At 41.6% G+C, this 72089-nt stretch overlaps 3 protein-coding genes across 6 annotated transcripts; 1 reads left to right on the plus strand and 2 right to left on the minus strand.

Annotated features, from left to right (window-relative positions):
- Positions 1 to 560: 560 nt before the first annotated feature.
- On the minus strand, positions 561 to 42051 carry LOC124134382 (sodium- and chloride-dependent glycine transporter 2-like). 4 transcript variants are annotated; one of them, XM_046499159.2, is made up of 15 exons: positions 41802 to 42048; positions 16320 to 16437; positions 15642 to 15773; positions 15109 to 15330; positions 14342 to 14507; positions 13124 to 13262; positions 12649 to 12783; positions 11605 to 11708; positions 11134 to 11258; positions 5894 to 6006; positions 5089 to 5220; positions 4565 to 4664; positions 2270 to 2370; positions 1027 to 1182; positions 561 to 861 (listed from the first exon to the last, which is right to left on the minus strand). In XM_046499159.2, the coding sequence occupies exons 1-15, from the start codon at positions 41811 to 41813 to the stop codon at positions 670 to 672; spliced, it is 1947 nt and encodes a 648-aa protein (XP_046355115.2). In that variant the 5' UTR covers positions 41814 to 42048; the 3' UTR covers positions 561 to 669. The 4 variants fall into 4 exon arrangements, 2 of the variants coding, with proteins under 2 accessions (XP_046355115.2, XP_046355116.2); XR_006861086.2 differs by lacking the exon at positions 561 to 861 and having other exon boundaries at positions 4576 to 4664; positions 41802 to 42051; XR_006861087.2 differs by lacking the exon at positions 561 to 861 and having other exon boundaries at positions 2244 to 2370; positions 4576 to 4664; positions 41802 to 42051.
- Positions 42052 to 54178: 12127 nt separating this feature from the next.
- LOC124134471 lies at positions 54179 to 55345 on the plus strand. Its single transcript, XM_046499315.2, has one exon. It carries the CDS (start codon positions 54179 to 54181, stop codon positions 55343 to 55345), a length of 1167 nt encoding a protein of 388 aa, XP_046355271.2.
- Positions 55346 to 70801: 15456 nt separating this feature from the next.
- Positions 70802 to 72070, minus strand: LOC124134472 (zinc finger protein 530-like). Its single transcript, XM_048381029.1, has 5 exons — positions 71793 to 72070; positions 71410 to 71602; positions 71142 to 71208; positions 70934 to 70984; positions 70802 to 70809 (listed from the first exon to the last, which is right to left on the minus strand). Exons 1-5 carry the CDS (start codon positions 71912 to 71914, stop codon positions 70802 to 70804), a joined length of 441 nt encoding a protein of 146 aa, XP_048236986.1. The 5' UTR covers positions 71915 to 72070.
- Positions 72071 to 72089: the final 19 nt, after the last annotated feature.

Consider the following 72089-nt stretch of genomic DNA (forward strand, 5'->3'; position numbering starts at 1 on the left):
AACATCCATATGACATTGCTGAACACAACAGTCAAATCCAATTATTTCTCTGGACATCCAGGTCAACTGCATTTAAGGCTATTAGATGGACAGTATATTTTTTCTAATATCCTCACTTTCATACATGTGAAGTTTTATTATCTGGTCCAAACTGTTTGTCTTTTGTCTATTCAACATTTTTTCGTAAATGCTACCAAGTTAGTGGTTACTCGGGGTCAAATTCACCAACAGACAAAGCAAATTGGTTCATGAAAACCCTACCAACAAAACGGTTTCTATAATCATAGGAAATCTCTGCGAAAGATGGTCACCATTGTACAATATCATAAGCATCTATTATCATATTCACTTATCACCGACCCCGTGGTAGAATGTGCCCCCAGCACCCCATTGCTGGTCTTAAGAGGCGACCAAATTGGGCAACCCCTGAAGACACCAAGGTAGTTCAACTCTCTCTCCCCAATAGAAGCATTGCGTTGGGAGTCTCCGTTAAACTTTGATATAATAATGCATACGGTATACAATTACGTACTCCCTTCAGTAAGGACAGAAAGGACGTCTTGATTTAGAAGTTTTATTTTGCTTAAAACCTGAAGGAACATATGTATCTCTCATTTTTTCATTGGTAAGATGGAAATAGTTGCCTTGTGCCCGATTCAAGTGGCCAGTTTATAGTCTGTCACTGTAGTGTCCAGGATTGTCAAATCCACCGTTGACATTAACTGATGTGTTCCCCGTCTCGTTATCGGTGTTGATACCGTCTCCCATGTTACTATGAACCTTTCCATTGATGAAGTATCTTCCTGTCCGGTTTTCCTGGTTGGCAGGTCCCCAGCTGCTCCTTGGCGTGAAGGCTTTCCTCTGAAAATATAGTCATGAGTGTCAGGGCGTTAAGCGATTCATACATACAGGCAACAGAGAGCCTACACCTGTGATAGAATTTCATGATTTACACGTTCCACGTAATGGAATAAATCTACTATGGAAACTTCTGATTTGATTAGAACATTACAGTCTTTCACTTACAGGTCCGAGTCTGTAGACGTGGATTACCATAACGAGGAGTATAACAGCAAGAGGGGCGACAACCATGCACCAGCCAATGCCCTCAGCCCACGGGGGGTACCTGTAGTCTCCATAGTTGGCTGGGGTGTACTGAGTGGCAGACATGATCACGATGAACTGAAATGAATGCACACATCTAGAAATACGTCAGGCAACGCTTTCTATATATTTCCATGACATAGTCGTATCTTGCATTAACTGTCTGCCTAAAGGCATCTTTTTCTGTTTACAAAATGACACACTCATATTGAAATACAGACATCTACCATCTAATGAACTGTGTGTATCTGTTTCATGGCAATATGACCGCCTCCTTGGTCTAGTGGTGGAGCGTCCGCCCGGAGAGCGGAAGGTCCGCGGTTCGATCCCGGCCGCATCATACCAAAAGACGTTAAAAGATGGTCCTTGTTGTTACCCTGTCTGGCACTAACATAAAGGGGTTAAAACAAGGACCGGTCGGCTCGGAGTCAGTATACTGTTTCTAAGTGGGATATTCATGTTAAATTGCGGCATGGTATCTTAGTGAGCTAGCACTATAAATCGGCATCAGTCCGGACTAGTACAAGCAGTCACCCGTGAAGATTCCGGGGTAGAATAGGTCTTCAGCAACCCATACTTGCCGTAAAGGGCGACTTTGCTTGTCGTAAAAGGCGCTTAACGGGATCGGGTGGTCAGGCTCGCTGACTTGGTTGATACCTGTCATCGATCCCAATTGCGTTGATCGATGCTCATGATGTCAATCACTGGATTGTCTGGTCCAGACTCGATTATTTTACAGACCGCCGTCATATAGATGGAAAATTGCTGAGTGCAGCGTTAAACAACAAAAAATCAATCACTCAATCACCTCAAGTCAATAGTTGACTACTCATTCAATGACCTAGCTACAATCCGGGTCGGCCCTCATACTTTTCCCAAAGATACATTGTTCAGGATATCTGAAACTAATTATAATCAAAGCGACAAAACCCTTTCTAAAATCAAAAGAGTCGATTGTACTTCCGACTGAATCATCGTGTTTTTTACTTTCAGTGGGTGATGGTACTAGGTGTGAGGGGAAAAGATGAGGAGGTACTTAACGTTTGTCCAGGTGTATTCATATATGCATCTGTATTTCATTTGGACTGTGAATGACTAAATTTCCCTGCACTGATAAGACTGAGCCACAAATACATCACCCAAAGGTGGCGACGGAACCACCTACAAGTAGGCTGAGGGGAGTCAGGAACGCCCAAGTCACGACCCAGTAGGGGTTGGGTCGGTGGCCAAGCATCATCTTAATGTCCTCCATGAATTGCTTGACACCTGTACAACAATAAAATATCTTGCAGTAATATATAACGCGACCATTTCCATAATCATAAGCAATCCTTGTGCTAGCAGAGTCCATTGTCCGATTCCATCCATCAGAAGCAGGTGCTTGTGAATCACTATCAAATATCCGGCCCAGCGGTGGCACGCATCACATGCACATGCAAGGGCAAGGCAATTGTTCACCTGTACATATAATACAAGTTGAAATAACGAAATACATCGGACATTATTATCGTTACTGATGGAAATGTTTTCCACGTCTGCCACAAAACAGAAAGCCTCGACATAAAGGGAAAGTTGACTATTGTGAAGTTGAAATCATCCCTCTTGTCATACAGTCTTGAGAGATTTTGTCACTTTGAATCTTATGTACAGATCTTAATATGAAGCAGGTGAGGATTTCCGAGAGGCAGAATAAATCCCTTATACCCAGTTTCAAGGCAAAAAGCTGCACGCCTTTTCCGAGTCAATGAAAGTCCCGTGACATAGCACAAGCTTGCCTCCGCTCAATCGAACAGGTGTTTTCTATCAATTTTGAATGTCTTTTTATTCTTTTACAAAGTCATATTAAAACATGTTGGTAAGAGCACGATCGTTGTAGCATGATCACACGGGGTACATGGGATTTTATGCGTCCCCCGTTTGGTCTCATATCACTTTACTCCGGCCTCCAACGTCTCTGCTACAACTTATATAATTTTGATCCGAGCAGAAAATCCAATTCATATGCATACAAACAGACATCAACAAGAAAGAGAGCATACTTGGTGCTCGCGGTTGTGCCTACAGAATAATAAAGGATCCTGCCGATCAGGGGGAGAATAAACGTATTTTCTGAAGGGGGATTTACAGACGCTTCACAGTGAACAGTTCGTTCATATACAAAAACACTTTGATCAATGGGTTCCATCGACTTAGTTGGTTACCTGCAGATCTGCGTAACACGTTGGGAAGAAATGGAGTCGTGAAGTTGCATTATATCACTGCAATCGGTGTAACGCAAGCTCACCACGAAAATTTGTTACTTGGAATTAGGTTTTGTAAACCTTGGGCGTGTTGCAAGCCAAGAATTGCTTCGAGTAAGCAAATTAATCACTCACCAGGGGTCTGCAACATCACGACGTGCTAGCTCAGACTTCCAAAATGGCGGCGCGACAAGCGCTTGGTTGCCTTGCCCAAATGAAGTGAGTGAGTGAGTTGGTTTTACGCCGCTTTTAGCAATATTCAAGCAATATCACGGCGGGGGACACCGGAAAATGAGTTTCACACCTTGTCCAAAATGAAGAACGTAATAGAAGAAGATCGGTTACGAGCCGATGAGTTTATGACTATTGATGACTACTACATTGGGGATGCTGGTATGTTAGCTGCCTTTGCCCATTTCATAGTTGAGCCAGTCAAAAAGGTCTTGTTCTGCAGTCAAACTCCAATTTCAGTCACTATTTTGGATTGAGAACGATGCGACCTTGATGCAATTGCAAGCGGATGCAAGTTGTAAGGCGAATCGCTGTACATCGCTTGCATTTGATTGGCTGTTTGCAACGGACCAATTATTCCAAGTTGCTGTGAAACATTAATTGTTGTCGCGCAAGAAATATATTATAATCACAACTGCCGCCAGTTTATGTTGTGTAGTGTGATTGTTTCGTGACCTAGTTAAAACTAGTTCCACTATGGATTCCTTCCAAAACTGGTCATGATGACCTGGAGGATTGAGTCGAGTACCAGCGAGACAAGTCGAGTACCAACAAGGCGAGTCGAGTACCATCGAGACGAGTCGAGTACCACTAAGGTGAGGCGAGTACCACTAAGGTGAGGCGAGTACCACCGAGGCGAGTCCAGTACCACTAAGGTAAGTCCAGTACCACCAAGGCAAGGCGAGACAAGTTCCACCGAGGGGGAATACCAGTCGACTAAAAACAAGGTGAGTCGAGGACCAACAAATGGTCTGATCGAGGTAACGCCTATGGTGAATGTTCTGTTTCTCATAGATGAACAGTGCATTCCTTTATGTGCTTGAAGGTAAGGTGCCTACGATATATTTACAGCATCGATACATATTTCTATTATGTGTATTACATCATTATAATTATACATGTATACCGAAACACGCATATGTGATATACATCCAACTATCTATACATTCTGTCTATCGATTAGACATCTTATTTCAGAGAGTACATACCGTACACATACATGATACAGATGATCTCCGTCAGAGCCACCAGCATCAGGTTGTAGCTGGCGCAGTACCAGTCCATCAGTGTCAGCATATAAATACCACCCTGGGGAAAAAAACAATGAAAGCTACAGTAAACTACGGTTATAACGAACTCAAAGGGACCCCTTATTTTAGTTCGTTATAACAGTAGATCGTTATAAGCACATATACAACATAACTACATCAAATAGTCGGGACAAAAAAGTAAGTTCGCTATATCCGTCAGTTCGTTATAAGCGTGTTCGTTATAAACGTAGTTTACTATATAAATATGTTGATGAAAAAGCATTAACTGTACGTCTAATCTGTGCATGCATAGTCATCAGTTTTCAGTATCGAGTAATCAATCCTTGATCACTAAATAAAGAGATTCACTATTGTAAGTAATCAGACCATACTCTGGCTTTTACACATTTATATGTTGAGAGAAACAAAGATCAGTGGGAAAGTAGAAGGCGGTAATAGCGATCTATGCTCGTCTGACCAACCTTTGTAACTTGGGGCAACCCCAGTAGGAAGCCAATCAGACAGCAGGTGCCAGTGAAGGCCGTCTTGTGGGCTCTCAGGAAACGGGGGAAGATGTCAGTGATGCCACTTAACAGTGTTTGCATCATTACTAACTACACAAAAAAAGAAAGATATTTCTATGTCCACATTTAACATATATGGAATTATTTTATTTTGTCTGTGGTGTGGCAAGTAGCATGACATCTTTTTATTCTGGTTATGCTGATGTTTTTAATCACTTATTGATAGACAGTATGTCAGGCTAACATAAAGTGATTCACCCTATAATTTAGGCTGAAATGCGAACACTACTTCACAGTTTATGTCCAGTATGACAGCCTGTAATTGAATACAATTTAGAAATATTCAATATCAATGGGAATGCTGTCAAGGGAAAATGATATCAATTACACAGGATTCAACTTGTGCAGTGTTCCAACTCATAATGTATGACGGGGCACGAGCGGCCCAGTCGTCTGAGGCGCCGCGATTCGCTGTGCAGAGTTGCGACCCTTGGTTCGCCCCGATTATGTTTCTAGGTTTGTCAGCACCATATCCGTGCTGGTGGCTTTCACCGAAATGGTAAACGCTTGAGACCTGCATCACTTCGGGCTTTCCGCCCACATTAAGCTGACACGACGTGCAATAACTGGAATACTGTTAAAAAGGGCGTTAAACCCAACTCACTAATAATGTATGACCTGGAAACTATTAAGATACTATTAATTTAACTAATATCAGTGACTACTCTCTGTTTGACACTGGGTAATGTGATGTGTATCCCACCTGAGTGTCAAGGCCAAGGGTTAGCAGCATGAAGAAGAACAGTAAGGCCCACAGTGGTGACACCGGGAGCCTTGCGATGGCTTCTGGGTATGCTATGAAAGCTAGACCTGGACCTGAAACAAAATAAGAAAATACTTAACCATGTCGCATATTTTAATAAATACCCACTGTATCTGTAAAAGAACATATCCTTCATGGTTTGGAGATTATGACATCATGAAACGATTTCAAGGGTTGATGTCCTTAGAAAGTCGTAACCAAAACGCACCAAAGAACCATTCTCAAAATTATCACGTTATTTCTCATGCAAAGTACGAAAAATGCGAAGTGTATGGGTAAAAGGTGTAAGCATTCAAAAGCCAACCAAATAATCACTGTCTCTCCATAGCCCTGAGATTGACGCTTCAGCAACGGGAACGTCACATTGGCATGACTACGAGGACCATAGCAGCAAGGTTTGGATGTCACCAAAGTACGATTACCGCGATTTCAGCAGACGGGACCAGATGAACAGTCAGGGAAGACCGACACATTGCGAAGGCTCATCAGTGAGATCAAACACTTCCGGCTTCGAGAAGAGCATTTACCGTCTTGGCTCGACGAGGATTTATTAGCGCCGCTACTGTACGCTGCCAACTACTCACAAATTGATTACATGCCCGACGTTCTTATGTAGGCCTGGTTTGGTTTGACTACAGTTCCTGGTATCCATTCACCTTCCTTCGTCAGTGGTACTACATCACCTTGTTGAAGTGGTTTCAGCTCTTTACATTTCCTGTCATGATAATATTTCTGTTCATTCTTTCTGTTTGTGTTTCACGTGACTTCTGACATGCCTGTGATCGAATCCTGGTTTCAGGAGGCTTCGTTTAGTTGGAATAACTGTTTTTGTTCGACGACCCAACAATAGCTGTGTATGAGATCCAATGTCGGCTATGGGAGTATTTCGGAGATCCAATTCGCAACAATGCAAGATATGGATCCTGAACGTCGTCCTTTGCTGTCTTGAACAATCTTTTCACAGTTTTAGAGTTCCCTCTGCCAAGCCGCTGCTTTGAGGGGAGTGAGGAGACGATGTCTTGTGTTCAAATCCATATTCATTTGCAAAATCACGAAACTCATAATTTGCATACTGTGGTCCATTGTCTGTCATTACAGATTCTGGAATCCCATGCCTTGCTAAATGTTATTTCAGGATGTTGACTGTAGTAACAGCCTTCATGTCATGTAGTTTGAAGACCTTAAAATACGTTGAGTACTAATCAACCACAATGATGTAGTGTTCTCTTCCCAGTTCAAATACTAAATATATCTGATCCAACATCTTCCCCAGGTCTGTCAGGTATGTCATGCTGAATCAACAGCTCTCATTGTTGACGATTCCTGTAGCGACAACACACACCACAGCTTGATACTAAGTCTCTGATCTGTGCACTCATGCTTGCCCAATAGAGAACATCATGTGCACGCCGCAAACATTTTTCCACTCCCAAGTGACACTGATGAATGTTTCTCAACATTTTCTGTGCATTCTTGTAGGTACGATGATGCATTCACTTTTCAACAAGAGTCCATCTTGGAATGAAATCAATTCACGAGTATTCCAGTATGGCTTAATGTCTCAATCGACCTTGTTAGGAACATCAGGCCATCCATGAAGAACATACTCCTTTAGTTTTTGTAGAGAACTGTCATTTTCTGTTTCCAATCTCATTTCGGCCAGTTGATTTCTTGAAATTGATAAGTTCTCAACTGAATGTACCTCCAAATCCATTTTTTCAGTTTCCTCTAGGTGATCTCGGCTCAGGGTATCCGGGATGTACATACTGATCTAGGCCTGTATATGACTGTATAAGTCATACTTTTGTACTTTCAACATCAGGCGTTGAATCCGGGGTGGCGCTGCTGACAAGGGTTTCTTGAACAGGCATTCCAGGGGTCTGTGATCCGTTTCCACGACAACAGTTTTTCATATATGTACTGGTGGAATTGTGTTGCTCCGTAGACAATAGCTGCCATCTCCTTCTCAATTTGCACGTACTTCCGTTCCACAGGGTTGAGTGATCTGGAAGCATATGATACAGGCTGTTCATCTTGAGTGATACATGCTCCTACTCCATGTGATGAAGCATCCACTGAAAGCTTGATTGGAGAGCTGACATTGTAGTTTTTCAATACTGGTGAATTTGAGATCACTGTTTTCAGGTTGTCGTAACACTTCTGCTGTTTTTCGGTCCACTTTAAGGCAACATTCTTCTCCAAGAGATGTCTAAGAGGCCTGTTAATTGATAAGAGGTTTGGTATGAATTTTCCCAAATAATTGACCACTCCCATGAACCTTTGTAGATCTTGTTTATTCTCTTTGTTTAGCTTCAAGTTCATATCAGAACACTTTGTCAGCATTTTTTCCACTACTTTGTAATGTTCTTCCACTGTCTTTCCCCATATCAAAATGTCATGTCAATGTTCTATGAAAAATCTCTGGAGCACTGCTTATCCCAAGGGGTAATCTTTCAAATTTATACCTGCCGAAAGGTGTATCTAAGGTGCTGAGCCAGGTCTTTCTTCATCCAGTTCTATCTGGTAAAATCCAGATGCTGCGTCCAGCTTCGTGAATACCGTTGCTTCCTTCAGGTTAGCTGCAACTTCCTCTACAGCCTTCATAGGGAAATGTTCACGAAGCTTGATTCAAGCTGTGAAGATCAAGCCAGATCCTTACTTTCTTGTTTGTTTTTTCTAAAACAACAATTGGGCTGACCCACTTTGTTGGTTTTGTTACCCTTGTTATTATGTCGGCTTTCTCCATTCAGTTCAATTCATTCTTCACTTGATCCTGGAGGGCATATGGTATCTTCCGTGGTGGCTGAACTACTGGTGTTACAGACTCGTCCACGTTGATGTGATGTTTGATGCCCTTGATCTTCCCAAGACCTTTGAATGTAGACTCGAACTTGCTGAATATTTGTGATGCATCGGCTTTCTCTTCTTTTTCAACTGTGAACATCGGCTTAATCAAGTTCATTTCCATGCATGAAGAAAGTCCTAGTACTGGCTGTCCGTCTCTGTTGACGACGACAAACTCCACAGGAAACATCTTCTTCTTGTATTCGACAACAAGATGTGTTTTACCCATCGCGATCGGTTCCAGTTTTTGTCCAGAATATGACACAAGCTTTGCCTTTGATCTGGTAAGCATTCTTCCTCCAAGCGATTTGTAAAATTTCCACAAACTTCAACATCAATTTTCCAGTCTGTTTCTGTTTCTTTTCCATTTGTCAGTGCGTCTATGAAGAAAGTTCCTCTTTGCTTCCATCAGAATCTTCAGATTCATAGTCTGTTATGTCATTTTCCAGTATGTGAACTTTTCTCTTCCTTGTATCCTGTTGATTGAAACGACAAACACGTGCCAAGTGATTCGTCTTGCCGCAATTTCTACATGTTTCACCATATGCAGTACAATTTCCTTTTCTGTGTTTTCTTCCACAAAAATAACAGACCTTTACATTTCTGTTTCTTTCCCTCTTTTTATACCTGTCCTTGAATTTGTGTTTTCTTTCAGTTTATTTCTTTTTTGGTCATTTTGATGAGGATTTTGGTGCTTCTTTTTTCCTTGGATTCTCTTCGATTTTTCATGAATTTGTTTTTCTGTTCCTCCTGCTAACTCCTTCAACTGTGATGCACTTGCTTCTGCGGCCCTACAGATGTCTATCGCCTTGTCTAATGTTAAGTCCAAGTCACAAAACAATCTTGCCCTAACTTGATCACTGACAATTCCACAAACAATGCGATCTGTAATAAAAGAGTCAATCAAATTGCCATATTCACAAGTCTTTGCTTTATATCTGAGATCAGTAACATAATTGTCTGATTCATTGCGACCTTGATTTCTGGTGTTGAACAAATGTCTCTCATAGGCAACATTTCTTCTTTGGTTACAATAAGCTTCAAATTTCTCATATATTGGCTCTAATTTTGTTTCATCACCTGCATTTGTCCAACTGAAAGTGTTGTAAATCTCCAAAGCATCAGTTCCAAGCACATGAAGAAAAGTATTTGCCTGCACTGCTTCAGCCTTCTCAGCAGTACCACTTGCAACCAGGTAAATCCTAAATTTTTGCTAAAATCTTCTCCAGTTTTCTGCCAAATTGCCCTTCAAACATAGCCCAGGAGGTGGGCTAATTTTTTCCATTTCCAGTTTACTCCTGACACCATGTAAGACATCAATGACCAAGATGTAGGACATCAGTGACACTTTAATATGTCTGACTCAACAGTGCTTGAGTACAAGGGAGATAACTCCAGAGGATTTTAGATTCCAAATCAAGTTAACATGCACAACATGGACCCTAGTTAAGTCAACCTGCATAAGCATTCTATGACAGCCATTGCCAGATAGATGTCGCGTTTACAGACAGACATCAGACAGGCGTAGAAGCGGAGACCACAGGTGACCACGCCCATTGGAGACCACTACATTCATTTCCGTGTGTTGCTTGGACATCCCTAGTCATGTCAAGGGTCAAGGTCATCCTCGAGGTCATAGAATAGCATTATATATTACTTCATGTCTATGAACAGTCTATGGTTATTGTCACGGTAATTGCATCACTTATAAAAAACATCAGCAAACTAGTAAGGTGTTTTCATTACAGTTGGCTGATGAATAAAGTCCAGGAACACTGAAAGTTGGATGAGTCAAAGAAAAATCTGGCCATGATCATGTTCGGTAGTTCTCGATCAACCTGATAATAGTCATTTTAACTGCATATCCTCTCCTAAAATACTGCACAAATAGCTGGGGAAAAAACTGGTGTCGCTGAACCCGCACTTTCTGTCTCGTTTTATCGGTTTTATGGAACTAAAACATAATGCTTGGATGAATTGCACAACCCAGAACAACACAAGAAAGCCATGGGTCAGTTTAACAGTCACGATGAGGGTAAAGTCAGTCCATGTTGTCAGCAAAGCACTTTGTTTAGTGTCGACAAAATGGCTGACTAGTCCTCTAAGAGCACCAGAACGAGGCTACGAATTTGCAAATCACTATTGCGCGATGACGTCTTAGTCTTTAAAAAATATTTTAAAATATATTTACAAATTGTTTTGGCTGAATTAAGAGATTTTAATGGACGTTTATCCTTACCGAGAATAGTCGTTAAAGGCGTAGGATTTTCTGTTTTCAAATTGTTTTGCTACAAACATGTGTGTCCGAATTAAAACATTTGTCTAAATTTACACACCTTGGTCCACCACGTTCTGCACGTCCTGGTTGGTGGTGTGAGCCATGAAGCCCAGGATGGAGAAGATGGTGAAGCCTGCCAAAAGACTTCCCAAAAAGTTGACGAAAGAAACTATAATAGCATCACTGTAACAAGACATAACATTGATATCAAAAGCCGAAGAAACGAAACATGACTGACCGACGACCTGACGAAGAGACCACGAATAGTTCAAAAATATCTCCGCACATTTATAAGCTGTCCTTAACGGTCTGGCTGCACAAAGTGACCTGAGATGTCGATGTTATATATTCCTTACAAGAAGATTTTCTGGGAAAAGGCTAAGATATTTCAAGGAACAGCCCAACGAGAGAGTCGAACAAAGTGCCAGATAGCAAGGTTTGGCACCGTCACTGTAGTACTACTTTCAACGAGTGTACATCTATCCAGATATCGTCTAAACTTGACGGGAGGCGAGTTTCTCATACTTACTATTCACAGTTGTTCTTAAACTTGTTGAAACTGGACATGGTCAAAAGCCCACCGAATCCAGGACCCAGGGAGTAGAAAATCTGAGTAGCTGCATCTCCCCATACCTGCAAACCAAGATGAAAATAATGTGTATTAAAAAAAATCGCCACCTACACATCCTACCCTTTCCACATCCCACAAACATGTGTACCTTGTATACCTTACATCCAATCTGTGCAACTGCCCGTCTGGCCCCATGCATGCAATAGACCGTGACGTGTCTGGCCAAATGTAGACTTTAATGCACAGAAATGCCATCATCCATTATTATATTTTTTTTAAATGAGTAAACGATGATCTTCGCTGAACTATATCTACAAACAATATTGTAACCTACTTACAAGCATGGTTTGGGTTTTGTATTATTTACATACAGTGTACTGTTTTAATAGTTTCAAATCATGTTTGGTGCTTAGGTGAGAGTGAGTTGGAATTATGGCCGCTTTGAACAGTATTCCGGTTATATCACAGCGTGTCATCTTTATGTGGCAGTGAAGCCAGAAGCAGGTGACGTTTACCACTTGGAGGCAACAGCATCATGGTCAAGGGAGGTATCTGCCACGAGCATTGGTATGGTGCTGACAAACCTAGAAACATATTCGGGCGAAACGGAATTCGAAACACAATCAAAGGTTAATGTCGTGCCCAAAGGGACGCAACTCTGCACAGCGAATCGCAGCGTCTTAGAGGACTGGGCAAACCTTTCCCCCTATGACGTTTCTAATATGGTTTGGTGCATAAAAAGTTGTGTGGATAGATGGTTCTCCCCCAAGATGTCGTCGCTACACTAGGCGCATATATATAGGGGGCTGACAATAATTATGAGCATGGGTATATAAGATGAATTAGAACTTTTTTCTATTAAGAGAGTTAGAACAAATAAATTAAGTACATTATATTTGTGAGATTACACAATTCCTGTACTAAACTTCAACAACAAAATCAGCCAAAGAAAAGAAAAAGCGAAGTGACATTGATATAACAATCATTACATAAGGTGTTTACCTTGGCCTCTGTCAACTTAGGAAGCTGTGGTGTCATGTAAAATGAGATTCCCTTCTCGTGTCCTGGCAGCGTCACGCCCCGGATCAGCAGCACCAACATGATGACGTAGGGGAAGGTGGCGGTGAAATACACGACCTGGCAGGGAAGCATGAGTGAGTGAATGTTGTTTTATAGACACAAGTGGTAGAATAGACATTCCAGTTGGATGGCACGTTTAGATACGCATGTTCACATGTCGCTTTCCATCATGAATGGAAGTGTAATGACGTTTCGATCCGTGTTCCAGTAACATCCACATCAAATTTACAATTTTGATAAACCCATGTGCATGTGAATGGTGCTGAGATGTTATGGAAAGGCAAAATTACAAACTATTTATTCACAAACGCCAAGTAGAACTTTATGACAAGAAAGAAGCTTCTGAATGAATGTATCCCTCCAGGGATTGCGACTCAGATGCTTTGTGGTACAGTACCTTGCCGGATGATTTGATTCCTTTCTTCAGACAGACGAAGATGAGGAGCCAGGTCAGGAATAGGCACATGGTGTTCTTTAGACTGAACCCTCCCAAATCCTCAAACCCATCCGATTCGTGGAGACGAAGTACATAGCGCCAAAAATTCAATTTTATTAATAAATATTTTTTTCGTTTATGTTTCCATTAACCGGGAAAAAAATATGTTTCCCGTTTGGCTGATAATAGAATGGGCGGAGCTTGTCACTGATTTAGCACTGTTATCTGCAATTTTGTTTGTTAATCATTAAATAAGCCACCTGTTAAGTTATTATTGTTGATGTATATATTTATAAAAAGTAACTTCAATATGTATATGCGTTTATGGAGTTATAAACAGTTAAATACAGTTATGCACACTTTGCATTTGCGCGGGACCCGTGAAGGTCTGGGGTAGAATATCAAATGTTTTCACCTGGTTCAGTTTTTGTTTTCTCCTAAATAATGCTTACATGCCTTCATCTAAATAACAATGATCATAAGAAAGCTGTGCATTGTAAGATTCCGACCTGTACCATAAACATGTATTCATGAATCATTTGACCCGTGAAGATCCGGAGTCACCAACCCATGCTTGCCATAAAATGCGGCTATGGTTGTTGTAAGAGGCGACTAACGGGATAGGGTGGTCAGGCTCGCTGACTTGGTTTCTCCGTGTCATCGTATCCCAATTGAGTGGATCGATGCTCATGATGTCAATCACTGGAATGTCTGGTCCAGACTCAATTATTTACAGACCTTCGTCATATAGCTGGGATATTGCTGAGTGCGGCGTTAAACAACAAACAAACAAACCAAGGATATGCGCGGATTTACACAGTTTACATTTATACCTCCATAAACACAAAATATGTTGCAATTCAGTTATTAACATTATTATAATATTGTGATTATCTACTCACGAACTTTTGCATTAGAACACTTGAAGATGAAATTATTGTTTTTGCATATATGTGTCAGAGATAAAATGTATGTAGAATTCGGATGGACAGATAGGCCTGAACTTAATTTGTTCTCACGCCAAATACCCGGGTTCGATTCCCGACATGGGTACAATGTGTGAAGCCCATTTCATGTGTCCCCCGCCGTGATATTGCTGGAATATTGCTAAAAGCGGCGTAAAACCATACTCACTCACTCACTCAAATTTGTTCCGACAGTAACGTAATCTCTTCATACTCCCAGTACTCTTCACTGGCTGTTGTGTACTTGATGAGGCAGCTCTTGGTGATGTCGTCCTGGATCATGGTGGAGTTGAGGTCATCGGTGCTGTTGAAAGTGGAGTTGTAGACGTCGGAGATGTTGCTGAGGAGGCCGTCTACACATGGCTGATTGTACAACTCTCCTGCAGAAGTAGGAAGAATAATGATAACCTTTGAGGAGAGGGCAGTTCACCATTATTAGCCCTGGGCGACAAGGCAGTTGAAAATGGGAGTGCTTATTGAAACCATAAACAGCTAGTTACATTTGTTTCCAGAGATAGACTGGCAGTGATGAAAATGTTTTCTCTTTGATAATAGCTACTGGGCAATTATCTGCCTCTTCTACGGTTTTATTTTCTGAAAAACAATATGTAAAATAAACAAGAATAATCGATTCTATAGACAAAAGTACATTGTCCCCGAAAATGCTTCAAAGATTGCTACACATGCATTATACTGGACACCAATCCGCCAAGTTTGTTTGATGCAGCTAATAATGTATTTTATATCTACTATAGTAATTAAAGATTTGACAAGCTCTTGCACATCCTTACCAAAATGGCGGAAGGTGTCCGGTATACTGCCTTCTTACCCCAAAAATAAATTGTTAGCCAAAAACATACATTGTTGCAAGTTGTTTTTCGTAAAACGTATATAGGCTCATAGTTCCATTGCAGAAATATCTGGCTTTGCAGATGTAGCTGGAAAAAAGCTTGACTCCAAAACAAATCCCAGGCCCCTTACTAAACAATGTCATTGTTTTGTTATCCTCGGTCATGGATGACAAAGCTGGATAGGACTCAGTCCTGCAGGAGTTGGTGTTCCAGGAATTGCCACACGACCCCCAGGGAATTGAGTAATCTAGGTTGACGAAGCTGACAAACATGTAGTACACGGCGTACATGATGACGACGTTGAAGTAGATGGACACCATGAAGCTGGTGATCACCATGGCAAACCCAATACCTGAAACAGTTATTGTTATCAGAGGATAACTGACAACTATTATATATGGACGTGTTCCTAATTACTTCATCAGTAGAGGATTAATATCGACAATCAAATATATAAGGAAGACTTATCAGATTGACGAGGTAGACTTTCGATTCTGATTGGTCAGTTTCAATGCACAATAGCATGTCCTCCACAATACAGTACCAGTTTCATCCAAACAATTGTGTTTAGTCGTACACATTACCTTTAGAAGCGCATGCATATGGATATTTAGCATAGATGCTTTGTAAATGATAAATTTAAATGTACACTCCAGGTATTACCATGAAATGCTGGAGAGACTTTCCACACAGTGATCGATCCCTCAGAAGCGAACTGACCCAGGGCCAGCTCCATGAAGAACATCGGCAGTCCTACCACCACCAGCATTATAAGGTAGGGGATGACGAACGTGGCTGTCAACCAAATGGAGAAACAGTAACACACTCTTGTTGCTGTGAAACATCAGGCAACATTTATGCTGTAATACCTTCTTAGTTAAACGGGATCGTTTCACTTTTGTAGACTAGATTTGACACCTGAATTATGATTTCTATTGCCATGCCATTATTGTAAAATTAAAAAGAAAAATTACAGTAGTTGCCAGTTTGTCATAATTTCTATGACAAACTTTAGCGATTGTATTCGAACATCCAGACAGGTGACGGATACACTATGTAGAAGACGTCATATCACGAGGTCCTGTATCAAGTACAATCTCAGCGATTTCAAAGTCCAAGTCGCTGCATCAACCGGCACCACTTGTGTAAAGCCGGCCAGCACCACTTGTGTGAAGGCGGCCAGCACCTTGAGTGACTGATGCCGACAGAGCTATTGTTGTTAAGGTATAAAGTGATATCCTGTGACATGAATTGATGCACGATCCAAACTGTATGCGTTCAGTTACAATTTACTTGAACACACATGAACGATGTATGAGTGAGTGGCGTATGAACACATACCTCCCCCATTCTTGTAGCAGAGGTAGGGAAACCTCCAGACTGTTCCAAGGCTGACAGAGTAGCCGATACAAGACAGCAGGAACTGGACCTTGTTTCCCCAGGATTCTCTCTCTACAACCTGATGAGTAAATACATACATGTATGTCAGTTGCATTGGAGCATTTGCAAAGGGGTACACACAGTGCAATCAGGTACAGGAAAGGGGGAAACATGGATTGATGTTGCATTTATCTTGTTTGTTTGTTTGTTTGTTGTTTAACGCCGCACTCAGCAATATTCCAGTTATATGACGGCGGTCTGTAAATAAGCGATTTTGGACAATCCAGTGATTGACATCATGAGCATCGATCCACACAATTGGGATAAGATGACATGCATCAACCAAGACATTTCTCGAACCGAAAGCTACATAAGCTTTATGTATTGCATGAGAAAGAATCAGTAAGTTTGGAATTTTTATAAATTGCGATATCATAAAATACAAATACCTCTGATTATAACCCCAGCGATGTCTCGTAGTATTGCACTGTTATATGGCAGTACATTTATTGTTTAACAGTGATTGTAGCTGTGTTGTATTGTTTCTGTTGGGATTCGGAGGATGCACAATTTATTGTGTTTGGACAGTGATCAGTAGTCAGGAATCTTCTATATTTAGATGCGAGCGGGGTGTGTAAACTTCCGGTCCGATATACCGCGGACGGTGACAGTAAGTCATGTTCTTTTATGTTGCAGAACCGATGGACTGGTGAGGGCATTGTGTAGAACTTTCCAGTTGGGCTATATATAGAAGGAGACAAGAGCGTGTTATGCATCTCATCACATCGGAACAAGCTTTCATGTGAGGATCGCTCTTCATCACTGATTCCTGCCAATCCCATCTCGGAAGCTTGACCAATGTCGCCGCTGGGTAAAGATATCTTTTTATCACAGACTTGTGCTGTCATCACTGTATTTGTGTATTCGCTACTGCCAACTACCATCATATCATACACTGCCATTGAATTTGGTACTAACACTATAGATTACTGCCATTGTAATTGCTGCGTAGTAATTTGCATTGATTTGTAAACTTAGTGAATTTTGTAATACATTTGTTTGTATGCCACTTGTTGGATGTTTGTTGGTTTCAAAGTAAGTTCTTTTACCCATAGATTTCTGGGCCAACATTATTGTTTCACTTGGGGAATCGACACGTAACAGTACGCAGTAATCTTTTGGGGTGGTGTTCCCTCCAACTGACGTCTCCTCAACTAGCACAATTACTACTGTCAACGCGCATGTTGAGGGGGAATTAGCTCTTCGGGGAATAAAGGACAAAATCGACATCACTGTTCCGGAACGCTTTATGCACAACATGTAAACAATAAATGTCATACTATAAATAAAAGTAATTAACGGGAAGTGATAAAGTATCCCAGGTTGGCTGTCAGTCAATATACAATGAAATGTTGTTGAGGATTAACAACGGGGATTAGCGAAAGAGCCAAATTCACATTACCTGGGTTTACCCAATATAGAAAAGACATAAATACTCATGCCTGGTAACAAGGGAGGAGGACTTATCACCCTTGTCCCCGACCCCTGACCGCTGTAACTCCAAAAATATCGAAACAAATGTACGTAACCTTGACACCCACGTAATCTCCTTTAAACTGCGAACATAGAAATCATATGAATACAAAAACTTTAATGAATGCTAAAACTCACCATAGATATGTGTGCCTTACTCCCATGCGGGCTCTATGGATGTAATGTCTGGGGACTATTAACCCTCAAAGAATACGATATGCTGGAAGTTATTCAACGTTATTTCAGTAGAAAAATACAGGGCCTTCCAAAATGTACATCAGGTGTTTTAAATATATTTATTTCACAGCTTGTGAACTGGATTGGTAAACAAGCAAAAACTTATTTGAATACCGCTCCAGATTTAGAATACAACATAATATGACAAAAGTACAGTCAAGGAATACAATTGTATACATGTTCTTATTATAGAAACTACGTTGAAACTACGTTGTCGGCGCTGTCAGGTCTCATTTTTAGTAGTAATAGTGTACCGCAATATACGGCAAGGAATAGTATTATAAATTTAAGATGCTATGTAAAATCACAAAACCTATTGGATAGCTGAATGTAGTCTTGTACTGATTTAAGAATTTCTAAGTTTATTTTTGACGTCCTTTCAGGATTACCTAATAGAATTGAATTTAGATCATATCCCTTAACATAATAGTACATATTCTGTCTTAAATCATTGTAATTTGGGCAAAGAAAGTGAAGTGCATCTTCAGTGTGATAGCCACAACTACATGCGGGATTATCTGATAAATATCGTGCGACCCGGTCTGCATTAAGATCACTGCATCCAAGTCGAAGGCGGGCGTGCACAATTTGACAAAATCTGGACCCGTAGTTTAGATCAAAACTTATCATTTTTTTTAAGTCCTCTTTATATGTTTTTTGAAAGTACTCAATGTATCTGCATCTATATATTCGTCTGATAGCGAATTCCAAATTTGGACAGTATCAGGAATAAAAGATTTAGCATAATTTACCGTTTTACAGTTAACAGTTTGCAAATTAGAACTATTTCTCAAATTGAACCTACTCGTTTCTGAGACTTTTTGAGGAATAAGATCAGAAAGATAAGCCGGTACTAAATTATTTACCATTTTATAAAAAGTACTTAGTTTCGACATGTATCGTCGTTCTTCTAGTGATGTTAGGTTAGTTTCCTTATATAGTTTACTGTGACTGGTGCCACGGACGGCTCCGCAAATAGTTCTTAGTGCATCTAGGTTTAATTTTTCAAGCAGTGATGCTTGCTCCTTTGTACAATTATCCCAAATGTGACAACTGTAATCAAAGATTGGCAAGATAAAGGATTTATACATTGTTTCTAAGGTCTTTCTACTAAGGCGGTATTTAAAGCTTCTAAGACAATTAATCATTGGACTAACCTTCTTAAGTATACTATCAGTATGATAGTCCCAAAGGCAATCATGTTGAAGTATTAAACCTAAATGTTTATGGGAGTTAACTTCCTCGATTATAGTATCATTAAGTTTCAAACTTGGTTTAGGAGTAGGACGTATTTTACGTGAGAACTGGACAGATATGGGTTTGCTAGGGTTGAAGTTAACCTGCCACATTTCAGCCCATATAGAAATGTTGGCTAAGTCAGTGTTTAAACAATTAGCTGCTGTATCGGGATCGTCTACAACTACATAAAGACGATATCATCTGCAAACAGTCTAATATTACTTCCAATTTCATCGACAATATCATTTATATAGATAATAAATAAAAGTGGTCCTAATACTGACCCCTGAGGGACACCAGCCATAACAGGTCTTAAGTCTGAACTATAACCATTTATAACTACTTTTTGGGATCTATTTTCTAAGTAACTTGGGAACCATTGTAAAAGTCAGGTACTGTTGCTGTGGACAACATGGGCTTGATATCTCTCCAATCCTTTATTGACAAACAGTCACTGTTACTACTTGGAAAACTAAGCCGTTCCAGTTACAGCTATGTTTTTAACAAGGTATTCATTACTCGCCTTGGGCAATTTAGATATGAAATAGCGTTGGATAACTTCAGAAAACGATGTGCTTTGTCACCTGTATATAACATGCTTAGACTTGTCAAAAAATACAATCTCTATGCAGAAATAGAAGATTATCTTATTAAATGTAGCTTCCCAAGTAAAAAGGCATGGTCTGATATTGTTAAGGAAAGGATTATTTTTGCAGACCAGGAAGCTGTATGCTCTAAGCTGCTATCTAGACTTAACTTAAATAGATATGTTTCGCTACGTAATGATAAAGAACACAGACTCTGGCTGCTTGCACTTGAACGTCCTGAACAGTTCCCAAACCTGTCTCATCTTGTACGGCTGGGATGCCTAAATATAGAATCTAGGGAATGTCGATGTAGAATTGTAGCTCATGATATTATTAAGCATGTCTTCTTGTATTGTACATTGAATATGAACGACAGAAATGAACTATTTGAAATCATTTGTGATGTGATAGATGTCTCTACATTTGCAAGACTATGTAGTGAGGACGATGATAGAGAGAGAGAGAGAGAGAGAGAGAGAGAGAGAGAGAGAGAGAGAGAGAGAGATTCTTTATTTCCTCCAGATGCGATTCCGAAGATTACAATGAATATATATTCAATTACACGCAGTTAACACAATAAAAAAAGGCATAACATATTTACAATTACACACAGTTTATCAAATTCAGATACCTAAATGATGACAGATTTTCACTAGAAGATATATATCAAAAGATGCCTTAGTTTGTACAGATACGAGGAGAACTGAAGTATAATAGTTTCCCAGGTGTGTTGATCCAGATTGTGAGTAAATTTTGTTTCAGCCCCAAATAAGACTGATAACATATCTGTTTCATCTTGCATTTCAAAATCAACATATTTTTGAACGTCAAGTACGTCAATGAGAGAAGAGAAAAACGCATTTCTTTCTGATATCAGCGCTTCACAATGTAAAATAACGTGGCTGTCATAGTCAAAAGCATGCCTATTACAGAGCATGCACTCTTTCGAAGGTTTACTACGTGATGAGACTTTCACACAGAGTTGTAAAGCAGGTCGATATTCCGGGTACAGAAAAGCTAATTGCCAAAGTACATGGTATGTTAATTTCGTATGAATTCTCTTATAACGGGACATGCTTGCGTTATTTGATACATTTGTGAGCCATGATTGTTCTTCGTATTTGCATATAGTTTCGTTAACACGATTTCTCCATTTCAATTTTGGAGGGAAAGTACCGTACTGAGTATATGCACGAAGGTAGGGACTCAGATTGTATTTATCAAGTGTTGATTTAAGATCTCCACAGATTGTCTTTGAATTGACAGGGCTTGTAATGGACGCGCAAAAAATATCTTTTGCAATGTTATTACAGTTCAGATTGCATAAACGACCAAGAAATAAAAGTTTGCATTTATCAATATATGCAGTAATTGTCCAAAGTCCAAGGTTCGAAATAGTAGATTCTGAGGGAGATCTTTTATCAAGACCCTGTACAATGCGTGCAAAATATCTTTGCGTGCCTTCCAACAGAGCGGCATGTTGACCCTCGATGTCATAGAGTAATTCACATCCATAAAGGCTGGTTGTGAGTATCATTCTGAGCCATATTTTCACGCTTGAAATTGGATGAAGATCATAACTATTTAATCCTAAAGATCTTAGGGAGTTAATATTTTGTCTTGCTTTCTGACAGTACTTTTCAATTCTTGTTTTACAGGACAGGTTGTATGTTAGAAGTATTCCACCATACACCGTAGAGTCAGTTGTAGTGATGTGTATATTACCAAGTTTACAATGACAGTTATATCCCTTGCGTTTTGCTTTGGTGAACACAATTATTGCACTTTTTGATGAATTATATGTTAGGCGCCACCTTGAGGCATATGTATGTACAATATCAAGGGATGTTTGTAAGCCTCTCGGTGATGCGCTAATAAATGTAGTATCGTCGGCAAGCAAGACTGCAGGAATATCCATACCATATGCACGGATGCCACATTGTGCTTGTCTAAGGGCTGTAATGAGGTCATTTATAAAAACAAGAAAAAAACAAGCAGAGATTACTCTGCCTTGGCCAACACCTTGTTGAACCATATATGTGTCTGATTGTTCACCTTGGTAGGAAATATAAGCATAACTATTTGTATAACAATGATGTAGTAATTTCCATGTATTACCTCTAATGCCCAGTTTATGTAGTTTGTAAAATAATCCATCGTGCCATATCCTATCGAATGCTTTTTCATTATCTAAGAAAGCTGCATAGACTGCAGAGTCCCTTTGTATGTAATACTGAATGCCTTCGGTCAAAGTAAATACTGACATAATAGCTCCATGTTCTTTTCTAAAACCAAACTGTAGCATATCAGGAAAGTCTGGGTTAAGTCTACATAGTTTGTCTTCTATACGTTTGAGCAGTATTTTTTCAAAGAGTTTACAGAGACATGATGTGAGAGAAATACCTCTATAATTTCGAGGGTCAGATTTTTCATTCTTCCCCTTATATATTGGTATGACCATACCAAGTCTATAATCATAAGGTACATATTGTAGTTTCATCATATGATTAAAAAGTATACGTAAGGAATAAATGAGATGTTCTCCTGCATAGATAATATGTTCATTTGTAATCTTATCCGGACCTGGAGATTTATTCCTGCTGAGGGATTTGACGGCCTCTCTTATCTCTTGACATGTAGATTCTTTTTCCAATTCCTCATCAGGCCTCTCTCGTACTTGTTTAAATATATGTACCTTACTAGTTATATCTTCTTTAAATACATCATCAAATCCTTCGGAATGGTAGGGTTTGGCTAAATCTGAAAAATATTTACCCCATAATCTGCAAATGGCTGAGGGTGTAGAACCACATTCATCCTTATAGTTAAGTATAGGTATCTCGGCCACCCTCCCTCGTTGTTTTCTAACAGTTTTATAAAAAGAATTTATATCAAGTTCAGCTGACCTCTCAATTTCCCTTAGGGTATTCTTTTTGTTGGACCTTTTCGATTTTCGATAGAGGCGCCTGAAGTGTCTCTTTTCAGTTTTATAAGAGATGCGCGAATCCGAGTTTTCGTCCCTGGGTTTACCGTTATTTAGCCATGCACGTCGAGCAGCCCTCATACGGTAATGCGCATCATTCAGTCCATCAGGTTTCCAGAATGGTTTTAGATAAGGTTTATATTCACATTTAGGGATACATTTGGAACTTGCAAGTAAAAGGCATTTACTTATATGGTCGCTATATGTGTCAACATTTTCAGGCTGACAAGACAGATTACAGTCATGAAAGGAGTTAAGATATGTACCAAATTCACACTGGTACATGAGTATATCATCTTGACTTGCTTTGTTCCATTTTGGAACAGGGGGGTTAATATTGAGATTATTTCGACCAAAGGCTCTCAATGACATAGATAATAAACATGGGAGATGATCTGACACCGTATAAGGGCATGTATCTATAACATGGAGATCGGTAACATGGTCTTTTATCCACGAGGGTACCAGGATATAGTCAATCATACTCTTTAAGGTGTTATCCTTGGATCTACATGTATAACGTGGGGAATGGGTTGCGAACTCACTAATGGTGTGTAGGAGGTGTCTATCAGATATAGCAGTGCTAACTAGCTTATCCCGGGCAGAGAGATTGTGCTTACAAATATCTGCATTAAGATCACCAAGGATAAAAGTAACACCCTGTTCACAGAGATCATCATACATATCTATGAGTTCGTTAAGGGCGTCACAATACACAAAATGTAGTACATTAGTTGAAGGTAGGCGACATGCTATTACATAAATATCACAGTAGTGTCGCCGAGTTAGTTTGAAAGCTATTGCGTGGTCTGTGCTTACAGTGATAGTGTGAGCTTTTCACTCGCTGTTGCTATTAACTAAGATTGCTAATCCATCTGATCCCCGAAAACAGCATGTTTCCGGAGAAACAGCATTATAGGATATCAAATTTAGATCCTGAAACATATCTAATTTAGACATTCTATTTGCAGGCAGCCAATGCTCCTGTAGGGCCACAACATCAACATGTCGAGACAATGTCTGACGAATATAGTCCGTACCGTGGAGAACTCCACGTACATTCCATGTTAATAATGATAGCGTCATTAGGAGTACACCCACCTTGATCACAGTGTCCTTTCTAAACTGGATGTGACACATGAATGTTTTATTACCTGTGGGTATGAGAGTCGGCGTTACGAGATGGCATCCGGGTCTTGGGTACATATTCTCTCGTTTTAATACCTGGAGGCCAAAAATCTGGATTAGTACAAACGAAGTGTTCATAGTCGTCATAGTCGATGTTCACTTGCACAGTGTAGGTGTGTTGGTAGTTGTAGGGTTGATTCTTCTTCATTAGTCGGACAAAGGTGACACGCACACGCATATCCTGGGCGTACTCGTATATCAGATCTTTGACAGTGTCAAATGGTTCATCAGCTTTGATGTTGTACAGAACTAGTCGTTTTGTCCGGATTCTCGGTACACCTTCTAGGGCGTGATACGTCTTTGCCAGTGATCTGATGGGGTACGATTTCGGTTTCTCGTGGGTGAGGTGGTTATCAGTGGGGGATCGGTAGGTTTTGCTCGAGCTCACCTGTTGCCACGGCTCTGTTTCACGATGTTCATCCTGGTAGGTGAAGTCATAGTCGTAGTTGCGTTCAGTTAGATCAAGGTAATCGTGTCCTGTTTTATCCTTGCCCGTAGCGATGTTATCTTGGGTAGGTGTTGTCTCACGTTCACGACGCTGGGTGTCTGAGTGAACACATGGCTTTGGTCTGTCTTGCACTGATCTGTCTTCATCCGTGTTAATATCAGGTGTATTTGACATCGATGCTGTTGGAGATGTAGTTGTGGTAAATGGGCCATCTGTTTTATGTGATTCGACGGCATGAGCTACTGTCACGTTAAGTTTATTTTCACCATTAGATTTATGCTTGTTAGATATAGTGGTAATCTTGTTTTAGATGATTTTGAGTTTGGAGTCAACTGAGTAGTTCAACCGGAGCATTTCATTTTCCAGTTCAATGATATGATCACGATATGATTTGTTTTGTTGATTGTACAACTTAAGCTCTGCCCTCAGCTCCGTGTGCCTGTCTTCAGAGTCGCTCAGTTTGTTATTTAGTTCATTGACAAGTTTGTCCTTTTCACAGATAGCCTCCCTGAGTAAGTTCATTTCGCGGGTGAATTTGTTTTCCAGTTGTGCTAATTTGTTTTCAGCCATATCATTTCCACGAGCAATGCACTGTTTTATCTGTATAACATGGCTGAGAATTGTAGATATTGAGTCACTCTCCTCGAGTGGTATGACGTCAGTTGCAGTGTGCTCAGTTGTATCGTCATCCTCTTCATTAGGCGTACACATAGACTGGTTTCCCATGGATTTAATACTTGCTCGGCTGAGTACCTTTGCTTGCAATACATGATCCGGTATGCCACCTTCCACATAGTGAAATATGTAGTATATATCCTGTGAGTATTTGTTGAGTACAGCCTGCTTATCATTGTTCTTGGCTCTACGGGAAACCAATTTACCAGTCGGAAAATCATCGCATGTATCCCTTGCATGGTCGTAAATACTTTCACGTATGTGATTTAGCTCACGTGGGTCACTCTTGTATATCTCAATCAAAGATTGTTGGAAAGACTCTTTGTCTTTGTGTCCCAGCTTACGCTTGACTTCGTCATAGATTGCTTTGTCCTGACTGTCGCTTGGCTGGGTGTTGTAGAATGTTTCCTCAACATCGGTCATTGTTAACCAATCAAGGTAGAAGCCTCCAAGCTCGGCTGGTACGTGAGCTCTAATCAGCCTCAAACACACAGCACATTGTAATGATATAGAAAGTTTTAAGTTATTTCCAATAAAGTAGGAACTGTTATGAGAAAAGTGATTTCATAAATCAAATCAGTACCTTGAGATATCCATACTGGGCATGTTTTTGCATTGTGGACATTCTTGTCTATCTATCTATCTATCTTGCCGATTGTATACATGGAACCACCACCACACGATTAACTACAACCTCGGTTCGTGGGAAGAAATCTTGAATGTGATGCACATAACTTCAGCAAGTTATATATCCAAATTACATATCTACACACGTTATCATTCACAGTGGTTTAAACATATTTTTATTCATTGAAATGAGTGGGGATTGGTGAACAAGCTTCACAGCTTATGTTAACACCGCTCTCATACAACATATATTACATATTGAAATGAAGGATGTGACGTCATCGATATAGACATTATTTAAATAATATGTTTGTACATATTACATCAAATACAAATACAAAGAGAACATAAATAGAAAGTTACAGCTTGTGTGTGTCTAACAAGTCGTTTGTAACAAAAGTAATAGTCAATCATGAGGTTATTGTCCGGTTAATTTAATTATTAATTTGTGAAGAGCTGAAACGTTTTGTCTTGACGATGAAATCGTGGACGGATTCAACTAATTTCTGGTTTTCAGAGTGAGCAAGTTCATTGTTTCCGTTCATAATAGTATCCAGGTTATAACCGGTAGTGTAAAAGTGCATATTAAGTCTTATCTGAGTAAAGTTACAGCAATTAAAAAAATAATGTAGGGCGTTTTCACTCTTATATCCACAGGAGCAACACGGACTGTCAATTAAATGTCTGTCATAATACTTATCGGCGTTTAGATCGCTACAACCGATTCTGAGGCGGCAGTGAACGATTTGAAAGAATCGAGTGCCACAGCTAAGGTCAAAATAAGTCTTATTTTCGGTTTTCGTAATTCGGTTTTTAAATTCTGACAGACTACTTGACATTTGGTTAGAGCATTCCATACGTGTATTGTGTCTTGTAAAAAGGATTTGGCGTAAGAAGAAGTACGGCTATAAATTCCTTGCATTTCAGAACTGTTTCTTAAACTATAGTTTGTAGTTTCGGAGACAAAGTTTGGGATCAAATCACAAATATAGCTTGGGAATAGGTTATTATACATTTTAAAGAAAAAAGTTAATTTTTGGCAGTATCTTCTATCTTGCAAGGATTGAGATTTAGTTTCATTATAAAGTTTCTTATGACTTGTGCCACGAACGGCACCACATATAGTTCTCAGGGCATCAAGATGTAAGCTTTCTAATATACCCGATTGTTCAGAAGTACAATTATCCCAAAAATGCAAACAATAGTCAAATATTGGCAAGATATAGAACTGTTACATAGTATCCAAGGTTTTACGTGATAATCGGTATTTAAAACTCCTCAGACGACTGATCATAGGGCGAACTTTTTGTACAATATCATTAATGTGATCAGTCCATGTACAGTCGCTTTGGAGTGTCACTCTTAAATCATTCACAGTGGATGTGGATAGTTTGTTGGTGTATTCAGTGTATTAATACTCTTCTCTAGTCATTGGGTTTTGTAAACCTGTGAGTGGACCTTTTGGAGAATAATTGTACCCCTATGCTGTTTTAGATTTCAAAATCTTATGAGTTTGTGTTCGTGCATTGAACTTCATTACAGTGATACAAGTCACAATCGGAGAGATGTTGTACATTTGTGCATTATTCACTGCAGTAGGATTCTTCTACACACGATGCCTGCATTCAGCCAGAGAGAAAAAATCTGTTAAAACAGTTGTTGAGAGGACAATACAGATATTCCTTCTTCTGACCATGAGATGAATCTTAGAAGCAAGTAAGAGTTGGCAATTAGGATTTTGCATTAAAAACCACATACTTTTCTGTTGGGTTTTTATGCGTAAATTCATCGTCTACATTCAGGGCATACTTGAAGACATCGTACATTATATCTGAGTACAGTGGGCAGGAGATGGTGAAATGGGTTTCATCCTCGATTTCTAGGGGGCAGACAGCATGAGATGAATCTTAGAAGCAAGTAAGAGTTGGCAATTAGGATTTTGCATTAAAAACACATACTTTTCTGTTGGGTTTTTATGCGTAAATTCATCGTCTACATTCAGGGCATACTTGAAGACATCGTACATTATATCTGAGTACAGTGGGCAGGAGATGGTGAAATGGGTTTCATCCTCGATTTCTAGGGGGCAGAGAGGACAGATTCTGTCATGAAGTGGAATAGGCGGCTTAGAATATCTGCCTGTCTCTACACACAGAGGCAGACTGCGGGCTCTCAGTCGTATGAAGGACTTGCGGTGGTGTCTAGACATTGTATTGGTTACATAAGCTTCTGGGTGCAGATCTTTCTTAAACATGCGATAAGTCCTAAGTTTATTTCCGTTTGTTAAATTTCCTTTATCGTCCCATAGGTCAGTAAACCACTTCTGTTCATCCTGAATGTTCAGCTGCTTGCGAATAAGTTGTACAGTGGATTTAAAATTAACTGCGGTTAAGTATTTTATATTAAGTATATTAAGTATAACAATTAAGATGAACATTCAGATCAAGTACATGAATGAGTTTGTTTTGACGCCACAGTCAATCAAAGACCAATGCTGTGCGGTTTGATTACACACTTCTACCAGGTCAAACATCGTGGATCCTTTTCTACATAAGGAGAATCAAAGTTCATATGCTAATCCATCTATTGCCTACGAAAACCGTCCCGCTCAAGATGACCTTACTTGTTGTTAAATCCATCATCTATCCCCCCGTTCTCACCCCCCCCCCCCCCCCCCCCCCCCCACACACACACACACACACGCGCACGCACGCACGCACGCACGCACACACACAACGGACCTAAATAACCTTGACAGGAAATACTGCTGATAGCCTCTGGTCAACACCGCCGCGAGCGCTACCACAGAATGTTCGTCCAACTCTGCAGGGGGCATTCTCAGTAGCTTCAAATGCGCTGAAATGTGCGTGTCAAGGACAGCTGATGTCCGATGCTGAAGAACCGTGTTCACAGCTGACCGACTTGCTATTTTTCTGCACTGACAGAAACTGGATATACTGACACACAGCTGTTATAGATATTTAAATAACCCCTGATCAGATGGGTGCCCTTCGTTAATCTCTGTGTGGAGTAACGTATATACCTGTGATAACGATACCGGTGGCGATGCTGATGCTGATGGTGGTGGTGATGATAATGATGGTGACGGCGATAATGATCGTGATGATGATGATGATGATGGTGATGGTGATGGTGATGATATGCTGATATCCTTGCATTTTACAGTAGTGATAAATATTATCTCTGATTGCAAACTTTAACATTTTAAAAATGAAAACACACTAGGTTGATCATATGATCAAGGCCGCTGGCGTTGCCTAGTGGTAAAAGCGTTCGCTCCTCGTGCCGAAAGTCCAGGTTCGATTCTCTGTTTATCATAGGCACAATGTGGGAATCCCCCGCCGTGATATTGCTGTAATATTGATGCAATGGGCTATTCATGGCATATCACAGGCATTTACGGATTGTGAACCGGCCTCGCGATATCAAATCCGCTGTCCTCGCATAGATATTAACATATCTTCGAGATCTGTCTGAATGAATGGCGTGACAACATTCAAGAAGTACGTTAACGGTTATGTGAAATATTAGAATGATTCCACCACAGAAGCCAAATCTTAAAGTTGTTTGATTCTTCGGTAGCATTTTCAATAAATGTTGTTCACGAAAGGTTCCTGAATACATTAATCGAGATTACGCTATCCGCATGGATGACCTATTTCTGTATAGATATATCTAGATCGGTGACGCTAAGCCGGTGACCCGTACCCAGATCCGGACATACCAGTGAAACAGGCACTCACTCACTCACTCACTCACTCACTCACTCACTCACACACTCACTCACAATGTATCAATATATCAATCTACCAATCTATCAATCTATCAATCTATCAAAATGGAAATCGAGTGACGCATGCTTGACTCATTGTAAGTCTTTGTACGCCATTGTATCGTTGCTAGTGGTACCAGTTACCGGTTTGGGATAGACGAAGCATTGACGAAGCAAAGAGTTTAATCAGACGTCTCCTTGACATCACACCTGTGATCCCTGGCGATAAGAAATAAACACGTCCCATTTTAATTCTGGAAACCCAAAAGTCCAGAAATTCTACGGTCTTTTCCCAGTCTCGGTCAAAGGTATTTACAAAAATAAGCATGCTGTTTTCATGGGAACATACTAAGGAAGAAAAAATGAACACTCGAAATATTCTCGCCCATGGGCCAAGCCTTTTTCTCGCCCATGGGCGAAATATTTCAATATCGCTATTAAATCGTTGAATTAAGTTAAAATGAGTTAAATTTTGTGTATGATACCCCATGGAATACAAGTTAAGTATTTGCGAAACAAAAACATGAGTTTTGTGTAAAGGAAAATATTCTCGCCCATGGGCCAAGCCTTTTTCTCGCCAATGGGCGAAATATTTCAATATTGCTATAAAATCGTTGAATTAAGTTAAAATGAGTTAAATTTTGTGTCATGATACGTGAAGGAATGCATTAAAATATAATTGCGAAACAAACACATGAGTTTTGAGTAAAGGAAAATATTCTCACCAATGGGCCAAACCTTGTTTCTCGCCCATGGGCGAACTATTTCAATATCGCTATAAAATCGTTGAATTAAGTTAAAATGAGTTAAATTTTGTGTATGATACTTGATGGAATACAAGTTAAGTATTTGCGAAACAAAAACGTGAGTTTTGTGTAAAGGAAAATATTCTCGCCCTTTGGCCAAGCCTTTTTCTCGCTCATGGGTGAAAAATTTCAATATCGCTATAAAATTGTTGAATTAAGTTAAAATGAGTTAAATTTTGTGTATGATACATCATGGAATACAAGTTAAGTATTTGCAAAACAAAAACATGAGTTTTGTGTAAAGGAAAATATTCTCGCCCTTTGGCCAAGCCTTTTTCTCGCCCATGGGCGAAATATTTCAATATCGCTATAAAATCGTTGAATTAAGTTAAAATGAGTTAAATTTTGTGTCATGATACGTGAAGGAATGCATTAAAATATATTTGCAAAACAAACACATGAGTTTTGAGTAAAGGAAAATATTCTCACCCATGGGCCAAACCTTTTTACAGACAACCGTCATATAACTGGAATATTGCTACGTGCGGCGTTACACAAAGAACAACAAAAACGGAAAAAACGGATCCTACTTATTTTGTGAATACCATTACAATAAATCCAAGCAATAGATCGTTTGAGCTAGCGAAATATAAAAAAAATAGTCGAAAGTCATTTTTCCCTCTGTTGGTCCCACGTGAAATGTTCTTCATGAATACTGTAAATCATGAAATTAACGCAATAATAAGTCAGCACATTAATGCGAGTATAGAAGAACCCTGGCCTCAAATGCGTCATGACATTTATGAGAGTAGCCTTGCAAAAATCACTGTAGTCTCACAATTTAATAATGTAGTATTGGCTGATAGATGTTCGACCGAATAATATCATTTGTTCAATCAACTGTTCATCTAATTTCCATTAATGTATGTTACATTGATAATATGTTCATGGGTTTCTTCTCTGAACGTATAGTGTTGAGGACTACTTCAGTTGAGGATAAGTAACATAAATAATGATGATATTATTTTGATATTATTGTCATTATTATTCCTTCAGATCATTAAAAAGAGTTATTATGTTTCACATTAGACATAGAGAAAGAGGTATGGATATTGTGGAGATTATTTTTTAGCATCGACATTATTAACATAATTCTTAAAGATATTAATATGTTTTGTTTATGGTCTAATGCCGCACTCAGCAACGTAAGGATATTACAACATACATTTAGGTTTAGTTGTATTATTAAATTTGTTTTATTTTGCAAATGTTACAGAGACCTGATAAAGTAATATAAAAATGTATAGTCGCTATTCTTAAAAGTAAGCATATGTTAGATTTATCAACCGGAAATATTGCACACCAAAGGATAATTATAAATCATGGTACTATTCTATGTCGAAGTCAACTTTATTTGTGTTTGCTATTGCTACATAATTGGTTATGACACGGATACGTCATGATAAAGCAATGAGAAATTGACATTTGACGATATAAGACAGCTACGCGATAAATCGCAAAGAACAAAGAAGAAGGAAGCGATATTTATTTCACGATAAAACCTTGTTCTATCATGACGTCATTTATGGAGATTCGAACATGCACTCGCACTCTTGAAAGACCAAATTCAAACCCTCCTGTTCATAAAATGGATTTATCTGGCATTGCCGCGGTCGTACGTAATGTTGATATCTCATATAAGAAATAAACGAGTCGTGGTCGTTGTTTATCATACAATAAACAACTCCCACTCGCGGTTTGTTTCTTAATTACATGACCATATACCCTGACATTATATCACAGTTGATTATATCAGTTGACAAAGACGACATAAGCCATTCCATCATCACAAGAAACCCTTGCCAAAAGTAGCGCCAACTGCACGATTCCGATAACACCAGGAGCATGCATGTTTCATTATTCACCTTATAAAATGATGACACTGGGTGCTCGCAAAAAGGCGAGCTCATCCCGATCCACCAGTGGCACCCGCTACAAACACGTGCAAAGGCAAGCCAATTGTTCACCCGAAAAGGCACGGAAACAAACACGGTACAAGTCAAAATAGAGAATTGCATCAGACATCATTTTGGTCATTGATACGTCAAGCCTGGAAATGCCAGCTACACGTCCAACACAAAGAACAAGCCAGGACCTGTATCCCTTAAACCCGCCCAAACAACCCCCTGAGCACGAAGCTTGCACAATTTTCTCCTAACCTAAAGTAATCTATACTAGTTCTGAAGTAAATCGTATTTACCCGCATGAATCGCCTTATGTCATTTATTCCCGATAAACAGAGCATGCACACTTTCTGACAGTAATGTGGGGTAAGTCACGCACCAAACCTATACTCTCGATATACATGTTGCTCTTAATTAAAACACTATTGGGCTAACAAGATACGTATATTAAAGTGTCATGCTTTTCTGATGTGCTATCATTCTAATTCGAAATAATGACATAAATAGTTACCACTCACCCTTCAATATTTTTAATATTAATCACAAACATATTTGAATATATACCACATCTATACTTACATGTACTTATCTTTATACTTTAAAGAATTAGGTGTGTCTGTCATACAGACCCCAAAACAAATATGTCCAATACAGCCCAAAATTTGACAAAATGAAGAAAGTCTCTTGGCTCCTTTTTGTTATATTTTATAACTATTGTTTAACAACTGGGATTTTTCTGTAAGATATGTTCATTTCAGAGATTAGATGTTATTCTAGCATCAGGTCTGTGGTACGTTCACTGCATCAGCGTTGACATAAAAACGATTTTTACATATATAAATACATACAGAGAAATGCTTAGCATTTATCTTTAAAGGAAGAATGTGGGACTTGCTTAATACATATGTATGTGGACATATATGTATGTACATTTGGATGAATAAAGATATACCTCCTAATGGATAGTGATCGTAGATGATTGTAGAACGTGCACGAAGAAAATGAAATAATTATGTGAGTAATCGGGTAAATACCACGTTTAGCAATATTCAGCCATGTTGCGATATTGGTTTCCAACATACAAGACGGACCATGAAATTATAACTTGAATTTGGACCTGGCTTTCTGGTGTGATGTAACACCCCATAATCTAATGTAGAAAAAGAGCTAAAAGCACAAATAAGGATCACGAGATGAAACTTATGTATACATCTGGGCATATATTTGCGTAGTATTACTACGTTAATTTATCAGTATATATGTATTTTGCGCAAAGGATATTGTAGATCGACGCTTACATGCGCATATAACCTATTCACCAGTGCTGTAATATTTAATTCATTTGTCTTTTGATACATATAGATAGGAACATGGAGAGTCTGTCTGAAGAAATATAGACATGCATGGGATCTTTTGGATAGTTGTACTTCACGGTTAGACAAATGCTTAGTCTCTGAAAATACATTATTTTGGTTAAAACGAGAAACTATATTTAAATTTAAAAGGAGCCCAAGTGAGATGGAAATTTCAGCCTGAACCCGTTGAACATCTAGGCTTGTTTCATTTGGGGCTATAGCATTGCAGTAGGGCCTGGGCGGAAGGGAAAATAATATGGTTCAGGGACTGTGAGACAAACTACATCACGGTCTGTATCGCCGTCGTGATCTTTAGAGCTACGAAATTAGAGCCATCTGAGATAGCCACTCGACACCTGTTTGCACCCATCAGATACCAGTTACTACTGTCACTACTCCTCTCTCCAAACGAAAAAAAACCCGAAAAATGTCGGAAGTGTATATTTTTAATCCTTCGAATTTACTATTTAGATACATGATTTAACTTAAAAGTAATTATATAGATATCTGTGATGCTGGTACCGTTTTGTCGCCATTGTGGAGCTATTGTGGAGTTATTAGGAATATCAAATACATGTCTTGAAATATAGACTTGTAAAAGAGTTCATCAAAGAACCATATGCAGCCATTTAATTGGCGTGTATGGATATATTATCCATTTACTTATACACACTTATTATGGACATATACAGAGTTTCATTGTACCTTATTATTGAAAAAATACCCGTGAAGATCCGGGTTAGAATAGGCCTTCAACAACCCATGCTTGTACTAAGGCGACTAACGTAATCGGGTGGTCAGGCTCGCTGACTTGGTTGATGCATGTCATCGTATCCCAATTGCGTAGATCGGTGCTCTTGATGTCAATAACTGGATTGTCTGGCCCAGACTGGATTATTTACAAACCGCCGTCATATAGCTGGTATATTGTTGAGTGCGGCGTTTAACAACAAACAATCAAACAAAAACTACTATTAAGGAAGAGTGCAGAACGACTTGCTTTATACATATATATGTGGGCATATATGTGTGGACAGTTGGATGATATAGATATACCTCCTTAAAGATAGTGTTCGTAGATGACTGTAGAAAATGGAATAATTATGTGAGTAATCGGGTTAAAACCACGTTTAGCAATATTCAGCCATATTGCGATATTGGTTTCCAACATACAAGACGGACCATCAAATTATGACTTGAATTTGGACCTGGCTTTCTGGTGTGATGTAACACCCAAGAATCTCCGGTAGAAAAAGAGCTTAAAGCACGAATAAAGATCACGAGATGTTACTGATGTATACATCTGGGCATATATTTGCGTAGTATTACTACGTTAATTCATCAGCATATATGTATTTTGCATAAAAGGATGTTGTAGGATCGACGCTGACATGCGCATACAACCTATTCACCAGTGCTGTAATATTTAATTCATTTCTTTTGACACGTATCGACACGAGAAACTATATCTAAATTTAAAAGGAGCCCAAGTGGGATGGAAATTTCAGCCTGAACCTGTTGAACATCTAGGCTTGTTTCATTTTGGGCTATAGTATTGCCGTAAGGCCTGGGCGGAAGGGAACACCTGTTTGCACCCATCAGATGCCAATCACAACTTCTCTCTCCAAACGAAAACAAAATACGAAAAATGTCGGAAGTGTATCCTTCCAATTTTCTATTTAGAAACATGTTTTAACTTTAAAGTAATTATATGGATCTCATGTATTATTGGTATCTGTGATGCTGGTACCGTTTTGTCGCCATTGTGTAGCTTTTGTGCATTTATTATGAATATCAAATACATGTCTTGAAATATGGACTTGTGAAAGAACTCATCATTGAACAATATGCAGTCTAACCCATTTAATTGGCATGTATGGACATAGTATCCATCTACTTATACACACTTATTATGGACATATACAGAATTTCATTGTACCTTATTATTAAAAACATTACCGGGTTAGAACAGCCCTTCAACAACCAATGCTTGTTCGAAGGCGAGTAACATGATCGGGTGGTTAGGCTCGCTGACTTGGTTGATGCATGTCATCGCATCCCAATTGCGTAGATCGGTGCTCTTGGTGATAATAACTGGATTGTCTGGTCCAGACTGGATTTTTTACGCGACCACCGTCATATAGCTGGTATATTGCTGAGTGCGGCTTTAAACAACAAACAAACAAAATCTATTATTAAACACCTTCCAACAATGATAAATTAAACTTATATTTCTATATATTCTGTTATATTTATAACATGATTTTGATTCATAATTTAATTATTGCGTTGCTTTCTTCCCTGTCATTCAATGTACATGTTCAACCCCCTAAACTTTTAATATTTCATTTTTCACAAATGGCTACGTTAGTGAGTTGCCTAGATATCTCGTTACCTACTCACACGAACAGATTAAAATAATTTGTTTTACTATCATACTTCTGTTAATCTAATTCATAGTACGAAATTGATAATTCATTTATCACAGTATAGATCATATTCGTTGAAATCACTATCTGATGCTAAGGTTTTATTGCAGAAATTATAATTAATTCAAAATGTAGAGAGATACACAATTTGCCATCATTTGACTTTTAAACTGTACAAAGTATAACATAATGATCAGAATGCCTGTAACGGGTAGTATTTAAGAAAGAAATATCTGTCAATAAGTCCCATTTTTCAGATATGCCCTTCAGTAGTAGTATTGTATATCTCCAAAGAGAGGTTTACATTGTAGTTATCATTATTTGTGGATAATTCAAAAAGCAACATAGAAAATATATATGCTACCATGACGAAAGAATACAGAGTATACATAACTCGCGATTCTCCAAAAGAGATTTCAAATCACAATAATATATCTGATATAAAGAGAGGTGGTAATGATTTAATCTCTACATTGTGCCCTTGTTCGTGAGCCCTTGTTCTATTCAGCAAACAGCCCCAAACCGAAAATCCACAACATATCCGAATACACTGATTCAGGCTGTCCCAGTTCTCCATGCGATACTGACGCCCGTTCGTCTCCCAGACCATAGAGAATAAATTTAAAAGGAAACCAGCTCAAGTCTAGAACGATTTGGCAAGCCTAGATTTCCTCAATTCTATCCATGAAAGTAAGCATTAATAATTTAATATTGTTCTTGTCTGCTTCAGATTATATTTTGTAGAGACATATTTTAAACTAGGAAAATTGTACTGACACCGGCGCTGTCCCTATTGAAGCTATTTATAAGAATTTCGAATTTTCGACCATTGTTCGATGTCAATACATCGATGACAAGTGAGGATATCATAAAGTAATCGTTGATGCCACGCTACACTATAATAAAAATTATAATCAAGTTCATTTTGTGTACATTACTACAGTGAACATGTACATGATCATGCCCTAATAATCAAATGCCGTAATGTCAAATACTAATATATCATTGTGTGATGAATTTAACTGGATCAGTGGTAACATGTGATATTAATATTCCATCAATTTCTCTCCTGGTTGGTCCATCCATGTCTACAAAATGAACATAGTACAAATTAAAATGGAGCCTAGAACAATTCTTAATTTCAGGCTAGGGCTGTGGAAATCTAGACTTTCCCAATCATTATAGACTTGAGTTGGTCTCATTTTTACATTATTCTCTTGGGTCAACGCCACAGCTCATACCATACACTAACAAGACCAGATTGCCCCCCGCCGGAGCTCCTGGATTTTTGTTATATCATCTAACATGGCCAACTCTGCTCTTAAGTAAACAAGAACCTAATCAGCGAGGGTTTTTTTATCATCCCTATGTGGCTGCTTATAAAAATCTGATATCTCTTCCCAAAGACCTGGTTAATACTATATTTTCTGCTGAATATTCGAAACAGAGTGAGTGAGTTGGTACTACATATGTTTACGGTTCTATTTTAAATAACTGCAGCGCTCCATTATGAAAAACAAATTGTATTAACGCCGCTCTCAGCAGTATTCCAGTGATATATGACGGCGGTCTGTTGTATATGAAATAAATGCAAATTGAATCTTGAATCTTGAAAGTTGTAACATTTCCGCTAATAAGTATCACATGCAGTATACAGTATATCAACTGCAATATACTGCAATATACAACATTCAGTATACAGTGTGTCGCGAGCTCTGCGCTGGGCTGGAGCACACATTTCCTACCCCTCTCCCTTCGGCAAACACCTCATGAGGGTTGCAACGAGGTCACAGGTCAGGCGTGCACTCGTCAGTTGTCTAATGCGGTCAAGAGTAAGATCTTCCGGAAGACCACTGCACTAGAGGTATGTGGATTGTTGATGAGGTACTACGTGTTTGGAACTGGGAGTCGAACACTAAGCACTTTTACAGAAGAGCTCACAATAAAACTTCATGGACTCGCGGACGGACTTGTGTTTTCATTTCAAGACTTACATGTATCAGGTTGAACTTCTACGACAGATGTAACTTGGTTACCGCTTCCTAACTGTAGCATTAACTAAACTTTACGCCTTTTATACACATTTGTGATGGGGCGTCAATGCGACAACGAGACATATTTTGACCTTGAAAATGTCGCGTTACGGCATCGTCGCCCTTTTGTAAAAGAAAGAAAAGGATTATTCAAAGAGCGACAATGCAAACACGCGACAATGCGACAAATGGCCAATTGTAGCGCTTTGTTAATTTTGACACGTTTTGCTTGTTTTTGTAAGGGCGTCAATGCGACAACGCGACAATGTCCCTTCCATAGTGATCCGTGCATATAAGACTGAGTTATGAAATAGAAGTCTGACATGCCAATTAAATGGTAAAGTGTTGCAGCTTCTGATTTCATAGATCTTCAAGAAGGATTAATTTATCACCAATGGGATGGGTGATGAGTTCAACTGCATGCCGAGTCTATACGTTGTGATTAACAATAATGCTCCGAGTGAATACATTTTGTCAAAATGTATGACATGTATTACGTGAATGAACATATTGTTTATACTCGTCCATGTTTTTGACGGACAATATAATTTGCATGCTCGGTAAAAGTGAGGACGGGCATCATTGTGTGTTTCCGTGCTTTGTTCAGGTGAACAATTGACTTGTCCTTGCATGTGTTTGTGACGGGTGCCACTTGTGTGGCAGGATACGCTCACCTTTTCACCCGTTGGATGGCTTGAACCAATTCGGATTTTAATCCCACATCAGTCTGATACACCGTGATATAACTGAAATACTGAAATACTGTACAGTTGAAAATGGTGTCTAATGCGATTACCGTAGTGTGTTACTGCAACTATTCAAATGTTCTGCAGTGCTGTTATAGAATATGGAAAAGAAAGCATATTCAATTATCTAAGTGATTTGAATAGAATATACTTGCGTCAGTGTATTTTATTAACGCCCCAAACCGTAATTTAAACACATATAATAACAGATCATATACACGCATGGTGCCTTGACTTACTGCTAGTCTAATAGGCCATCCTGGAATAAAATAGTTACGTACCAGGAATTCCAAGGGTTTTCCCCAGGAATGTGGAAGTAGTCAGTGTTTACGCCATTTCAAGAATACAGTCACGTGAAGAACGTCATGTGACCGACCTCTCGTCCTAGCCGTATATCTTGTAAACTTCACATTAAAAAATTAGTTATTATTATAACCAAATGAAACACAACCCATTATCCGATAGGGGTAACTGTGCATAGCGGAGGAATATGTTACCACAATAAACTTGGTAACATTATTTGGTTTGACTTCTTGAATTCCATTAACATGTTACATATCCTAAAACTGGCTTATCAGCAAATCTCGCTGCACTGCGCGCGACAGATACTAGAGCAAGGCATGCCAGAAATACGAAACCTAAAGCTTTCGAAAAGAAGTCTTAGGAATCACGTGCGTCGGGGGACCAGCGCCATCTGATTGGCCGTTAAAAGTTGTACAAGGCGGAGCAAAAAGCATCGTTTTTCCGTCCATTTTACGCTTGAAAAACTCGACCCTTTTCTGGACACTTTCTAGACGCTCACCAATTAATAAATTTTAATGAATTTTTAGTCGTTTTTCCGTCCAATGACCATATACGGAAAAAACGACGTTTTCGTGTTTGCAGTGAAAGCTGAGAATATATATTGGGTAATTGGGTTATGATATTGGAGAACCTAATTTTTCCACGCACATCTGTACTCAAGCAACGTTAACTCAAGTGGGTTATGGTGATTTACAAATGGAGTTTGCGTTTTTTACGCAAATACACAGCTTATCTGGAACACTGGAGACAAATGAATACAGTAACATCTTGTACAGATCACAGGTAGACACTGATTTTCAATATATTAGACTATTCTTTTGATAATGATAGCAATTATCCCTGTAGTTTCTCCAGATTCCCGACTTATTCTGACTCGATCGCAGATTGACAAAGATGACGCCATCTTTGTTTATGAACACTGAAAGTAGTCCCTACTTGACCTTTGATATTTGCATCTCCATCCGCATATGACCCGAACGGATTTCATTTTTAAGCCGTTGGCTGTTTCCTGCCGAGAACCCTACCCAGTATATGATAAAAACTCCTACCAGGTGAAAACGATCATTTGAAATATAAAAAACAAAGCCGATGTTAGTCAAATTCACACACACGGGGTGGAAGTTCATCTATATCACCACTCTATGATATTCTGGAAAGGAAAGTTAACTTACAAAGTTGTTATATACGTGAATAGCTTCAATATTGCTGATTGAGCGTAAAGATTAGACTCTCACTAACTGCTCAGTGACTTTCTTGTAATACCATTGATATGCAAATAAGGGTAATTGTTCTTTGTGTGTGTGATGCGGATACATATACAGAAGCAACAAATGGATTATGATCAGGATTCATTGTATCCCATCAGCAAGTGTGATAAGGGTTCTGTCATGTATTACGTGTTGTACAGTCGAACCTCGCTTATCCGGACAATTGCGTTTATATGATCCGGATAAACGAGTTTCCGGATATCTGAATCCCTTGTTAACTGACCAGAATTCCCTCCCCTGCCCATCTTCTACTGAGGCGTATGTGAAATGAATGGCAAAAGTATGATTGATGAAGGGTATCCCTATTTATAACTTAAATACAGTGTGCAGCCCTACACGGCATGCCCTTTATTGAAACAGTTGATGGAATGCATGTTCAGCTCAGTGCAGATAATACACTTGTTTTGTTTACAGTTGTGACGCAGAGGTTAGGGAAACTTGACACACATGAGCATTGAAAGCCATATTTACCTGAACTAGATGTAAGCTAATGTTGAACTCATCCATGTGTGAAATTATGTAGTCTAGACATCTGTACATCTTTTTTGTCGAATCGCATTATTAAAGTGCATGAAGATGAGCCAGCAGATACATTCATATACATTTGTGAGCACAAGACCACGAAGAGTAACCCTGACATTTCCTCGAAACCGTGGGTGTTGCCAAGTAGCGTCAATATCTTAATCGGGGGCACGCGATTTGCTGTGCAGAGTTGGGCACGCTAGAAACCTATGATTGTGGGTTCGAATCCGGCTCGCCCCGACTATGTTTCTAGGTTTATCGGCACCATACCCGTCCTCGTGTGTTTCATCGAAGTGGTAAACGTCTGAGACCTGCATCACTTCGGGCTTTCCTCCCACATTAAGCTTACATGCCGTGATATAACAGGAATACTGTTAAAAGGGGCTTTAAACCAAACTCACTTACTCACTCATTTTGGACAGTTTAGTTGTTTGTTTGTTTGTTTGTTGTTTATCACCGCACTCAGCTATATTCCAGCTGTATGACGGCTGCCTGTAAATAATTGAGTCTGGACCAGACAATCCGGTGATTGATGTCATGAGCATACGATGACATGCATCAACCACGTCAGCGAGCCTGACCACCCGTTTTTTAAAGGAAACCATGAGATACAAAGATTACAGAGGATACTTTTCTTGATGCATAATACTTCCTAACAACATACACATCAAATATTCACTCGATAATCAGCCTTCTGAATTAAAATCTTTATATATTATCAATAAGTTCAACATTGTTAATAGACATCTGAAAACCAAACAGTTTACCTTGTCTGCCATTGTCTGCCTCGGTTCAATTTACTTGTGGCCCAACGATGCTGAGGGGTGCTGTGAATGTCGCCAACAACAATCATTATGGTCTTATCAAACTTATCACCCTAACTCGAGATAGAATACCCAGCCGTCTGTATTGAAAGATCACCTATACAGGATATCATTTCAACCATTCACCACCCATCATCACTTGGTGAAATTTATCGCGAACTAAACCCCCAGCCCAGGCTATGGGAGAGATCTGTCACGGTTGATACCACACAGGCCCGGTCCCAATCCGCTCACCCTGCTTAGTCATCAACGTCACATTACAGAATCGTTGACACGATACCCTTTTTTGTCATTTCTTATATAAACATTATATTTCTTTGATTAAAAACACGATGTCAGAAAGGTATGGATCATGTTTCAAACGTAGGTATTGGATTCCAGTCATCGTGCCCTATAACGAGAGACGCATAAGGGCACGGAGGAGTCAATGAAGGGATAAGTAAATACACATACCGCTCAGGAGACTCGACAAAACGGTTACTGAGACATTAACCCTTCTCATAACCTCCAGTAGAACAAGTACACGTGTACGCGATTTTCAGTTGAATCAAGTGTCTACAAATAGACTATTCTGAATATATTTTTCAATCATAAAAAGCGACATTAATTAAAGGGTGGATGCATCTAGAATGGATGGATTTGTAGGAACAGGCCGTACCAGCCCCTGGCAGAGTTCGACAGTGCGTGGTGACTAGACATTGTCGAGGGCCAGGGTGACGCAGCGAATCATACAGATTGAGTTCTCTCGAGCGTTTTGTTCATATTCTATGCAGTTAATAGGTTATGGTGGAAATAGTTTCTGATACAGCAGTTGGTTGTTTGTTTTTTTATTGCACGTCGCCGTCGCGTGGCAGGAGTACTGCTGTGTGGTATCAGGCAACAAACGCAATATGTCTGAGTGGCGGGGGCTACAGGTATGTCTGGAAATGCTTACTATTTTCGAGTGAGTGAGTGAGTGAGTTTGATTTTACGCCGCTTTCAGCAATATTCCAGCAATATCACGACGGGGGACACCAGAAATGGGCTTCACACATTGTACCCATGTCGGGAATCGAACCCGGGTCTTCGGCGTGACGAGCGAATACTATTTTCGAGACACCTGGTGTCTTTACTGATTGTCAGGGATCATTTATATAATTGTCACTGCTATTTTGTTTTTTAAGTCCAATGGAATCTATGTCGGTGGTAATCAAGACTGGGTGTTCTCTGGCATTGACGCTTTCTATATGTTTGACAGAGACGACAGTCAGTTTAAGGCACACCACACTCCTTCCCACTGTAAAATATACAGAGGAAGATAAATCAAACTCTAGTTCAGGGTATTGTTAATACAGAACAGAATAACAAGTTAATATCTGTAACTCAAAAACAGAAATCGCAACCTACTTTTTGTATGGTCAGGTCTGCTTTTAGCAAAATTGAAGGTTGATGGTTATTAAATATATTTTGTAAGATTGTGTTAATATGTAATGCTGACCAGAAGGCTCAATATACTTTTATGTTTATATATTCTGATCATTGTGATTATGAAGGCGATATACATGTATCTCCCCAGAACACTTTTGTTCTTAGTCAAGCTTGTCAATTACAAACCCAGTTGTAGACTATTTGCATGTTTGTCAAACAAATTCAATTTGAAGCTCAGCATTGGCTAGCGTCATTTATAGTGTTTGAATAAAGAACAAAAAAAACCTTTACAGACATCGCTATTGGATGGGTCTCGTTATTTTAACACTGTGGAAACTGTCACCTGGTAGGTGCGGAGGAGAGAGTATTCGTCTCAGCTTATTTTGGGAGGGGTACAACGTCATTCAGACGTTACAGAGTTACTGAATCTAAGGCGCATACTATTTAGTGAAACCAAGGCCATGGGTAGGACTTGGCAAACTAAGGATCATGAGCGAGGGCGAATCTGTGATTCGAGCCCATGATCATAGCTTCCTGACCCAACACAGGGCCGAAACTCTGCACAGCGAATTGCGGCGCCATAGACGAATGGGGTCACCAGTAACTCCGTACAGAAAATATGCTTGCTTTTTTCTTGTATTTTGCCGTAAAATTGTTACAAGCAACTTCGGCTTGACTGTAGTCACTCTCACTGCGCCTTTGTTTCAATGCGTCCTTCTACTTCACGAAGCTGAAGGTTTTGAAGACATGGGAAGCATAGTCTTGTTTTGCTTGGATCCTCATCTTCTGTCTCATGAAGGGAGTCAAGTCAGCAAGGTCTGTTTTTTATGCTATATGGGGTCAAATAAAAGTATATCACTGAGTGTTAGCTTGGTAAAAGAGTAACAACAAAAGTAACACAAGCCAGATGGACCTGAGGTAATATCCGGAACATGGCATGCTGGGGCTGCGGGACGTTACTCAACACAGCAGCCGAGACACTGTGTAAGTTTGATGTGCGTTTACATTGATCCGTGTCTATGATATGTCGTCATTTCTTCAGACCTGGGTACAATTTCTTATGTCCCCCGCCGTGATGTTGCAGGAATAGTGCTTAAAACGGCGTAAAACCCTACTCACGCACTCACTCTAGAGTGGCAAATGCATCGAAGACTGTGCGAGTGGGTTATCCGCCATTGAAATACCAGGACATTTCAGGTTGGGTCATTTTGGGCCAAGGTTGTGCAGCAAAATTCAAATTCAACATTTGTTCATTACCTATATTGAGCCTTCTGGTCAGCATTACATATTAACACAATCTTACAAAATATATTTCATAACCATCAACCTTCAATTTTGCTGAAAGCAGACCTGACCATATATAAAAAGTAGGTTCTCTGCTATCGATATCTTCCTTGATGAACTGATTGATGACAAATGCTGAGCTGTCCATCGCGTATTGACCCAGTTCTCTAGAGCTCTCAATCAAACAGTAACAGAATATCAACACAACTCTTTGTTCTGTATGTTAATGTCCTTGTAGTGTTGGTGAATCACTTGGTATTTCTTGTCCATCCTGTCCAGGTCGTGCAATACGTGCTTGAAAGTTGAAAGGAATTATCATTAGTGTTGAAGAAATTTACGGTTATGGAAAGGGATTTATATAAGAGATTATTGATCAATGTACCCATAGATATATATTACACCAATTTTATATATTACTATTTCATTATAACCATTCATTTTTTAACTAAAAACCGTTTCTAGCATATGATGTTTCCTTTAGGACGTGGTTTCCACGTACTATACACCTACGTACGACACGGGGTACGACGACAATTTGACAGATACGCATAGTAGCTTCGGTGTTCAATCCCCAAGTGAAAAAACAGTTTCAGGATTTACCGTTATCACTTTTCTAATTTTTTCACTTGCCAACTTCGTTCTTTCTTCAGAAGAATTAGTAATACAAATCTACTCCAACATAAACAGTAGAACTTTTCACAGACAAATTTATGTTATCAATGTACAGATGTCCAGGCGATACAGATTTACTGTTTCATCTGAAAGTACACCCTTGATTATCATATATTTTAGCTGCCTCAGAAACGCTTAAGAACTGTTTGAAGTAGTTTGCATTTATTAAGTATAATATGTCCATGATTACAGGCTGCTTGTGACCCAGATACACAACCAGGCAGCATATGTGTCTGAAGGCATCAAGTAGGTGATCAAATACACAACCAGGCAGTATATGGGTCTGCAGGCATCAAGTAGGTGATCACATACACAACTAGGCAGTATATGGGTCTGCAGGCATCACGTAGGTGATCACATACACAACCAGGCAGCATATGTGTCTGCAGGCATCAAGTAGGCGATCACATAAACAACCAGGCAGCATATGTGTCTGCAGGCATCACGTAGGTGGTCACATAAACAACCAGGCAGCATATGTGTCTGCAGGTATCAAGTAGGTGATCAAATACACAACCAGACAGCATATGTGTCTGCAGGCATCAAGTAGCTAGGTGATCAAATACACAACCAGACAGCATATGTGTCTGCAGGCATCAAGTAGGTGATCAAATACACAACCAGGCAGCATATGTGTTTGCAGGCATCAAGTAGGTGATCAAATACACAACCAGGCAGTATATGTGTCTGCAGGCATCAAGTAGGTGATCAAATACACAACCAGACAGCATATGTGTCTGCAGGCATCAAGTAGGTGATCAAATACACAACCAGGCAGCATATGTGTCTGCAGGCATCAAGTAGGTGTGTGAGTGTGAGGTAATGCTTTACGTCACATCGGCAATATTTCAGCCATATCGTGACGAGAAGTTAGACATGAAATATACATATATTTAAACTTTATAAAAATCTGTCATCGAAGGACAGTATGAGAACTAGAATATCACAGATAACATTTTAAAACTAGTTGCGGAACATTTAAAAGCATTAAGTATTAATGAACAGCACAATATAAAAATGGGCTAGAGATCGTCAGTAACTAAAGGGAGATCACCACACCAGGGACCATGGGGACTTACAGTACCTTTGCTTCCTGCATGGACCCCGGCAGGATTTACACCATCCCTTCAGTTGCTGGCGATTATATGCAAGTTTAGCCATTGAATAAAACTAACAAATATACTACGATTTAAAAGTCGGGTATGCAGAAAAACTACTACGAATGGTTTGGGACTTACATACCCTCTTAGGGGGACAATAATTTTACTCTACTTCAACCCCCCTCGAGGGTACAGCCACTCACAATCTAAGTTATTTATTAGCACTACCAATTTATAAAATAATACATTAAGCACATCAAAATTTATGGACAAGTTCTATTTCTTTTAAAAAAATTAATATTAAATGAGAATTAACATCATTAAAAAGGTCCTTAACTGTTTTGACACTGAAATATTTATCCCTTGTGATGGAAAAATCAATACAGTCAAGCAGGACATGCTGCATCAAGTAGGTGATCAAATACACAACCAGGCAGCATATGTGTCTGAAGGCATCAAGTAGGCGATCAAATACACAACCAGGCAGCATATGTGTCTGCAGGCATCAAGTAGGTGGTCACATACACAACTAGGCAGCATATGGGTCTGCAGGCATCAAGTAGGCGATCAAATACAAAACCAGACAGCATATGTGTCTGAAGGCATCAAGTAGGCGATCAAATACACAACCAGGCAGCATATGTGTCTGCAGGCATCAAGTAGGTGGTCACATACACAACCAGGCAGCATATGGGTCTGCAGGCATCAAGTAGGCGATCAAATACAAAACCAGACAGCATATGTGTCTGAAGGCATCAAGTAGGCGATCAAATACACAACCAGGCAGTATATGTGTCTGCAGGCATCAAGTAGGTGGTCACATACACAACTAGGCAGCATATGCGTCTGCAGGCTTCAAGTAGGTGATCAAATACACAACCAGGCAGCATATGTGTCTGCAGGCATCAAGTAGCTAGGTGATTAAATACACAACCAGACAGCATATGTGTCTGAAGGCATCAAGTAGGCGATCAAATACAAAACCAGACAGCATATGTGTCTGAAGGCATCAAGTAGGCGATCAAATACACAACCAGGCAGTATATGTGTCTGCAGGCATCAAGTAGGTGGTCACATACACAACTAGGCAGCATATGGGTCTGCAGGCATCAAGTAGGCGATCAAATACAAAACCAGACAGCATATGTGTCTGAAGGCATCAAGTAGGCGATCAAATACACAACCAGGCAGTATATGTGTCTGCAGGCATCAAGTAGGTGGTCACATACACAACTAGGCAGCATATGTGTCTGCAGGCTTCAAGTAGGTGATCAAATACACAACCAGGCAGCATATGTGTCTGCAGGCATCAAGTAGCTAGGTGATTAAATACACAACCAGACAGCATATGTGTCTGAAGGCATCAAGTAGGTGATCAAATACCCAACCAGGCAGCATTTGTGTCTGTAAGGCGTCAAGTAGGTGATCAAATAGACAAACCCGGCAACCGGCCTGTCATCAGATATAGCCTACTCCAACAACCATTCATACAAACACGGTATGCGCTCAATATGGGGTGATGGAAATTTAGTATACACTCCACACGGTGCTGTCAGTTCATGTATCCAGAAGATCGTGAGTAGTATAGAACGGGTCCTCAGGAACCCCTTTTGGTTGAGGGAGGTTGAGGGAAAATAGGGAAGGTGATTGGTTGATCCAAGTCACGTGATCGGATAGGATGACTCATGCATCAACAGCGCGTCACAGGTGAGGGGGAATGAAAGGTGTGTGTTTATAAGGCAGAAAAGAATTCATAAGAAAACAAAAGTAAAAGGTTATGAATAGAGCTATGCGTATAGCGTGCTGCCCTAAATAGACAGACCGTACCCGTCAGGCCAGTTTTAATTGAGCGCGCTTGACAACTCACGTGGCCTCGTCGTTTAACCCGCGCTCGCTAGAGCGTGCGACCTGGTTTGATGAATACAGGGTGTGTGTTGAAAGTAGATCATACCACAATAGAGACGGGTTATGTCAACACGATATACGCCGGGTAATGTAGGAATAAAAAATGTACGTCTAGCTGGATCAAATTCATCTTGTACGGTCTTCACGTTGTACATCACGAACGTTAGACAACCTGTATAGAAAAAAATATATAGACAAAATAGATAAGACTTCGCAATCAGCAAGCTAGCGGTGTCGTTTAATTACATTTAGCGCGCAACAACGAGGTAGTCACGTCACCCTGCATTGACTATAACGCTGAAGGCAGCCGGATTTCGAAACACCCTGCGCTGTGTACTATTGTGAACCATTTGTATAGAGGGCGTTCACTTATTCAGCCCTGTCCCGACTTGCATAGTTGATGTTTCAATGCTAACGTTTCCATTTAACGCGATGACAAATAAACCCTACGGTTTGAGTTTTAACCGTGTAACATGATGTGCACAGTTTTACTTCAGAACGTGCTATTTTGACAATAGATAGTTAGAACCAAGTCTATGTTCAATAGAAAACTGATGAGTACATGTAGCAGTGTGACGGCACGAAGCTAGGTTTGTTGGGAAAGTGATGGAAGCAATCTATAAGACATTTCATGTTTACAATAGTCACCCTTAATTCGAAGAGAGAACAGAGTTTATCATGGAAAAATGTTTCACCAGGAAAATGTTTCATTGGAAAAATATGTCGAAGCAGGTTTATTCATATCTATAATGACATTACTTTCTCCTATAGACTCGCGTGTTTAGACATGTTTGAACACGTCTACCACGTCACGTGTGCATCACGTGACTAGGCCCGCAGTATATGAAACAGATTTGAACCAAAGGGCCTTCCGTACCACACTGAATGCTTTTCACTTTGCTCGGTGTTACCCTAGAAGATCACAGCACTTTCCTTGAGTCATGGCAACGAGCAGTACAAGTCCATCTACGGGATCCACAATGCAAGCAGTGGGTTCATCAGAAGAACACAGAGAGAGTATGTTTCATATCGGCAGTAGTCGCTACATCAAGGCTACCCGTTGGAGTGGAGAGTGGAAAATAGACATTCGTCAATACGAATGGAGTGCTCAAGGCTTACTCTATCCCACCAAGGCAGGTACTTGTTTATCTCTCGATCAATGGGTGCAGCTGGAGGTTATTGAAAAGACTGTGTCAGACTCGTTAAGTCAAATCCTGAACAAGAAAGATTGCTCTCTCTGTCTACCGTTAGGGTGTAACGTTTTCCTAACCATGAACTCGCCCAACAAAGTCGTGGATATACGGCAGTGGTGGCTACCCGATGGTGAACGGGAAGTAAAACCGACGCGCAAAGGCATGGCTCTTAAGCCAGAAGAATGGCGTCAGCTGCTCAAAGTCAGGGCGCTACTGGATGACTGTATGGCATACAATCCACGCAGTATGTGTACGTTATAATGAACTGTGACTGTGCAGACTATACATTGACTGCATCATGATATCATTTTCTAAATATAGCATATATAAAAAGAAACGTACACCACGCATACTGTTTCATTCAGGCGTGAGACTTCCTTACGAGTCGCATCCTTCCCTGCATGCTAGCCGAGAAAGAAAACTTCCATCCTATATAGAATGTCGAGTGACAGAATGACTTTCTTCACCTGGAAGTACGTGCAACGCGAACCCGATCGTATCCACGAAACCGTCGTTATACAGTCGTCTAGATGGTTTCAACATCGGGAACATTGTATACAAGATGCCGAGATGAAAGTCCCCAACGAGGATAAGAAGTTAAAACGAATCAAGAAGATGAAAGCTATCGTCGTAGATGAAGTGGAATCGGTTGAAGTCACTGACTACATGTTGTCGTTGCTGACGCTATGCTATACTGTGGAACTGTGTAAAATTATCAAACGACTCGCCGTCCAACTGTGTTTCGGTTGCATGTTTGAACAAACTGACAGTCAATACCATACTTGTCAGGACTTGTCTGACCAACACAAAATACACCAATACATAAATACAGCCTTAGACGAAGTGAATGACGATCGTGTGATTGATCAATGGATTCGATTGATTCACGAAGATCCAAGCTTAAGCAGCATGTCCTCCCACTCTGTCTGTCAGTATCGGTGTAAGGACCATCTGGACACTCACTTCAAAACGGGTGACTGGTTAAAAGACATACAGGACCGTGAATGGAAAATGTTGTATTTAGAAAGAGCATTCCGATGAACGGTGTGCTGTTGTATATAATCCGAAGTAGCATCTCAATAGCTGTACACTCATGTTTGCCTTGTATGTAATAAATAATAGTATTGAACAATGCATGTGTCTGTTATCATTATTGTGTATATAAAGAGAGTGTGAGCAGATGGGGCGGTCGCAGTTGAGTTTACCTCACGAGACAGAAACATGTCTAGTAAGTCACATGTAACACCGTCGTCGTCGTCTCGTCAGAAAGAGTTAGAGAGCTATTACTTTAATCCCAAGTCCCCGGGTGCGTATTACGGTGCCTCCAAATTTCAACAAAGTTTAAAAAGACGTGGGAAAATGGTTAGCGTGTCCAAGGTAAAAGCCGAATTGAGCAAGCACGATGCTTACACGCTTCATAAGTCGGTGAAACGCAAATTTCAACGACTCAGAGTACTCGTCAACCGAAGTGAACGATGGTATACGTTACGTGCTGATAGCCATTGACATTTTGTCGCGCTATCTATGGATAGCCCCTTCAAAAAACAAGAAACCCGAGTCCACTGTCGAGGCATTCAAAGGCATCCTGTCGCACGGTCGCAAGCCACAAACCATCAGAGTGGACAAAGGTACGGAATTTAAAGGGGCATTCCAGGATTTTATAGAGCGTCAGTCGATCAAACTGTTCGTCACTCAGAACGAAGACATTAAAGCGAATTACGCCGAGAGAGTCATTCGAACGTTGAGGTCACTCATAGCGAGGTATCTGACACACAAGAACACCGAGCGCTATGTGGACGTGCTACCCGATTTAGTGTATAATTACAATCACACAGTACACAGAAGTTTAGGCGAGTGGGCTCCTGCAGATGTGAATGAACGAAATGAAGTCAAAGTATGGAATCATTTATACACGAAACCATCACCATACATGACACACAAACTCCGTCCCTTTCAATATAAAATAGGGGATATCGTGAGAATCAGTTATTTGAGAAAACCTTTTGCTAAGGAACACAACTTGAGATGGACGGAAGAGTTATTTAAAGTAGCAGCCCGTTATCGACGACAGGGTATTCCTTTATACACACTGAAAGATTTTCACGACCAGTTCTTAAAGGGACACTTTTACGAAGAAGAATTACAGCGTGTCGATAAAGATTTAGATGCCGCATGGGATATCGAAAAAGTGTTAAAGAAAAAAAGACAAAGGGAAATTGTACTATTTAGTCAGGTGGGCAGGCTGGCCGTCGAGTTTCGATTCCTGGGTAGAAGCAAGGGAAGTGAAGGACAAGTTAAATGGATAAATACATCGTGTTTAACAGTGCAGACTCCCGGGAGTATTATCCGGACAACACGCCTTACCGTTTCCGGGTGAAACTGTCTCAACATTTGAAACTGGAGGGCATGTGGATGGTGGCTCTGTTAGAAATAAAACTAGGACGAGTCGAGTTGAAAGATATCAATAATACCACCATTGACGTGTTGTGTAATCTGTGCGACAGTTCACACGTGGGTGAGAATTATCTACCTTTATTGAGACGACTCGATCTGAGAGACGGACCCAATTATTATTTTCACCAGCCATGGTACTTACCCGTTATCGTGAGAGACACGTCAGAAATCGAAGTGTATATAAAGTGTGCAGAAGGAACATCGCATTCATTTCTGAAAGAGACCGTGAACGTATCACTCGTGTTGCGACGGTATCCCTTTCTGACTTAAGCACGATGGAACGGAAACTGTACATTCCCGACACTAAGAAGTTTGTGGACTTTTTAGTAGATCGCAGAAGTAAGCATGAGGGAAAACAGCTGATCAAAGGTCGACCCAGGTCGCGAATCATTCCCATCGCACCCCGAGCCAAAGTATCACCCAGCCGCGACTCTAAATTGAACGTAACAATGACGTCACCCAATCAGAACGTGGTCCAGAGAGCCGTGGCGGCTCAGAAACGAACTAAGGCTATAAAACGCAAAGCAGGAGACAAGATTGTCACATCGAAGAAAGTACGTAACAGCTCTAAACGATCCTTCATCGAGTTTAAAGATACCCCCGCTATCGACCCCAGAGACATCTTCAACCAGTAACCATGTCGGTACTGACGGAGAAAGAGTTTACCGAAGCCCTGCCAAATAGCTTAGATTTATTCGAACTGCCACCCTATCAAACCAGCATCCTTCAACATTACTACGAGAACGTAAGGCCCCTGTCCGTCATCACCGATTCCAGTCCGGTGGAATTTCACATACCCAATGGAGGGAAAGACTACATCGACTTGAGCAAGACCCGACTTCACGTCAAACTCAAAGTCACTCACACCGACAAAACACCCTTAGCCGATAAAGAAAAAGTAGGGCCCGTCAACCTCACTTTGCACAGCTTGTGGAATCAGGTGAGCGTGTTCCTACAGGGACAACAAGTGAGCTCCAGCAATGCCTGTTACCCTTACAAAGCTCTCATGGAAACCGTCCTCGACTACGGCGCCGATACCAAGACCAGTCAGCTGTATTACAAAGATTCTAGTGTCACCGTGGGTGATTTTAACTCCGCTGATCCCTATGCCGGTAGCATTGACGTTCTCATCAATCGAGGAGGCTTCATCGCCGGAAGCAAGTCGCTCACCCTAACGGGACCCCTCATGGAAGACGTGTTCGGTTTCGACCGTCATCTGGTGAACGGCGTGGACGTGGGGCTCAAACTGTTTCGCTCCAACACGACCTTTGTCTTGATGTCTGACGAGACCGATAAACATTACACCGTCGAACTACAAGACGTGTACCTGAAAGTATGCAAACTGAGGATCAACGACGCTCTCATCGTGGCCCACAACAAACAGTTCGAAAAAGCCAACGCCCTGTACCCGTACGAACGATCCATGATCAAAATGGCCTCGGTCGCCTCGTCCAGTCTGAGTTTTAACTGGGACGCCATGTTTCAGGACGAAGTCCCCAGTCGACTCGTGGTCGCCTTGGTGAGGTCCGATGGGGTGAACGGATCGTACACGGTCAATCCGTTCTGTTTCCAAGGCGACATCGTTAAAAGCATGGGACTGTACATTTGAAACTGGAGGGCATGTGGATGGTGGCTCTGTTAGAAATAAAACTAGGACGAGTCGAGTTGAAAGATATCAATAATACCACCATTGACGTGTTGTGTAATCTGTGCGACAGTTCACACGTGGGTGAAAATTATCTACCTTTATTGAGACGACTCGATCTGAGAGACGGACCCAATTATTATTTTCACCAGCCATGGTACTTACCCGTTATCGTGAGAGACACGTCAGAAATCGAAGTGTACATAAAGTGTGCAGAAGGAACATCGCATTCATTTCTGAAAGAGACCGTGAACGTATCACTCGTGTTGCGACGGTATCCCTTTCTGACTTAAGCACGATGGAACGGAAACTGTACATTCCCGACACTAAGAAGTTTGTGGACTTTTTAGTAGATCGCAGAAGTAAGCATGAGGGAAAACAGCTGATCAAAGGTCGACCCAGGTCGCGAATCATTCCCATCGCACCCCGAGCCAAAGTATCACCCAGCCGCGACTCTAAATTGAACGTAACAATGACGTCACCCAATCAGAACGTGGTCCAGAGAGCCGTGGCGGCTCAGAAACGAACTAAGGCTATAAAACGCAAAGCAGGAGACAAGATTGTCACATCGAAGAAAGTACGTAACAGCTCTAAACGATCCTTCATCGAGTTTAAAGATACCCCCGCTATCGACCCCAGAGACATCTTCAACCAGTAACCATGTCGGTACTGATGGAGAAAGAGTTTACCGAAGCCCTGCCAAATAGCTTAGATTTATTCGAACTGCCACCCTATCAAACCAGCATCCTTCAACATTACTACGAGAACGTAAGGCCCCTGTCCGTCATCACCGATTCCAGTCCGGTGGAATTTCACATACCCAATGGAGGGAAAGACTACATCGACTTGAGCAAGACCCGACTTCACGTCAAACTCAAAGTCACTCACACCGACAAAACACCCTTAGCCGATAAAGAAAAAGTAGGGCCCGTCAACCTCACTTTGCACAGCTTGTGGAATCAGGTGAGCGTGTTCCTACAGGGACAACAAGTGAGCTCCAGCAATGCCTGTTACCCTTACAAAGCTCTCATGGAAACCGTCCTCGACTACGGCGCCGATACCAAGACCAGTCAGCTGACCAGTCAGCTGTATTACAAAGATTCGGGTGTTTCCGTGGGTGATTTTAACTCCGCTGATCCCTATGCCGGTAGCAATGACGTTCTCATCAATCGAGGAAGCTTCATCGCCGGAAGCAAGTCGCTCACCCTAACGGGACCCCTCATGGATGACGTGTTCGGTTTCGACCGTCATCTGGTGAACGGCGTGGACGTGGGGCTCAAACTGTTTCGCTCCAACACGACCTTTGTCTTGATGTCCGACGAGACCGATAAACATTACACCGTCGAACTACAAGACGTGTACCTGAAAGTATGCAAACTGAGGATCAACGACGCTCTCATCGTGGCCCACAACAAACAGTTCGAAAAAGCCAACGCCCTGTACCCGTACGAACGATCCATGATCAAAATGGCCACGGTCGCCTCGTCCAGTCTGAGTTTTAACTGGGACGCCATGTTTCAGGACGAAGTCCCAAGTCGACTCGTGGTCGCCTTGGTGAGGTCCGATGGGGTGAACGGATCGTACACGGTCAATCCGTTCTGTTTCCAAGGCGACATCGTTAAAAGCATGGGACTGTACTGGAACGGTACCAGTGTACCTGGACGACCGTTAGAGTCGGATGACATCGAGGCTTATGCCGGTCTGTACGACTGGAATAACGAATGGCGCAAAGACAAAGGTTTGAACTTGGACCGCACGGAATTTTCCGTAGGTCATGCCTTGTACGTGTTTAACCTGCAAGACATCCAAGGCGACAGAGGGGAATAACTGAATCTGGTGAAGTCAGGTAATCTACGACTAGAAGTCCAGTTTGCTCAAGCCCTCGCCCATGCCTTCGCCCTGGCCAAGTTTCCGGCCCTCATCGAAATCGACCAAAGCTGTAACGTGTTTCTAAAGTAGACAATGTACAAACGACAGTTACAGTGTGCCATCCGTAGCGACCCCAGCCTCCGTACACACGTGGTGGGTGTGTACGCGAGAGATACATTAGCTAACATCACCGTACCTTCCAGTGGAAAACCATGGGGATGTGTGGCTAACACGGACCTAGCACGGGGCGAGGGTCAACATTAGGTTGCCTTTTACTTTGACGGGTGTGGAGTCGGCGAGTTTTTTGATAGTTATGGACAGAAACCCATTTATTATCATCGTGAATTTGAATATTTTATCAGGAAACATTCTCGCAGTTATCGATGTAACACGTCTGTTTTACAGCAATCTAGTTCGAGTGCTTGTGGATTCTATTGTTTATATTACGCGTTACAGAAATGTAGAAATAGTGCTAGTTTACGAGATATCGTACAGATGTTTTGTACAGACAAAACACGCAATGATGCCTATGTGATTCGCTTTATCTGTGACTATTTCAAGTACTGTTTCACGTGTTCTACGATATAACACGATCTTTCCTCCTGTAGAGTGGTAGACGAGTCAATAAAAACAGAGAAAATGTCTATTGTGTTTCAGTTCTATATATGACATGGATGTATGTATATGGTTCTATGTAAGTTGGGTTATACGGTTTTTATGATTATTTAAGATCAAAGTCTCACGAGTACGGTTCATTGTCGAGTGTGACACCGTACGATTCAGACATGGCGAGATACGTCCTGCGACGATATACGTTTTTCAGACAACTTCTTTCGTCGAACGATTACCAAGAAACCTTGCGCGATATTCGCAGCATGAACGGCGAGCAAATCAAGGGTACTAAAGCCATCGTAAAGCGATTGCTCGATGCTCGCATCCCGGTAACATGCGGTGAGAATCGTCGTTTCTTACAGCCTCACCCCGACAACCATTATTTGAGAATGTTGCGACGTATGGCTCGTCCCGACACGACGAATAGAAGCATTAAGTGAACCCTGTTAAACCATACTCCCTTGATTCAGTTTATATTCGAGTACGAACACGTCAGACAGGTCAGAGACGAAGCCCAAAGAGCTCTCCAAAGAGAGCTAGACATCAACAACGGACACTCGTACCGAGGGCTGCATAAATAAGCCCGCACCGGCGACAGAATGTATCAGTTCGCATAGATACTCCGTGAAATATGTCCGAGAAATGTTTGCTCCCTTTCGTCACACCTTCCACCTTGTCCGTGATCGAGGGCACGTGTAGCGGCAAGACCTATTGGACGAAACGCCTGTTAGAAAATGCAAGTACAGTGTTTGATAAGCCACCCGACCTCATCGTGTACTGTTACGGGGTGTGGCAGGATCTGTATGCCGACGTGCAGCAATCTATTGCTAACATTCAGTTTCACGAATCTTTGCCCAGCGAAAGCCAACTACGTCTGTGGTCCGTTCAGTCGAGCAAAAGCATGATTCTCATGTTAGACCATCTCATGATGGACATATGTACCAGTAAACTCATGTTAAACGTGTACACCACCTTGTCGCATCATCTGGGTATTACCGTAATCAATCTGCTACAGTCCGTCTACCCTAAAGGTCCCTGTTCACGTACGGTGAGCGTGAATACGCATATATTCGTCTTGATGAGCAATCCCCGTTCCTCTCACGAATACAAGATTTTGGCCTCGTAAACATTTCCAGGTCAAAGCAAGTATTTTTCGGAATCTTACAAGGATGCCGTGGAAGGGAGGAAATACGTGGACGCCTCACTGTACAGTGACCCGGAATACGGACGCTTACGCACAGGCATCTCACCCGGCGAACTTTGCACCCTCTATTTTCCCAAATAAAAAGCGATAAACACGCTTTAATCGAGTCAGTCTTACAGCAGCCGCGCTATGAGCAAGGTCTACTTTTGGACGATCGTGTGTAACCCGCCACCCTCTACCTTGTCCGTAAGAGCTACACCGCACCAGACCGAAGAGATCACCTTAAAAGAGAGCCCTACGTGGTTTTCATCGAAGGAAGCGTGCATCACATCTCTTAAAGAAGCTTCGCGGATTGGAGTGGACCAACCCGATTCATACGGTCGGTCTAAGCCTGTACAGCGTAAAACATTACTGTCTCATCTGTCAAAAAACCAGTTTAAGGCAATTATCACGCTGTTACATAACATTATCATCGGACACATTACCGTGACGGATCGCGAGAAAAAGACCTTGTACCGGTACAGAAAGATGATTCGGTTACTAGCCAGCAAACGGGAAGGATACAGAGCTAAAAGGGAGTTGCTGGTTTCTTTTAACTTTATATTACCACCTTGTGTGAGAGCGCTCGACAGGTATTTCCCACCTAAACATGACGAAACCCATGATCCTGTTATCTCGCGAGACGTACCATCGCCTGATCCAACCTCCTCCGAAGATGGAAGCCAACCCCCCTCCAGCCCTGAAACCCCCACCAGCCCCTATGCCACAACAGCAGCAGACTCCAGACAACACTACAACTGAGCGGGACACGACCATCCACGATAACATCGCCTCACATATCCCACAAACAACAGGAGGAGGGAATGCAACAGTAGCGAACCCACCCCTATACTGTCAAGATGTTTTATATCTACTGTTACAACGCGTCCACTCGAACGACCAAATGGGAAAGTTAGTGTCGCTATGGCAATATCTCAACCAACAAAAAGAGCTCGGCCGCATAAACTGGAATGCTAACCTCGAATGGTTGGATAAACAGGACACCCTATAAAGCATTCTAATGTGATTGACTGTATTCGACAGTTTGTGTTACACAGTAACGATATAAAAGATGTTGGATTTCAAGCATTTACCCGTCAACTGAAACATCTACCCAACTCACAACCCTTTTTCTCTCAGGTGGGAAAAGGCAAGAGAAAACGAACTCAACCCATGTTCGTGCGTGGCAAAGTGAGGGACGGTGTTCCCGGTGCGAAGAAGAAATTCAAACCATTAGAAACTGTAAAATAGTATGGAATCTCTCTTGTTGTTAGTTTTAAACGTGAATTGATAGAAAGTTTGTCTCATGTTGCCACTGGAAACTGTGTATTAAAATGACTATACTGTCTTATGTATCGCCATAACGAGCTGTTAGTAATAAACACTGAATCGATAGAATGGAAGTCTTGTGTTGTTTGTGTGAATGTTATGCGGTATATAGAATCGCAGTACGCTCTTAAAGGGCCTGTCCCCTTTGCGCCTACAATTAGCACCCTACCCACACGCCAATTCGCTAACAATAAACATAATAGCGCATAGCATCGCCCTCTGAGACTAGGGTGTGTCGAATGACTCCCATGAAACTAACTTTGTCTCTTTTGCTTCCAGCAAAGGAAACCAGTTTTATTTTCTCACGCGTGTCGTCAACCGCAAAGGAAACCAGTCTTATTTTCTCACTTAACAGCATTAACACTTATTTTCTGATAAGTTTGCACTATGTAGTGAACTTATAGAAGGCAGTACATTCTGTTCCGAGTGGGTTCCGGACTCGTATGTGAATGGATGTATTATTTCATACACGACTTCTAGAAAGTAGACCTACATGGTATAAGACAAAACAAGACAACCAACACTCTTTCCAAAATAACATAGATTTATTTATGTAAATACATTTGAGAAACCAAAATACTTTTGAAAGAAATACTTATGTTTATCACAATATGCTTCTAATAATAATAAATAAATAAATAAATAAATAAATATAATATGTACACTACTGGAGTTGAGGGAACGCGCTTGGGACTTATTTTGTTTGTTTAATTTTCTGCTAAATTTTCTAAAAGTTCGGCCAAAAAGGTGTCGGTGTCATCCAACCTGTCATCACGGGAAGGCCAAGGACAAAGCTCTAGGACCAGAGGGGCTGTGTGAATGCCATCGGCTAGCACTCGACGCTTGCAATACAGATAGCTCAACCCCTGGCGTGTCTGTTGATAGGAACACATGGTATTCCCCTTGAGTCGGAAACCTCTGTTCAACCCCTCGCCGGGTACTCGCGTACGTAAAACATCTCTAAACGCTCTTAGTGGTGTTTTCAGTGTGCGTTTCGAGATGCCTTTACAGGAGAATTTTACCCGGCGTTCGAAATGACCGACGACAGGGGTGCTTGAACGGAGGCGTCGGGCCTTGTTATTGTTGGGCTTGTTGCGACCGAGCCGGCGGCGAGCACGGCGTAGTAAACGTTGTGCTGTACGTACGCTCGAACTCGGCGTTGGCTTTGGAGTTCGCTGGAGACTGGACTGTGAGACTAAGTATGTTTTACTACATAGTCCGATCATCTCGTCTCCTTCGTAATCGAGTTTGAATAAACCCGGAGTACGTTTGTCGTGAAGGGCGTGGACGGAACAGCAACTGCGTGGAAACCAACGTGTGATGTGGCTGTCGTCCGGGTTATGGTCACCACAGAGCCCCTTCAACTGGCACTGGTACGCCGACTGTTTGGTTGGTTTAATGACGTCGGACAGACATTTCGCGATCAAGGCCATGTAAGCGCTGTCCGTGTCCATCTCCATGTATTCAAAATCGCTACAATCCACGTACACGTCCATGAAATCGTAGTAAAATTGAAGCATGCGCAGTTTGGCGTACTGCAGGATGAAATACCCCAGCTGCACGGGAGTATAGAGGCGTATGACTTTCTTGGCTTTCTCCACCTCGAAATAACCCCCGCCCAGTTCCGTCAATTTCCTGAATTGAGGGAAATTGACTTGTGTGCTAGCCGCCGTTTGACCACACACGTACGAGACGGTCTGATGTTTTTCTTTATTGATCAAAACAGAACCGTACGCGGAGTTGCCCGTAAGTTTAGCCGTATCCCCGCGAATGGCTGCTGAGGGATCTCGGTCGGCTTCTCGTCTGGCCGAGCACACGTCCCGAACGAACTGCTGAAAACACGCGTTCGGGGTGTACTCGACGACTTGGTACACGCGATCGACCACCATGCCGTGCTGTAAATACCATTGCAACAGAGGGGTGGCGATCAAGATTTTTCGCGCCTTTAACCCGCCAACGAGCATACGGCGCGGTTTTGTACTCAAGTCGTTCTCCCTGATGTACCCCTGCATGTGTTCCCCGATAATCTCGAACGGAACTTCTGCATTGCAAAACAAGGGAGTCATCTCTTGAAAGTACTCCCTCGGGGAGAGACGAGTGCCGTGAGGGTTCTGTCCAGGCATCCAGTGGTCGGGGACGCGAATGTCCACTTCCACCATGCCGAAAAGTTCCCCCTTTTCCACAGCGTTCAACATGTCCCGTTGCGAGACCTTCTTCCACGCCTTCTTTTGAGTGAAAGGTGGTTGACGATCTCGAATAAAGGACGAGAGCTGGGAATTAGTTTTGCACTCGGCGCGAAAGTTACATTCCCACATTTCCACGACCGTGTAACCCAGATCACGGATGTAAGCAACGCGCGCTCTGGTTGCCTTTAGTTTTTGTTCTAATCGTTTTCTTGATTTTTCCTGAGCGCGCGCATTCGTCGTGAGGTGACAATGGTGGCCGTGGAAATAGCATCCATGAAACTCGAATACGGTCATGGAGCCGGCAATGAACCCATCCACCAAGTACGGCCCGACTCGTTTTTCCCGCCCCCAGTTTAACTTGTGCCGAATGTTCCGCCCTTCCTGCTCCCTCAACCAATCCATCCAATCGTACATGCACGCGTACCTGTCCCTGCGTTCCGGCTTGAATCGATTCTCGGCTCTCCTACGCACGAAAGGACCGGTGGGCATGGGCTGATCTATAGCCCATAAGTATAACGCGTTCGCGTCATCCCCAACCACCCTTTTACACCGTTTTTCGGGATGGCCTCTAATCAACGTTTGATCGGCTTTGTGGTACCTCGTGAATATGATAGAATGACCGCCGACCACGTTACCATTCACGGTGTGATAGAGGTCTTCGTTGCGTTTATCGAACAGTGCAAAGGAGACCCCTAACTTTCGACTCTCCCGGAATAGTTTCTGACGGGCCACACCGGGTACCGACATAGTGGTTTTAAAGAGGTCGATGCCATCCTGGAAATAAAACCGCTGCATGGCTTGTACGGCTTCCACAAAGGGACCCACGTCCAGATTGTTATACCACTCGAGGAAATCTCGAAACGTGGACATGCCTTGCCGTCTCCAAACTTCCTCGAGCTCGGCATAATTCTCCTCGATCGATTTCACACCATCATCGAGGACGGACTTCTGTTTGAGACTGGAATACCATGCCTTACCCCGAGGGGGGAGCCGAGTTTCGTTTAGCCTATCCGGAGTGTCGAGATACTCGTACGGGAAAAATCCCTTTTTCTCTTGCACTCCGAATGCTTTCAGAAACTGAGCATAACTCGTTCCGGGAGAGAGATATTGCGTGACGTCAAGAAATTTGAAACTTTGATTACTTTGACACAAGTAAGCATTGTTTTTCTTGACGGTGAAAGCCTGAGATTCGACGTCGTCGAGAGAGAGATGTTTGGGGAGTTTTTCCTTAATGATATTCAGATCGTAACGAGCTGAATTAAATCCGAGGACGGGGACTTGAGAACAGTACCCCAATAGCTTCCCGCAGAGATCGCTCACGTGCTTTCCCCACTTAGCCACGGGTGTAGAGTGTGCGCGAGTAGGCTTGCCTTTGGCGGGGTGGTTGTCACCCTCCCTGACGTTGACATCATAATCATCATCATCATCATCGTCATCGTCGTCGTCAACAGTCGCCCGGTCCTCGTCAGACAAATAATTGCATCCACTCGCGCAAGTGTTCTAACACCTCTTTATATTTTTCTTTGGCTAGCTTCGTTACGGCTTCTCCTATTTCCGTCATGTATGCCAACATGGCAGCAATCAATCGATCCGGATCGGAATCGACGATGCAGTGCTGCGAAGTAAACCCTTCCACATTGGAACACACGCTGACCGAGATAGGGTGGTGTTCTTGCGTCCATCTCAGTTTCTGGGTTCCGGTATTCATCGGTTTCAAAAAACACTCAAAATCAAACACCACGAACCACGGACAATATCTGTCTCTAGGCTCGACGACGAAATCGAACTCTTCCAGCTCGTCAAACACGGTCTTTGGGGTGTGGTGGAAACCACCCGGGAACCGCAAAGTCGTTTGACCCGTGCAACGACGTTGGTGTATGTTGCAGTTGTTTTGGCGCTGGAAGAGACGTTCGCACGTGGGACACTGGTAGCGTTTACAATAGATGTTCATATTGGTAATGAGGGATAGGTGATTTTCGAATTGATTTAAGTACATGTGTTGCTGATACAACCCTCTAGATTTATACACTGGTTGAGCTATCCCCGTCACGTCTAGAGTGAACACGCCCACATTCACACGGAAACAGGCTTCAAAGTGACACAGGAAAGAAGGGGGGAGACCCGCGTACTCTTCGGGACGAACTTGATACAAAGATTGTAGATGATGGTCCCAAGAGTAGGCGACCCACTGATAGTAAAGAGCTTTGGTGGGCTTTTCTAGTGATCGTCGAGCGGAAGGATCTCGATGCAGTGCCAAACACTGGAAAGCACAAAGGTGATCATCATAAAGTTTCTTAGTTATAATGCTATAATAGCTTTGTGGTGTTTCAGATAATCGGGGAGAGCAACAGGGGGATGGCCTAAAGGAAAATTCATTCTGTACGCATAAAACTGTACATTCGTGATTAAAACGGGTTTCCATTTGGTATCGGGGCGTTGTTTCATAAGAAAGGTCATTACATCTAAGCTTTCCAGTCTCTGACGCAACCGTTCGAGATCCCTCAGCTCGGTGATATAGAGAGGACTAGTAAAGAGCGGATCGACAGCGTAAGGATGGAAATAGCGATAGCGTCCCGTCTCCACGTGACGCAGGATGACACCGAACGCTAGATTGAACCTAAAACTATAACTTAACGATTGATAGATACCCCTAGCGCGTTCCATCAACTCACCTATCGAAAAGTTGTTGCTGACGGGGATATAACGACTTCGAAAAGTAGCTTGTATTGTTTCTTTAATCATCATAAACCCGTAGTACAAAAGGGGTAAAAAACCTGTACATGTCAGCACTTGAGTAATGGTGATAAGACCTTTGAGTAGGCGTAGAAACCACTAATTTGAAACACGTCCTTTTTCCGCAAGTTTGAAAAAAAAGGTAAGAAAAGATAACTCTTATTGACTTAGAAAGAAAGAGAAGCGTCCGTAAAATATTGCCTCGTAGGGGGCAAGACACTCCCCTTCTGATTTCGCATGGAAATCACACACAATTGAAATGTCGCTGTAAATGTCACATATCTCGCAGACACAAGTGGAATTAAAACAAGCGAACAAGGTTCACAACTGGACGGTTGTAAGTCACACACTCATCGTTCTTGTACACACGAATCGCGGCTTTGCGGACAAGGTTATCTTGTCCAGGAAACACTGATTCCACAACACCAAGAGGCCACTCATTCCTTGCACAATTGTCTTTCACAAGAACAACATCTCCTTCTTGCAGGTTAGGCTGGGAAATCTTCCATTTCGACCTGGTTTGAAGACTCTGCAAGTAGTCAAGTCTCCATCTTCGCCAAAACTCTTCTGCAAGTGTCTGGACATACATCCACTGAGACTTGCATACATTTTTGACATCTAGAGACAGATCAAAATTTGGGGTGTGTGCCGTTTTTTGAGTCAATAACATTGCAGGTGATAAGATCATCGGTTGTTCAGGGTCAGTCGAGATGGATGTGATAGGTCGAGCATTGATGATTGCCGTCACTTCAGCCATAAGGGTCGAGAGTACTTCATGGGTCAACCGTTTTGTGTTCAGGAGCATAGCATCAAGTATTCTCCGAGAAGTCCCAATCATTCGCTCCCATACACCTCCAATGTGAGATGAGTGAGGGGTGTTGAACAACCAAACCACACCATTGTTGTACAGGAAGTCTTGCACAGGCCCATCTTCTACATTAACAGCAGTGACATTAAGGGATTCAATAGCACCAATGAAATTTGTTCCCCTATCAGAATTGCTTGACTTCCCCTCTTAAGGCAATAAACCTTCTGAGACAGTTTATGAATGAGGAGCTTGTCATTTCTTCAACGAGTTCAATGTGTACTGCACGTATCATTAGGCAGGTAAACAATATCGCCCATCGTTTGCTGTTTGCACTACCACCTCTTGCACGACGAGTCACAATTTCCCATGGTCCGAAAGCGTCAACACCAACATAAGTGACTGGTGGGCATGGCACCAAGCGGTCTGGAGGCAAATCTGACATCATTTGAGTTTCTGGTTTTCGTCTGAGCCGATTGCACGTGACACACTTGCTGATTAGAGATGACACCAGTCTTATTGCCCCAATAATCCAGTAACCTGCCGATTTCAGAGCACCTTCCGTCAGATGTCTTCCTTGATGTCTTACCCTGTCATGGTAGTGGTGTACAAGAAGCTTTGCAACATGGTTTCCCTTGGGAATGATAATGGGATTAATCTCACAAGCTGTCAGTTTGCTGTTCTTCAGTCTTCCTCCTACCCTAAGAACGCCTTGTTCATCTAAAGCAGGTGAGAGGGACAAGATTGAGCTTTTCCTTGGAAGTGGCTTCTGGTTTTGCAGACACATGATCTCCTCAGAGTAAGCTTCCCTTTGGACTGCTTTGACAATGAAGACCTCTGCATCCTTAAATCCTTCTACATTTCTGAAGTCTTTACACTGGTGCCAACCAACACATGAACTGTTAGTTTTGGTGAAGGATCTTGCAATGTGTTTCAGATGTGAGATTGTCTTTACAAGTCTTTTCCAACTAGAAAATCTCGTAAAGCGATCAGTGCCCAGTTGTTGCAGCACAGCTGTAGAGACTGAGGTTTTAGTTGACTTGAGTTCGGCTCTAACATCTTTATCATTGTCTGGGTCGACAAGCGAGAAAAGTTGTGAGTCACACATATCAGATGTATCACTTTGGCTCAGGACATCAGGTCCTCTTAACCAAAGGCTATCACTGTAGCACAATGATGTCACAGACCTCGTTGCTTGATCAGCTGGATTTATGTTTGATGGCACATAGTTCCACTGTTTTGGTTGTGAAGATTGGCGAATTCTGTCAATCCTGTTTGCGACATACACATGGAATCTTCGTTTCTCATTGCATATATAACCCAATACGACGCGGCTGTCTGTGATAAAATGCAGGCATTCTGCCTGAATGTCAAGCTGCTGGAGTAGGACAACTGCCATCTCTGCAGATAGAACAGCAGCACACAACTCTAACCGAGGTATGGTATGTCCATGACGTGGGGCTACTTTGGACTTGCCTAGCAAGAAACTCAGTGTACTGGTGCCATTGACGTCGTACATCTTGAGGTAAGCAACAGCACCTATTGCTTCCTTCGAAGCATCAGAGAATATATGAATCTCTTTGGTAAGTGAATCAGACATTGAGATTTTTGAATAAGGTCTTGGGATGACAACATTTTCAAGATTCTTGAGGGAGTCACACCAGTTCTGCCACTGAGATAAGTAAGAAGAGGGAAGGGGGTCATCCCAACCAGAGGTTGTTGACATTAGTTCCCTAAGCAACGGTTTTCCTTTGATGACAACTGGTGCTGCAAAGCCCACAGGGTCGTAGAGGCTGTTTATGGTAGACAATACCCCACGCCTGGTGAAGGGCTTCCTCTCGGCACAGACTTGGAAGGTGAAAGTGTCTTTGTGAATATCCCAGGATAGGCCAAGGCTTCTTTGAGGCGGAGGAGTGTTCGTGTTGAAGTCCAAGTCCTTGATGTCCTTGGCGAGGTCCTCCGCATCAAACGCAGCTAGCACAGTTCGACTGTTGGAGGCTATCTTGTGTAGTCTTATGTTACCCCCATGTTGGAGCGCACTCTGGGTTCTCTGAATCAGATCGATGGCTTTTCCCTCTGTGGGGACGGACAGCAGTCCGTCATCAACATAAAAGTCATTCTCCACGAACCGTTTCACATCAACGTCAGCATTTTCCACTGATCGTCTGAGACCATAGGTAGCGACTGCAGGAGAGGGTGAATTCCCAAACACATGAGCAGTCATTCTGTACTCAATCAAGTCTTGGCTTGGATCATTATTTCTGTACCAGAAGAATCTGAGGTAGTCACGATGAGATGGCTTCACCTTGAAGCAGTAAAACATTTGCTCCTCATCTGCCGTCACTGCAAAGGATTCTGTTCGGAACCTGAGAAGGATTCCCAACAGATTGTTTGTGAGGTCAGGACCAGTCATTAGGACACTGTTCAGAGTGACGCCATTGTACTTCGCAGATGAATCAAATACACCCCTGATTTGTTCTGGTTTCTTGGCATTGTAAACACCAAACAAGGGCAAGTACCAACACTCTTGATCCTTTTCCAATGGAGGGGCTATTTCTGCATGTCCCTGGTCTATGACTTTTGCCATGAATGTTGTCATATGTTCTCGCTTTGTTGGATCTTTGCGCATGCTGGAGTCCAATAGTTTTGCTCGATGAATGGCATGGAATTTGTTGCATGGCAGCCTGAGAATTCGGCATCCATAATCCTCAGGAATTGCTTGTCTTCAATAGACAAAGTCTGCGTTTCGTCAAGTCTTGTTTTCTGAAAGACACTCTCCCCAAAGTCATTTCTCTCTTTGACTTCAAAATTATTAGGACAGGGCTCCATGATTGTTGTTCGACCATCCCTGAGCATGTGAGTCTTGTTAACTATGACCACATCCGGTTTGTGTACCTGCCCGAGACAGACTTCCCCAATTATTGCCCAGCCAAGGTGCAACTTCTGGGCATACGGTGCATCAGGCAGTCCAATGCGCTGATCAAGTACATGATGAGCCGCTAGCAGGTCACGTCCTATGAGCAACAGAATGTCTGCACCTGAATCAATAGGTGGGATGTACTCAGCAATGTCCCTTAAGTGAGGATGATGAATAGCTGTTTCTGGAGTAGGGATCTCCTCTCGCACATTTGGAATCTCATTACACTCTATCAAGGTGGGTAAATGTAATGATGAGGACCCGTCTAAGGCTTGAATGACATATCCTGATGCTCGTCGGCCAGACATTGTCACACAACCAGCACAAGATGAGAGTGTGTATTCAACTTCATCTCCATCTTCATGAAAATTATCAAAGAACTCACTTTTTGCAAGTGACCGGTTGCTCTGATCATCGATAACAGCGTATGAGAATAAGTACTGTTCTGGACATCCTTTTGGAAATACCTTGACTAGCAGAGTCTTGGCACATGACTTGCCGCTAACCAAATTATCACATATCTGTGTGCAAGCTGACATCGTTATTGGCTTCTCTTCATGATGTGACGCTGACAGAGCAGTAACGTTTCTCTCCCCTTCATGCTTCCTCAGCGAAGTCCTGCTGTCTGCAACTTTAGCGGAGGTTTCTCCCTCATTGTTACTGTGCATGGCGGTAGCATGCTGAACACTCCCACAAAAGAAACACTGAATGCTACCCTTGCATTCACTCGCAGTGTGCCGAGTAGATTCACAACACTTGAAGCATATTCTATGCTTACCAAGAAAGTCCTTTCTCTCACTCAGAGACAGACGTCGGAACCCCTTAATAATTAAGAGTATGTCCCTCCGATTTATCGTGGTAGGGACAGAGTCTAACTCGTTCCGTAACATTGTCTTTCTCCCCGATGTCAGTTTTCTTTGACAACAGTTTGAAGTTTGGGTTGATATTCAAGGGATGAAATTTCTTTGTGGAATTTGGTGCTGACTGTGAGTCATAAAGAAAGCTTGGATCATTTCGTATTCTAGCCTGTCTGCTTATGAATTCTGAGAACACAGAAAAGGGAGGATAAGCAACATGATACCGTTCCTTGTAGTTGACTGCTTCATTTGTCCATTTCTCTTGAAGAGCGTAGGGAAGCCTGTTCACAATCGGAGTCACGCCCGCTGAAGAGTCATAGTATGCCAGAAGGGCTGAGTACCTCTGATTGTCCTTCACAGACTCAATTTCGGACACAATGTCTGCAAGGTCATAGAGTTTATCATGATCTTTGTTGGAAAGTTTAGGGAAATTAGACAATTTTTTCTTGAGTGCAGACTCCACAAGCTCGGGACTGGCATATCTGTATCCCAGTCGTTCCCAGATCTTCTGAAGGCCACGAAGTGAATTATGAGCATTAGCAGCACGGATACTAGCGGCTTGTCTGCTGGACTCCGGGCCAAGCCACCTGACCAACAAGTCGATTTCCTCCTGCGGAGACACATTTAGTTCGTACATAATTTGTGTAAAGCTATTCTGCCACACAGCAAAATACTCCAGCTTATCGTTGAATTTACTCAACCGCGAGAGGAGGAGGTCTTTCCTCATCAAATATTTGGAGAGTTCTGAACACAAACCCAGTTGGTTTGTCACATGTCCCAATGCAGGGGGAGCTGTCATGTCTGGGACATAAGGTTCAGCTGCAGGGTTGAGCATACTATTTGGTGGAACAGTACCACGTTGAATTGTCGAGGCCTCTGGTGCATGTACTTGCCTTGGTTGAGTATGGGAGTCGTCACCATGGTTATGGAAGGACTTGAGGTCATGAACTGTGTTGCGATTACTCTGCCCGGCTTTGTGAGGTGTACTCGTACTTACGGGTATGTCTTGGTTCTTGGACACAGTTTCAACCTGGTCAAGTATCCTAGTTTCAAACTCATAAAAGGTTTGTTGGTTTTCCACAAATTTCTGAATTTCTTCGAGCTTCGCCGATGTCTGGGAAGAACGGTCGTCTCGCCTTGATTTCTTGTCAACCTCCAAGACTCCCTGCATAGCTTGTAATTCTGCCTCAGCTTCATGTACTTCACGCTGTGAAGTAAGAAGTTTCAGATTCACTTCCAGTTCAGCTCACTGTTTCTCCATCTTTGCTTCCTGTTCAGCAAATTTCAGTCGAATCTTGGGCGCTTCAGCCTTTGCTTTTTGTCTCATGAGAATAGAACTTCCACTTGAATGAAGGCTTTTGCTTCGCACAGAATATGATTCTATCCTGTCAGTGTTTGTCAAACTAGTAATTCTAGCATTAATGTCCCTCAGTGCCATCTGCACCTTATTCAAGAGTAAATCTGCAATGTTTTAATGTGCAGCCTGTACTTGTGAACTTTCTTCAGTGCCAGTTCGTTGTAAATATGCAAAGAATTCCAAATATGTTTCCTCATACTTCCCGTATTGACAGTCAATATTTGCACGCACACTGGTTAATTGTCCCAAATCATCATGTGTCGAGTGTGAACAGGCACTCTCTGTTTGCCTTGCTAGTTTGGAAAGTTTGTTGACCTAATTTTGCACGTTTTCTTGATATAGTTCGTAACCTAGCTCCGTTAAACGTCTAGATCCTTTACGTGATGCCATAGTGTAATACTCACGCACAATTCTTGGAAGAATAATGTATCAATGGATCCTACGCCTCGTGGTCATCGGAGCGCTGTGCCTCATAAACGAGAGTGGCGATGAAGGTTTTTTACTATAACGACTTCGAAAAGATGCTTGTATTGTTTCTTTAATCATCATAAACCCGTAGTACAAAAGGGGTAAAAAACCTGTACATGACAGCACTTGAGTAATGGTGATAAGACCTTTGAGTAGGCGTAGAAACCACTGATTTGAAACACGTCCTTTTTCCGCAAGTTTGAAAAAAAAGGTAAGAAATGATAACTCTTATTGACTTAGAAAGAAAGAGAAGCGTCCGTAAAATATTGCCTCGTAGGGGGCAAGACAGGGGAGGTTGTAAGTAGAAAATACCTCCCCGGGTTGGTCCCGTGCGAGGATGTAGGGAGCGTCCAGGTCATAGGCTTCCTGGAGTCCGGGCTCCGTCACCTCGCCAGTGCTCTCCTCTACCCACGGGGCGGGACCTTCTCCCCATGGGCGTGGTTGGAGCTCACTAACCGCAGCATCGGTATCCATACTCCCGCCGGACTGCGATGGTAGGACACGGTGTCCCTCTATCATCTGATGACGGTAGAGAGACAACCGATCCTCGAAACGCCTATGACAAGTCCGGCAGGTAGTACAACCATCCGATGCTGCGATGCGGACGATGAGGGAGCTGGTGATAGAATAAAATTCAATGTATGAATACTGGGCTCGCATATAACAGCATCGTTCACTCACTCACTCACTACGAGCTCTTATGCTTCAAATAAATATCATGACTAACACGTGCTATATAATACTTCCAAAGCGAATACATATGAACACCATGACGGATTGAACTAATACATATTATTCAGGGCTAGCTAAAACCCATAGCTTATAAAATACTATTCAATATCTACCTCCACTAGCACGAGAGTTTCCCGCCCTTGCAACCTGCCCCGAGGAGGTGGGCGGTGTAGGCTGGTTTGTTGAGGTTGTCCCTGAAATACAAAACAGTTTACTGAAAACATCCCAGTCAATGCTATCTATCTACAAACACACGACACACATATATTGAAACCCTATGCGGTATGAACCTCGTTAGTACTAACACTCGTACATGGATGAATGAAGTGATAGATAGATAGATAGATAGATACAAAATAGAACTCACCCCCACTAGAGGTAGACGGCCGTGCGTCATCCCGTGACGTCTGTGTTGCGCCTGTGGAGAAAAGATATGTTCAATCTATAGCATCTGAGCATATTTTATTCGAGTGAAATGATAAGCTCGAAGTCACGAATGTGATATTTTCAATACAGTTAATAACCCATGTCTTTCACACTTTTACTTCAGATGGCATTATGAACATTCAACTTACCGCTAGAATGACACCGTCGAAAATGCACGGCCAAGTCACGGGGAGAGGGGAACACCTCGGGGCATTTCTGTATGTAGAAATAAAGCAGTGTTCTTAAAGGGACTGTACGAGTTTAGTAACGATACTCGTACTAACATAGCATGATGTCCTTGTTTTCAACATAGAATGAAAATTTCCTTTTAAAAAACATAGGAAGATAAATAACAGTCCAACACATATTCGCTTAAATCTAATGAAATTACCCTTACATTCACGAAAATAAACTTACGCTACAACGGTATTCCGATAGGCGTTGTTGCGAGCAGGCAGCGCACTTGTGCTGGTGTAGTTTTTGTTTGGAAGCAAAACTTTTAGTGCAATGGTCGCAAACAAAGCGCTGCCCTTCGTGAGCAGACCTCCTGTGGCGGTTCACATTCCTTTGAGAGGAATATAAGTTTCCGCACTCAGGACAGGTGAATGGTCTGAAAGAAATAACCTGTCTATCAAATCTCGCTAGAGATACAACATTGTTTTCTTTATAAAGTTGGTAATGAGAGTTACTCATAATCACTTTTACTAACACATACCTTTTCACTCAGCCTAAAACATGTGTAAGCTGTATAGTATTCTCATTTAATATAAACGAAATAAGTCATTAAGAAATACACTTACGCGTTTGATGAATCCATGTTTTCCTTGCTGACTGTTGAAACTGAAATGACGCTCTGATATTCGGGGTGGTGTTTATATAGGATGTTTCTATGATGAATGATTGCCATATAGTAACTGGCCATTCAACGCACCTGTATAGCTCACTGTAAGCATGACTGACAGCTTGGGATACGGACCACCCATATACCCATATAGATGCACCTGTATATCTGTCTGTACGGTCACACGGGAAAAGATGTTGAACATTGAGCAATTCAGATATTATTATTATGTACACACCTGCGTGTTGGCTATCTC

The sequence above is a fragment of the Haliotis rufescens genome, unplaced genomic scaffold (genome assembly GCF_023055435.1).
Source record: "Haliotis rufescens isolate VD_foot unplaced genomic scaffold, xgHalRufe1.0.p SCAF_35, whole genome shotgun sequence".
Lineage (NCBI taxonomy): Eukaryota > Metazoa > Mollusca > Gastropoda > Lepetellida > Haliotidae > Haliotis > Haliotis rufescens.

Excerpts from the sequence above, each read along its gene's own strand:
- LOC124134382 (XM_046499159.2), bottom strand. Across the intron at positions 13,263-14,341 it reads GCCAGTGAAGAGTACTGGGA|GCGCTATGTACTTCGTCTCC; the intron begins GTATGAAGAGAT and ends ATTGAATTTTTG. Across the intron at positions 2,371-4,564 it reads CTGTATCATGTATGTGTACG|GTGTCAAGCAATTCATGGAG; the intron begins GTATGTACTCTC and ends ATTGTTGTACAG.
- LOC124134472 (XM_048381029.1), bottom strand. The coding sequence starts at position 71,914 with ATGGCCAGTTACTATATGGCAATCATTCATCATAGAAACATCCTATAT. Across the intron at positions 71,209-71,409 it reads TATCGGAATACCGTTGTAGC|AAATGCCCCGAGGTGTTCCC; the intron begins GTAAGTTTATTT and ends TTCTACATACAG. Across the intron at positions 70,985-71,141 it reads TCGACGGTGTCATTCTAGCG|GCGCAACACAGACGTCACGG; the intron begins GTAAGTTGAATG and ends TTTTCTCCACAG.
- LOC124134471 (XM_046499315.2), top strand. The coding sequence starts at position 54,179 with ATGTCGGTACTGATGGAGAAAGAGTTTACCGAAGCCCTGCCAAATAGC.